Source organism: Salvelinus namaycush, chromosome 9, assembly GCF_016432855.1.
Source record: "Salvelinus namaycush isolate Seneca chromosome 9, SaNama_1.0, whole genome shotgun sequence".
NCBI lineage: Eukaryota > Metazoa > Chordata > Actinopteri > Salmoniformes > Salmonidae > Salvelinus > Salvelinus namaycush.
This window is the reverse complement of record NC_052315.1, coordinates 53,971,498-54,043,586: the sequence shown is the minus strand read 5'-3', so window position 1 is coordinate 54,043,586 and position 72,089 is coordinate 53,971,498. Positions and strand designations below refer to the sequence as shown.

General features: G+C 41.2%; 1 protein-coding gene across 1 annotated transcript; it reads right to left on the bottom strand.

Annotated features, from left to right (window-relative positions):
• Positions 1-16,433: 16,433 nt before the first annotated feature.
• LOC120054198 (tyrosine-protein phosphatase non-receptor type 9-like) lies at positions 16,434-62,578 on the bottom strand. Its single transcript, XM_039001654.1, has 13 exons — positions 62,160-62,578; positions 41,196-41,339; positions 39,923-40,012; positions 28,719-28,843; positions 26,732-26,837; positions 26,455-26,565; positions 21,887-22,203; positions 21,378-21,465; positions 20,717-20,786; positions 19,764-19,842; positions 19,381-19,531; positions 18,858-19,065; positions 16,434-18,285 (listed from the first exon to the last, which is right to left on the bottom strand). Exons 1-13 carry the CDS (start codon positions 62,190-62,192, stop codon positions 18,095-18,097), a joined length of 1,713 nt encoding a protein of 570 aa, XP_038857582.1. The 5' UTR covers positions 62,193-62,578; the 3' UTR covers positions 16,434-18,094.
• Positions 62,579-72,089: the final 9,511 nt, after the last annotated feature.

The following is a 72,089-nucleotide window of genomic DNA, read 5'->3' as shown; positions in this document are numbered from 1 at the left end:
AAATGTATATTTTACACTTCTTTCCCCATAATTTATGGCAGTTAAATCAAACTCTGGTGTCTTAGCTACCAACTAAAAAGAGTTGAATTACAAACTTCCCTGTTTTGTATAATCTGTTGTGTAGCCATCACTGCAATTGTGAGTTTTTTTATAGTGAGAAAAAAAGCATGCATATGCAAAATAGTGAAATTGGTGTTAGAAGTGGGATCAGTAAAACTATAATTGATTGGACAGCAGCATTTTTATAAGAGAGTGTGGGAAATTAGTTTCCTTACATAAAAGTATACGTTTATTTATTTGTTTCCACCTTAACCAATGATATTACTGTATGTCTCTTTAAAAGAGGTAAAACAAAGATGGAAGTAACATGTGATCAGTGTATTGGTCTATGGCTTACAAAAACATATATAAAATAAATCCATCTCAGTAGATTGTATGCTCTAAATTAAAAATTGAAAATCAATCTCATCAAGTTAGGCCAAGGAGTAGGAGTAAAAAGACTAATTTGAAACATACTATGGCATCTTCCAGTTTAAACTCGACTTAGGTTTACATCCTAAAATACCATACATTGAGTTTTGCTTTTTTTTTCTCTTGACTACTACAATTATGATTTGTGCATCTTTAATCTTAGCAACAAACAGATGTTAGTTTGATCCAACTGTCTTGAAGACCAACCTTGAGAATGAATATGTGGGATGACTCCTTAACTAGTCAATGCTCTGAAATCCCATTATTTCTTAAAAACATGTATTAATTCATACAAGTCTCTATCAATCTCTGGTGAAGGGGAGTAAGGTTGGCTTTAGTACGGTTTGGTTTCCACATACAAATAGTTTTTCTACTTACAACAGGAAAATAAAAAACGAATAGTTGATTCCACTTTCTCAAAATGGATTCCCTTGAAATTACAGTTGACATTGCTGTGCAAAGTTGAAGCATCACTGCGCAAGAAGCTACTATTTGCGTAGTAGAATCAATAGGAATTGCAAGCAATTGTCTACTGCATAGGGTTAAGGACTTGCTTTCAGCTGTCAAAACATGATCTTAAAATCACTTTCTGTGCATATCAATTAGTCTGAGACATGTATATAGTCTATACATGGCTCTGATTTGAGCAAATAACTTATGATCAACGGTTTGACCAAGGTCCAGGAGGTTTCACTCAACCAGGATGACACACCCAACCTCATTACTACCTAGTCTACTGAATTAAACACCCATTACCCATTGTTCTGGTAAAGTAACATGTCACCACTCTGTTCCACATAGAAAACAGGTAGTTGCTCATTTCAACGGAAGCCGTTTTTCATGCATCAACTGCTTGCAAAGTGAAAACTACAATGTACATTCAGTTGCCAGTTTATTAGGTTCCAGTATCTCAGAAACGGCCGGCCTCCTGGGCTTTTCACGCACGACAGTGTCTAGGGTTTACCGAAATTGGTGTGGGTGAAAACAACTCGTTGAAAGAGGTCGAAGGAGAATGGCAAGAATCGTGCACGCTAATAGGCGAGCCATTAACAGGAAAATAACAGCGCATTCCAATACTAATCTCTCTAATTCTCTCTTTCTCTCTTTCTTTCTCTCTCTCGGAGGACATGAGCCATAGGACCATGCCTCAGGATTACCTGGCATGATGACTCCTTGCTGTCCCCAGTCCACCTTTCCGTGCTGCTGCTCCAGTTTCAACTGTTCTGCCTGTGGCTATGGAACCCTGACCTGTTCACCGGACGTGCTACCTGTCCCAGACCTGCTGTTTTCAATTCTCTAGAGACAGCAGGAGCGGTAGAGATACTCTTAATGATCGGCTATGAAAAGCCAACTGACATTTACTCCTGAGGTGCTGACTTGCTGCACCATCGATAAATACTGTGATTATTATTATTTGACCATGCTGGTCATTTATGAACATTTGAACATCTTGGCCATGTTCTGTTATAATCTCCACCCGGCACAGCCAGAAGAGGACTGGCCACCCCTCATAGCCTGGTTCCTCTCTAGGTTTCTTCCTAGGTTTTGGCCTTTCATGGGAGTTTTTCCTAGCCACTGTGCTTCTACACCTGCATTGCTTGCTGTTTGGGGTTTTAGGCTGGGTTTCTGTACAGCACTTTGAGATATCAGCTGATGTAAGAAGGGCTATATAAATACATTTGATTTGAATACTGGTGTGCAGAACAGCCTCTCAGAATGCACAACTCATTGTTCCTTGTCACGGATGGGCTATTGCAGCAGACGACCACACCGGGTTCCACTCCTATCAGCTATAAACAAATAGAAGCGGCTCCAGAGGGCACGCGATCACCAACACTGGACAATTGAGGAGTGGAAAAATATTGCCTGGTACAATGAATCATGCTGATGGCAGAGTCAGGTTTTGGCGTAAACAGTGTGAGTCCATGGCCTCAACCTGCATGGTGGCAACGGTACAGGCTGGTGGCAGTGGTATAATGGTGTGGGGAATGTTTTCCTGGCACACGTTAGGTCCCTTGATACCAATTGAGCAGCGTGTGAACACCACACCGTGTAGAATCCATGCTCTGAAGAATGCAGGCTGTTCTGGAGGCAAAGGGGTCCGACCCAGTACTAGATGAGTGTACCCATTTAACTAGCCAATGAATGTACATTGAGAACATTTGACTGGGGGTTGATGTATGAATATTTCCTTGAACAACAGTCCCCCTCCCCCCCTTCAAATTTGATGCCATCTAGCCACAAAATAATCACACAAATCGGCAATAACTGTCAGATAAAGACAGCTTCCATTGAAATGAATGACTTTTTCTAGAAGGTGAAAATAGTCACTTTTTCCAACGAACCACTATTTTCAGTGACTCAAGGGGGGCTGAGAAAGCCTACTGTAAACTACAGCTCGCCAAGATCAACAAATCATCTACAATCGCAAGGTGCTAAATCAACTCCCAAATCCCGGAGGTATGTGTGCTATCGCCTCAACATGTAACAGAACATCCTCAGATGTGGTTGCCCTTTCAACAGTTACCAACGTAGTTTAAACATTTTACATTATTTTCACACATTATAATCAATCTTTCTAGTATGGTTCTAACTTATTTTCTTTACATTTATTTTGGCAGGTTAAAATCTCATGTCCACTTGCACTATGGTTATGTCCGCGAGTGTCTACAATAGCACAGTAACTGAACCGTGTCAAAAATAGGGTTAAAGAAATTCAATCAAACTTAAGAAATTCAACTGGCGTGTCAACTTGTGACTACAGACAGTTAAGGATCCTCCCAAATGTGACATGCTGAATGTGGCTATACACGTGTCTGACTTAATTCCAAATGATCCCCCAGACCCCTAACCCTAGGCACTAAATCTGAAAAGCTTTTAGCAATAACTACATATATCCTTTTGGAAGACTAGGTGGATGCTCTGTTAATATTGCTTACTTCTATCCAATCCTTTATCTTGATTTTTAAGAAGTGCAAGAGGAGTAAGGTGCTAGTGTTCGATTTGGAATTGGGCATCTCATTCATCTAGGTCCCCTTGAAAGCTCCAGACACTGCTTTGTGTGATAGGAGCAGGATTGGGGAGTAACAGATTACATGTAACGGATTACAAAAAAAGAAAAGAAAACTGTACCTATAATCCGTTACATTACCAGCAAAGATATTGTAATTAGATACTTTTGAAAAACTAGATTACTTCTATGATTACTTTAAAAATAGACACCTTTGTTTTCTCAACGATATTCAAATCACCATTGAAAAAAGGTGCAAGTTTAAGTTTCTTCCGCCTGCGCGAGTCTGACCATAAATCAGAGACCACTATGATAACACCAAATACGTTTGATGGATGGTGGGAAAAGAGCAGGAATAGGCTTTTGTAAACTACAGTCCAAGTTGTCTTCCAATGGTGCGACTACTGTCAGCATCCAAAGATTATCCAACTTGAATAAACGCTTAGCGGTAAGGACCACAGCAGTGGTATAGCCTACGGGCGATACGGATATCACCTATTATTGATATCTAGGCTACATAGCGCATTGATGTGAATCACACTGCTGCTCTGTCATTTCGCTATTTGCGCCTTACGGATTGTGGTTATTGTGGATGGCTCATCACAAATGTATAATTTGTATTTTAACCCAATAAATGGTTCAATTGAAAAAAAGTTTAAACTGCCTATCAGTCATTGTTTTTGCGACCAGGGGTGTATTCATTATGTAAACCATATAATAACTAAACAGCAAAACAAAAGTTATGACAAACTTAAGTATTTCCATTTAAGAAACCTTTTGCAAGAGAATCGGCATAATGAATACATCCTTATATTAACCATGAGAACAATGGCTGCTCTTCTGAAGTGGAAACAAGTGGAATCATTCATGTGAGCTATAATTAACTATTGTTTTCATCTTTTGCAAGAAGTACAGACACCCAGCCCTCACACATGTCCATAGCCATCACACGAGCAAAGGTATTTTTTGCCATTAAGAAAATATATGTGGAAGGTATAATTAAAATATACAATTATTAATACAACAGAAGAGCTATAGGTTTAGGGTGCTTTTTTAAATTTCTCCCTTTGCAGTGCTCTCTAGGTTCTTACGTTGGTTTATAGGCGCGAGGTAAAGTGTATTAAAAAAAGTCAGCCTCCTCCTCTTCGTTTTTTTGGATTGACGGTCACGCAATTGCCTCCCAGTACTTTGTCAGCTAAAAAGAGAGGAGGAGATGTACACAAACATTGTCAACCATGTTCCCAAATCAATTCAGATATTCTTGCATTAGAAACCGCCTTCGTATACCAAATACCTCATGTACTATATCATGTGTATCTGACCAAGTCTTTATTTACCAGGGTCCATATTCAAAACATGTCTCAGAGTAGACGTTCTGATTTAGGATCAAATTCCATCCATATAATCCTATTCATTATGATCTAAAAGGCTAAATGTATCCTATATCAGCACTCCTATTCTGAGACACTATAAATACAGGCCCAGGTTTACTCCAATGAGCAGAAACTGCTACCTGTTGCTGTGACTGTAGCAGAGACTCCAGGTATTTGATTATCTGCTTTTTGAAATCTTTGGGCCTTCTCTTTCTGTTGGACAAAAAGATGCCACAGACAGAAAAATAATTTGTACATTTTAGCAGGACACTCTTATCCATGTTAACTTAAAATGACAACGACTAGGTTTCAGTTTAACAGTGTTTACTTCACCGTATTTCCACAGTACACGGTTGCCATTGCACTCAGGCCAGGTCAATCAACAGTGAGACTACAGCGCAGGCATACTAACAGAGTAATCGCACCGCAATAACAGAAATATAGGGATACTTAAAACATGAACTTAACAATCTCCCACTTTTCTATAAAGACAAAACATCAACAAAATAAAATGTCCCAAGTATTATTTAAGTTACCCATTACAAATGGGTTGTGTGACGAAGTTCTTATTTTTATTACTCAAGCTGCCACTTTCATTTACTGAGTGCCTTTAGGAGCATAAACCAAATGCTCCATTTTTAGTCAGACAGTCAGCAAGCTGTTCCTTTGTGGCCGACCACAGGTTCCGCTGCATACTCTGTGCTTGAAAAAGTTCCTTGATGCTGCCAATCTCAAGACGAAATCTTTTCTCTGTGACAGACTTGGTTGACTTGACAGCATCAACTAAGGAGTAGTTGTTAGTGAGACAAACTACAAGTAGAATGTGCCGTTTTGTCTCACCAGTGGTAAGCTCTGAGAACAGAGTTGCCAGATGATGGCATTGTCAATTCCATCCGCAAGAGCAAGGTTTCTTCCAGCAAGTGTTTTTCGGACAACCCTTCTGACGCTTTTTGACTGCCAACAGATGTGAGAATCTTCCTTCTTCACCCAATAACAAGATTACATGTCCACCTTGTGTGCCTCCATGTGTACGGTTCCCTAGGGAAGCATCACTGAAGACAACTCGTTTTGGAGAGTCATCTATTCCAACATGCTGAAACTTTAGAGTTCTGTCAGCTGTAATAACCTCAATTTCTTAGATTTTTTTCACCTTTATTTAACCATGTAGGCTAGTTGAGAACAAGTTCTCATTTACAACTGCGACCTGGCCAAGATAAAGCAAAGCAGTGCGACAGAAACAACAACACAGAGTTACATGGACTAAACAAGCGTACAGTCAACACAATAGGAAAAAAAGAAAGTCTATATACAGTGTGTGCAAATGGCATGAGGAGGTATGGCAATAAATAGGCCATAGTAGGAAAGTAATTACAATTTAGCAGATTAACACTGGAGTGATAGATGAGCAGATGATGATGAGCAGATGGTGTGTAAGTAGTGATACTGGTGTGCAAAAGAGCTGCAAAGTAAATAAAAACAATATGGGGATGAGGTAGGTAGATTGGGTGGGCTATTTACAGATGGACTATATACAGCTGCAGTGATCGGTTAGCTGCTCAGATAGCTGATGTTTATAGTTAGTGAAGGAAATGTAAGTCTCCAGCTTCAGCGATTTTTGCAATTCGTTCCAGTCACTGGCAGCAGAGAACTGGAAGGAAAGGCGGTCAAAGCAGGTGTTGGCTTTGGGGATGACCAGTGAGATATACCTGCTGGAGCGCGTGCTACGGGTAGGTGTTGTTATCGTGACCAGTGAGTTGAGATAAGGCGGAGCTTTACCTAGCATAGACTTGTAGATGACCTGGAGCCAGTGGGTCTGGGGACGAATATGTAGTGAGGGCCAGCCGACTAGAGCATACGCCAACATAACAAAAACTATCATGCTCCTCACGGCCGACCAGGAAAACAGCTTTGAAGTGTGGAATCACAGTTGTATCAAAGGTCTGTGAGCCACCCCAGATGAAGTCATCAACATGACAGGCAAATACTCCAGTCACATTGCAGCCAATAGAAGACTACAGGATCCACTTGTGAGATTTTCCACCTGTACTCAGCATTGTTGCCTTGACTTTGTTGTGTACACACACACACACACACACACACACACACACACACACACACACACACACACACACACACACACACACACACACACACACACACACACACACACACACACACACACACACACACACACACACACACACACACACACACACACACACACACACACACAAGCATTTTTAGTTTCCACAGTGTTCATTCGTTCTTAGCTTCAGGCGGAGGTCTCTTGACAGCTCTGTTCCCTGCAGATTTGATGTCTATGGAATTAAGTTTCTATTTTTTCTAGCAGATCACTATCGTCAGCAATCTGAGTAACTGAGGCGCACATCGGTGAGTCTTTTGGGAGTTCTTTAGCAGCCAGCTCCTCAAAACCTTTTGCCACGAGATGTGCTTTTGGCACTATTCCAGTTAAGGATTCTTTAAGGGTACACACCCACCTTGAGACATTTTTGGCCGATGTCTTTGACTTCCTCAAACACTAAATGTTTCATCCAATTACTGAGCTCATCTAGTTTAGCTGAGTCAAATGACACGTCCTTTGTTTCAAGTACATCATGATTTTGCATGTCATTCTGTTTTTCTCAATTTTCCATTGGTTCAATTCTGAGATGATCTACAAGTAACAGGTCAGCTGACCCTGTTGTTCCAGAAAGTATAGCTGTTTCAGAGAACTGCAAGTTACCAACTGTACCAGTTCTGGTGTTTTCCCTTTGGCTTTTCCTGCTCGTCCAATGACGGTTGCAATGTGTGGAATACCACTTTCTCTGTCCATGTATTTAACAGTTTGTCCAGTTTTCAAATTGGAACAGCCATGTTGTCTTAACACATGTTGCTGTTGTTGAATGTTTTCCTTATTTGAACCCTCAACAGTATTACCTGTCATGTTTGAAGGTCTCTGCTCCATTTCCTGTGTTAGTTTCAGTGTCCATATCTTTGGATGCGACATCTGGGAGGTTTGTGTCTGTAAATGTGTCCTTTTTGTTATTTTCAGGAGGGGACTGATTCTCAGCAACAGCCCCTCCATCTTGTTGATCATTTACTTTCCACAATCTTGAGTGATGCACCCTGACAATGGTGCCTCCGTGCCTCACAAATATGACCACACCATCTTGGCCAATGACTACTCCCGGTCCTGTTCACTCTTGACAGTCAACTCGTTTGTAGTACACTTTATTTCCAGTCTCGTACTTCTCATCGGTGGGTCGAAGCTGTATACGCAGAGCCCTGCGAATTCTCTCTGAACACTACTTTTCTCGCTGCATGTAGTGCTGAAAGGTGCTGTCCCACCCATGCACTCACACCGGTCCCTTCTAGTGCTGGTGGCTTGGCAACCAGTAGAGGGAAGATTAGGGTTCTGTCCGAACACTAGTTGGTATGGGCTGTAGCCATGAACACCAGTTTTTTTGCCATCAAAGCCCAATCCAGGGCTGTTTTCCAGTCACATCCATTGTCTTGCTTCACTTTCAGCATAATCTCTGAGTGTTTGGTTATGTCTCTCCAGAAGCCCATTACTCCATGGACTGTATGCAGCAGTTGTCTTTACTACCATGTTGAATTTCTCAGCCATTTCTCTTATTTCATTATTATTGAATTCTCCTCCATTGTCACTGTACAATTTCTGGGGCGGACCATGCACACTTATCCAGGAATAAATGAAGTGCTTGACGATTTCACGGGGTTTCTTTGTATTCGCAATGCTTCCAGCACTGAAGCGTGTGAAGTGGTTGATTATGTGAAGGTACCACACACTTGGTCCTAGCTCATGTAGACATACAGCCACTGTTTCATTGTACTAGGAAGCCAGTGGCAAACCAACAGTTGGTCTGGGCTTAGGTGTGCTGTATTTCTGGCATGTCTCACAAAATCAAATCTTATTGGTCACATACACGTGTTTAGCAGATGTTATTGCAGGTGTAGTGAAATGCTTGTGTTTATAGCTCCAACAGTGCAGTAATATCTAACAATTTCATAACAATACACACAAATCTAAGTAAAGGAATGGAAATAAGAATATATAAATATATGGACGATCAATGTCAGAGTGGCATAGACTAAAATACAGTAGAATAGAATACAGTATATACATATGAGATTAGTAATTTGTGTTTTAGCAGCGCTAGTACCGCAGTCAATATGTTGATAGAACTTTGATAGCGTTTTGCTCAAATTTGCTTTTGTTAAAATCCCCAGCTACAATAAATGCGGCCTCAGGATATGTGGTTTCATCATCATTATTCCCAGAACTGTCATTTCTGAAGTCTGTCAACTGTAGCATGTCCAAACTGTTTGTGAAGTTTTAACAATACTTTGTGTTTTTCCTCTGTGTTTATGTTCTCTGTGACTGTCGGAATCTCCATGTGCTCTGTGTCCATCAGAATCTAATTTCTACATGTGTGATGTCTTTGTCTAAAATGTTTATACAATAGTGGCCAAAGGTAATAAGTTCAAGGGTCACTGATTGTTTAAACATCACTGCCTTGTCATTTTTTAATGTCTAGTACTGCCCCTGCCTTTTTCAGGGAAGGTTTCCTTAATAGTATGGGGATATCTGCAGAGACCACCTCTGTTTCAATGTGACACTTAGTCTGATACATTTTTTCTGGTATCTTGGTAGAATGGACGATTCTCCCATCTCCAAATTTGAAAGGTTTGTTGCTTGGTGTGTCAATCATATTTTGTACTTCTTTCATATTTAGTTCATTGACATAGCTTTCATGCCATTTTGCACCACACACTGTTCGTGTACATGCAGTGTCAATCACAGCAGATCCTAAGGATTCAACTATAAAGATGTCAGTATCAGAAGCAGATTTGTTTGAAAACAGTGTAATGTTACACTGCTCTATCTCTGTGTTTACATTTTCCTCTGTTAGTTGAACTTGTTCATTTTTATGAGGACAGTCTTTAACCCAATGGTAAGTGCTTCGACAAATAGCACAGTTTTATCTCCTTCCATACCTGTGCCGGGCAATGGCGTCCTCATCTGGTTGTCTTGAATGTGATTTATTGGCACCTTTTCTCTGCTGCTCAGTGTAATATGCTGCGCCACACACTTGCATTCCATCTGTTATTGGCGCGATAGACGTGTTTTCAGCGAGAAAAATGTGTTAGTGCCGACTTCATTGACGCAAAAGTCAGCACAGTACAAGCAGTCAAAGCCAACTGTTTCTCCCTACCATCTAGACAGGCAGTATCTAGCAACTTGAAAGCTAACACTGCATCCGGGAGAACCATGTCGTACTTGCGCATCCTATTGTACCTCTGTTTGAAATACATTATGTAGTCCGTTATGCAACTGAAATGTCTCTAGTAACACTGTCAAAGTTTGAATATATCTCTAGGTTAAACTGATGGATTTTTCTGTTATGCTAATTCAATTTCCGCGGGTGCATGGACATCAACCTTGGGGGGTTAACTAGCTTCTCCTGGTTTGATGCTGTCCAAGACCGGTACTATGTAATCATATTTTATGATAAATAACCTAGCTATGGCAGCTATTATTCTGCTATAGTGCAAGTTGGCTTGGTTTGTTGATGTCTCGTCTCTCTCCTACTCCCCATGTCACTCGCTCACAGTACAGCCCCTCCTCGCCTGTAGAGTGGCACCTCTCCCCCTCCTCTCGTGCATTATTAGCTCCGATTTAAAAGTAGCTTAAAAAATTACTTTTCTGCTGCTTCCCTCACTCGGAATGGGTCTAGTTTTTATTTGAATTTTATTTTTACCTTTATTTAACTAGGCAAGTCAGTTAAGAACTCATTCTTATTTTCAATAACGGCCTAGGAACTGCCTTGTTCAGGGGCAGAACGACAGATTTTTACCTTGTCAGCTCGGGGATTCGATCCAGCAACCTCTAACCACTAGGCTACCTGGCGCCCCACGTCCGTTCGGAACTGGTCTCTATAATAATGAAAAGATTTATGCATATCGGGTCAGGGTGGGAAAGCCCCAGGTCCCTTTCAGAACGGGTCCAACTTTTTGGACCGTGAAGACCTCTAGCACAGACCCCAAGACATCGGCCAATCACCATCTAGTGGCGAAAGTAAGAACTGCTGAAAATGCAGTCAAACGGGACAATAATTATTCTGTCAAGGAAGTTTATTTTTAATTTTTTAAATAGAGGCATACTAAGACAAAATAAATGTGATACAGTGTGTAAATGATAACACGGTGCATGATATTAAGAAATTGATAAAAATGCTGGAAGTGAATGCTGGAATTAAACAATCAACTATGTAAATGAGCAAAAGCTGTGCGCATTAAGGAAATAGACCATGGCTCAAATAGAAGCCTGTCTCTAATAACCACCTGTTGTGTCCAGTGATTTAAGCAAATAAACACCCGGTCTATTAATTTAAGTTTTACGGTAGGTCTAATTAAATTAGGTGACTAATCTTAAATTAGGTTTTACATGTACAGTTAACTATGGTGTGTTGCCTATGGATGCGTCTGAAAACTCTTGCTTCCTAAATTCCAAACCTCACTCAAGCACATTGGAGGAGATGATCTAAGGTCCCTCACCTCTGACCTCTTCCTCCAATGTGCTTTGAGAAAGGGACAAGGAATGAAGGATACAAGGAATGAGGAAGCAAGGATTAAACAGCTTGTAACATTCAGACGCAGCCTGTTTAGCCACCATGACTCTGTACGTACCCGGACAGATCCCAGCAGGCGGATGTAGGTGGCGAGCAGCTCGGCGAAGCAGAACGAGTCGCTGGCCGCCTGCTACTGGTGCAGCTGCTCCATCTTGTCCTCCACCTCGGCCAGCTGGGAGAGGGCTCTGGATAGGGCTGTGTTGTCCTCTGACCTACCCAGCATCGCCACGCTCTTGGCAAAGCCTGCTGTGTTCACTGACAACTCTGGGAGATAGGGAAAGAGGGAGTTTACCAAATGCTGACTATGTTATTTGAAGCCTATTTCCATTTCACAATGTACGATTAAGCACTTTTCTATTCCGTACCGTTACTGTGTCCGATCAGAGAGTCCATCATGATGTGGAGCTTCCTCAGTTGTTGTTCCTCAGCCTCCACCTCCTGCAGTTTCTCCTCGAACCACTGGCAACACACCATGACACAGGCAACCGCACAGCATTAGAGCTGCAATGGTTTGACTATAGTGCGAGATAGTTAGTGGGTGCATTTGTTTTAGTGACAGTAGGTCCATTCGCCCCGGGTGGAGATTTCACTTTAAAACGAGCATACTCCGCCGACTAGGGCCCTAGGCGAGGTAAAACTAACTGAGGCGAAAGCGTGTGTGTGTCACAGTGGTCAGTGGAGGGAGACTCACCCCGTCCGACGCTTTCATCTTGATGGTCATCTTGCTGAGGGAGTCTAGCCCTGTTGATCATCTTCAGGAAGCCGGCACCACTCAGAGCCTGGGTGCTGTGAGCCCTGGGAGGGAGGGAGGGAGGGAGGGAGGGAGGGAGGGAGGGAGGGAGAGAGGGAGGGAGGGAGAGAGGGAGAGAGGGAGAGAGGGAGAGAGAGAGAGAGAGATTGACTTTAAAAAAGCATTTGATTCTATTTGGCACGAAGGGCTATTCTACAAAATTCTCCAAAGTGGGCTTGGTGGTAAGGTGTATGACTTAATAAAATGTATGTACACAGAAAACAAGTGTGCAATAAAAATCAAAAACCAAAGAACAGAATTCTTTTCACAATGTCGAGGTGTGAGACAAGGCTGTAGTTTGAGTCCAAATCTTTTCAACATTTATATCAATGAATTAGCAGACATGTTGGACAATTCTCCAGCCCCAGGACTCACACTATTTGACACAGATGTGAAATACCTGCTATATGCTGATGACTTGGTACTTCTATCACCAACCAAAGAAGGTCTTCAACAGAACATTAATATTCTAGAGCAATATTGCCATAATTGGGCCCTGGCAGTAAATTTCCCAAAAACTAAAATCATGATTTTCCAAAAACAAAACAGATGTCAGAAACACAAATATAAATTCACCCTGAACAACACCATCATTGAACACACAAAAAATTACACCTACCTTGGTCTGACCATATCTGCATCGGGAAACTTTAATAGGGCAGTGAATGCACTCAAAGAAAAAGCCCGCAGAGCATTGTATGCAATAAAAATGAAATTATTCAAAATCAACATCCCAATTAGAATTTGGACCAAAATATTTGACAGTGTAATCCTACCAATAGCTCTTTACGGAAGTGAGGTTTGGGGGCCACTCAATAAACTGGACTTTAAAATGTGGGACAAACATCCAATTGAAGCCCTACATGCAGAATTCTGTCGGAAAATCCTACAAGTCCAGAGAAATACACCAACTAATGCATGTAGGGCAGAATTGGGCCGCTTTCCAGTAATAATGAAAATACAGAAAAGATCATTAAAATTTTGGCTACATCTAAATTCAAGTCCAAATTCGAGTCTGCAATTTAAAGCACTTCAAACCCAAGAGCTGAGCCCAGAAACGAGCCCTCTCAGTCAGCTGGTGTTGGACCTCACCAACCAAGCTGACAACAGCACTGCTTCAAAAGAAAGAATTCCAATAAACAAAATCATGAACCAATCAAAGGACTCATATATACAACATTGGAAAAACGAAACAAAATCCCAAAGCCGACTAAATTGCTATCTGACCCTAAACAGAGAATATGAATTGGCTGAATATCTCTACTCTGTCAGAGATACGAAGCAGAGACAGATCCTTACCAAGTACAGGCTGAGTGACCACCGATTGGCAATAGAAACCGGCAGACATAAAAAGACATGGCTACCCAAAGAGGAGCGTGTATGTGGTCACTGCACGACAGGGGATGTAGAAACAGAGATGCACTTTCTCCTTTACTGTGATAAATATTCCTCACCAAGAGATTCATTATTTACAGAAATGTCTACATTTGTTCCAAATTTTAACTTATTAAACCCAGAGGAAAAACTAAAAATACTCATGGGCGAAGGAGCAATGGCTCCTCTTGCAGCCAAATATGTATTTGCCTGCCATAGCCTGAGGGACACTGAATAATAACATCTGCATAGTAAGCAGTATTATGACTGTTACTTATTATGACTGTTATTGTTATTGCTGTTATTGTTATTACTATTATTATTGTTGTTTATCATTCCAAGTAGTAATGGTATGGGTGGTAATGGTAATGATAGCAGTTTAATGATGGTGGTGGTGGTAGTAGTGGTAATGATGATTGTAGTTGTAGTACCAATGTAATGGTGAAGATGACCGTTATTTAGTTATAAGTTAGTTATAGTTTCATTTTTTTATTACATTACATTCGATTATTGACTGTTTTATTGTTACTATTTTTATATTTAATTTTGTATTATTATTTACTGCCATTCTATATTATTATTTGTCATTGTTTATAATTTTATTACAATGTATATTGTATACATTGTTGCTTTGGCAATATTGACACAATGTTTTTCATGCCAATAAAGCAGCTTGAATTTGAATTTGAGAGAGAGAGAGAGAGAGAGAGAGAGAGAGAGAGAGAGAGAGAGAGAGAGAGAGAGAGAGAGAGAGAGAGAGAGAGAGAGAGAGAGAGAGAGAGAGAGAGAGAGAGAGAGAGAGAGAGTGTACAATAAATTCACATCAGGGTCACATTCATTAGTGCATGGCAAAACGTTTTGCCAACAAAAAAAGTAAACTAGCATTTCTTATTGGACAAGTTCAAGTAGTTCTTCCCTGTTTCAGTAAATGTTATACTGGCCAATTGAATACATTCATCTAGTTCTAGTCAATTGAAATAGCCAAGAATGGAAAATCCTAATTGAAAATAGATGGCATTCCAATGCATTCACTGCATTCGGAAAGTATTCAGAACCCTTCACTTTTTCCACATTTTGTTACGTTATAGCTTTAATATAAAATGTATTAAATAGCCCCTCCCCAATCTACTCACAATACCCCATAATGACAAAGCAAAACAGGTTTTTAGAAATGTTAAAAAACTATTTATTTAATTATAAACTAAAATAATTAAATAAATAAATATTTGGCACATATGCCGAAAACAACAGGTGTAGACCTTACCGGAAAATGCTTACTTACAAGCCCTTAAACCCTTTACAATGAAGATCTGTGAAGTTATTTGGATTTTTATGAATTATCTTTGAAAGACAGGGTCCTGAAAAAGGGACGTTTCTTTTTTTGCTGATTTTATAACCCTTTCACAGGCCTCCGAGTCAACACCACCTCATAAGATTGCCTGCTGCAGTTGTTTGAGAGATGTCCAGTTTTCAGCCAAACATGGAGCATAGAGAATACCAGTAAGGGGGCCCTCATCAGCATCATGCAGACATGCCCTCGCTGTAAGCATTCCTGTGAATTGAACAGTCAGCCACATGTTGGCAAGTATCCAACCAGCAACCTTGACCTGTCAGCAGCAACAGCTTTCACAGGCTCATTTGTACAAATTACTTTGATACATTTCTTAACCCAATTGTGAAACATACTTTATGTAGACATTATTTATTTCTTATTTTCTACTTTTAAGATGCATATAATGTCCAGTGCATTAACCAGCCTGATCGCTGTGTTCACCATTCTATTTCACTTCACATTTTAATTAGAAAGGTGAACACAGCATTCAGGTTGGTACCACCAGGCTAATCGTCACCACCATTGATAATGTAATCAGTGCTGTGTGTTTGTGTGACCACCCAGTATCTTTGATGATGGCCCAGGAGCTGATCGACACTGCTATGCCCATCGATGTGGCTCTGGCAAAGATCTCACCTCCAGCATCACATCTTGCCTGCTCACCAACGGTCGTCGATGGGGAGAACAGCATTAGGTAGGTTTAGTCTGACTTGTTCAAACTTCAACCTAGTATGTGGTACAGCACAAATGTCCAGTAGTAGCAACACCCTTTTCATTCCATGTTCCACTGATGAACTGCCGATTTCTACAGGATGGACTGGAGATGCTTTTGCCAGATGGCAGCCTCACTCGTTATGTGGAAACCATAATTGGGTAGGTTTTATAAGCCTGTTCAAACTTCAACATAGGATAGGTTAATATCTGACACAAACAAGTACTAACTGCCATTGGTAATAGAACAGAAATATGTATGGGAGCCAGCACATGGAGAGATGAAGTCCAGACAGATGGGCTTGATACTGATGTCTCTGAATGGAGAGACCTGGACTCTGCCTTCAAATGTTACTAGACAACTTTTACTTGTATTGTCTTTTTTAAATTATTGAATTGAATCAGTCAATATGGGGAGGGAGAAACCTTTTCTTTTTCCAACAGGATCAGGGAACCCTGTTGTATATGGCAGGATTTCACAAACTTGGTCCTTAAATGTCAGGAATTGTGAAAAACTGAGTTTAAATGTATTCGGATAAGGTGTATGTGAACTTCCGACTTCAACTATATATATATATATATATATATGTATAACACCGGAATTCACATTTGACTGCACTGTGCATATAAACTCAAGATTTTTCAGAAAGATGATTTGTCTAGACACAAACCAGACTAAAATATGACAAAAGCACACACAATCCATTAGGAATGAACATTTAGCATTTAATGTGCTGAATACATGTTTGGTCTTCCTTTGAAATGTTATTGAACATATCCCAATCTCCTTTGGTTGGAAAACGTAATTGGCAAAAAAAATGTATTGGGTCATAAGACAGAAGCATTTGAAATGTACATGTGTAGACAAATGGTTTTTCCATACAGCAACATCTGATTCAATTGTCCTCAATCATACTACCTAATAGTAACAGAGCAAATATAATGCAATTTTAATGTATACTTTTAAAGTCTGAATACTTGTAAGAAAAAGTTGTTTAATACAATAGAAAAATACAATTGGTCACACTGTCCTTCATTGAAAGTAATCATTCTAAAATTACTAAGAGTGCACGAGGATGGCAGACTTAAACGAGGCTCCACTACATGCAAATTCAATATGAATTCAGTAGCAAAGAACAAATTCTTTCATCCAACAAGATATCATGTAATATGATGCACACACACTGTTCAGCAATGGGAATGGTAATATTCTACATGTAATCATGACAAGATGGTCTCTATAAGTGTCCATTGAACAACCAGACAAGCCTGAAGGTCAAAGGTCCAATCAAGTTATGCCTATATCACATGTTTAGAACCTCCCATAATTGCAATTTGACCTTAAATGCACTATACCACCACAAGAACTGCAATATCTTAAAGCACGATGGGAAGAGCCTTTTCAAAGTGCTTCAACATGGCTGTGTATAAAAGTATATTGCACTTTACTGAGGTGAGGTCTAAGACTGGGGTCTTAAGGCGGAAGCAGGGTTATGGCCTTCCTACATCATGTTCATCGCAGCATTGGCGGCTCAACAGAAGTACATGACAGTGTCTCACTGAAGCATACGTAACGACTATTGCGGCGACCAAACATTTAATGTCATGGAAAACAAGGTTTTCGAACAGCCAATGTGAATAACGTAATGAAGTCTGTGTTGTGAGGGCAGCCCTTAATTCTTCAATCTGCAGGAAATGCATTGAGATGGCAACATTATTAGCAGCTCGCAAATTTCTTAAGGTGTAGCATTACTTTAAGTGGAACTTAAGGTCATCTATGCATTTTATCGTGGTTGAGGCTTGGATTAGGGGTAGGGCAAGATGAGAAGTCCGCATACATATCAGGTCAACTTCTAAAAGTAGCCATTCGATTTATATCAGCTCCAGGAGAAGTTTAAGTCAAGAGGAAATGTTCCTCTCGAGTTTTCCAAGAACAATGCAAGATTGGCTCACCGTCCCTATGTGGATATTATTGACAAAATAAAAATACAGATTTCAGTGAGGACACAGAACTAATAATATAGGAAAGTAGACTTGAATGTAGCTAAACGATTTATATTTGGTAGGACATGGGGTTTACATTGCCCAAACTACCAAAACAAATAAATGGTGGTCCATGCGTAGAAAACAACAATAACTTGGACCGTAACTTCTTGAGACACTACAAATCCGTCTTACTAGTCGTTAAAATGTGAGAGAGTCCGGAGGAATGAGTCTGTCTTAGAGGCCTCTTAAAGGGTAGAATAAGTGATGGCAATCCCTAGAAGCAGACATGCTGATTGGCTACAAAGTGTCCCCTGGATTTTCAGATTGCCTGCGAGAACAACACCCAGGGCTTCACTGATTGGCTGCGAGAACTACGAGGCGACCCCCTTGGCATCACTGACTGGCTGAGAGCAGGCCCTGTCTTTGAGCATGCTCCAGGATGGCGTTGTGGCAGAAGTAGTACTGGTCGGGGGTCTGGATGGTGAAGGCCCTCTGTGTTCTCATCCACCGCACCGTCTGACACACATTGAGTGTCCCCATGTCCTGCAACTGGGACAGACAAATGTCCAGGGCACAGAAGGTACCTGGGGAGAAGGAGACATCATTATCAACAGATATATTATAAAGTGGGGAAGATGCAGGAATAACATTAGTTCACTATGGACTCCATACATTATAGCCAAGATGATAGCCATAGAAATATAATCCCTATTAGAGAAATGGGGGTGACACCTATGACTATCACATCATAGAGATTATATTTAATTGTGTGCATTACATGTTACTGAGGTGATCTGGGGGGAATTAACGTACTTGTTATAAGCATGTATGAGCCTTTATATTGTCTTATTAGGGCCCTGTGGTTTGTGGAATCATGTGACATGCCTGGATTTTTAACCTTTATAGCTTTTTCATCAAACTGTCCCAGCAGATGGTCCAGCTACATCTTCAGACAATTGCTTTCCCTTTTGGTGTAATTCTCCTTCTGGATAAGGCTTAAAATACAGGATAAAATCTTGCCATGTCACATGACTGAGCAAAATACAGAGCCTAAATATATTTTGTGTGTCTTTATTTTGGTCTCAAGGACTGGAGTAAAGTCTGACATGCATAGACTAAAGGAGTGGTGGTCATCAGTGAGAATTTAATAGTTCACCTGTTCTGCCTATGCCAGCACTGCAGTGAACCACCATGGGGGGTCCCAGGGGGTGGCCTCTCCACTGGGGCCCCATGCCCTTCACCGCCTGTCTCTGCTGCCTCTTGACGGCCCCCAGGAAGTCGATGAGCGTCAAGGCCGAAGTGGGGACGCCGTAGTCAGGCCAGCTCAGGTATTGGAAGTGGGTCACCTGCTTCTGCTCACATTTCTGGTAGGGACGGGATAGACACACCATGATAGTGTTAAATTGTGGTAAAAAAAATAAAAAATAAAAATCACTGATATGCACGAGTTCTAACGTGTTCAAACTTGTTGGAAGTTTTGATGTTAGCCAACACCAACACTAAGGTAGTGTTGCACAGTGAAAATTGTTCCAGCTAAAGTGAACAGCCATCCCTATGCAGCTAGCCTGTGCTACAGATAATCTCAGATTTTCATCCTTAACAAATCAGCAATAGGAAATGTGTTCTTCCTTGTGTAAAGGGAGCAGAGGTCACTTTAGACCTGTAGCTAGCTACTGTACCTCCATGTTGTGCAGCTCCAGGGTGGTCTGGCTGTAGTGGGAGTGGTTGTCCACTCTCTGGTTGACCACAGCCATGTGACTGTACACCTCCTGGCCACCTTCCTCCAGAGGCCAGTACTGACCACACTTCTTCCGACCGCCCTCGTTCGTCCTGCAACACACAGATTTATTATCTCCAGGAGGCTAAATGACAAATCTCTCTAGAATTCAAGAAGTGCCCTATTGTAACATATATGGGTCTGGTTCACAACAGTCACCACATATCAGCATTTCCAAATGTCAGTGAATCATTTAACAACAATCCTCCACTTCATGCCATGACAAAGACTTGATATAATTTCAACTCCCACTGGGTAAAGGTAAGCTGTAAGAAAAGTAATTACCGTGTTGTCATGACAATGACTAGCACATTTTGCTCCCAGACCATTCTCCAAAAATCACCATAGGTTTTCTCCAGTGGTCCTATGGACAGTAGAGTAGAATGAAAGGAATTATCTACTTGTTACATCAAGGCTCATACACACTGAGGTCTTTATGTATAAAATGTTCAACCGACTCAAAATTATTATTTAGGCTGGATCGTCAGGGGGTCATACATTGAGTGTACAAAACATAATGAACACCTGCTCTTTCCATGACAGACTGACCAGATGAATACAGGTGATAACTATGATCCTTTATTGATGTCACTTGTGAAATCCACTTCAAATCAGTGTAGATGAAGGGGAGGAGACAGGTTAAAGAATAATTTTTAAGTCTTGAGACAATTGAAACATGGATTGTGTATGTGTCATTCAGAGGGTGAATGGGCAAGACAAAAGATTTAAGTGCCTTTGAATGGGGTAGTAGGTGCCAGGCGTACCGGGTTTGTGTGAGTCAAGAACTGCAACAGTGCTGGATTTTTCACGCTCAACAGTTTCCCGTGTGTATCAGGAATGGTCCTCCACCCAAAGGACATCCAACCAACTTGACACAACTGTGAGAAGCATTGGAGTCAACATGGGCCAGCATCCCTGTGGAACGCTTTCGACACCTTGTATAGTCCATGCCCCTACAAATTGAGGCTGTTCTGAGGGCAAAAGGGGTGTGCAACTCAATATTAGGAAGGTGTTCCTAATGTTTTGTACACAGGGTGCATGCTTATGACAAGTCTTTCAATGCATCAAGCACATTATAATGCTTTATACCTGTTGACTTTAGTGTTACCAAAACACCAGTAGTTTGAGAACCAAAGGAACCTCTTACAAAGGAATGAATATTCCATCAAAATGACTAGTGCAAAAGTCTCTGATGATGAAACTAGCAGATGTCCTTTCATAGACGGCCATCGTTGTACCTTGAGTACCGATGTATGCATTCTTCTGTTTGTAGCCGTCCATGAAGCTGGCGTTGATGTAGTCCGATCTCTGTGGGAACAAACAGGCCTTCGTCACAGCGACCGAGAGAATAGGGGTCCTATAAACATCATAGCTGTACAGTAGCAATCCAGATAACATTAGAGCTCTGTTGGATGAATGCCAAATAAATTGAGCGAATAAAAAGAGGGGGCTATCAAGGCGGTTTTAAGCCGTTTATCAGAGGCCTTTGGTGAGCCTGCTGAGTGTAAAAGTAGAGGCTTTCTCACAAACACATGAAACAAAGATGTCCTTTGACATTCCATTGAGGCTGAAAGAGAGCATTCTCGTATGGCAATATTGAGTATTTCTTGTGTGTGTTTTTTTGTCCTCTTAACAGCCTATTCAAGATGAATATAAATAAAATATAGAATTCATATTTCAAGTTCTAGGAACCATATGTAATGTGCAGGTATATGTGCATTTACAAATACTGTTTGGAGCCATATTATGCTGTTGTGAATGGTGACAGCAAGTGCTTGATAGAAGGCAATATATGCACATGTGGTTCCTAGAAAGTGTTACTGATATCTCTTATGTTATGATACTGTACACTTTAACTGCATTGATGACATTGTCATATGACTTTTGAGAAGTACACACCTCGTTTTGTCTAGTTTTCAGACAAACTCTTGTTTGGTCAAGACACAGGACATCCCCATAGCGATTCCTCTCCTGGTTGTATGCAGCACTGGAGAGATTGACAGACATAATCAACCATTGGTCATTTAAGAATATCATGAATCCGTATCAAGTTACTGCTCCAAGGGACTGATACAAAGTTTTGCCACCCAGTTTGATGCTTTCCTTGGTAGTTTAACGGACAAACCCAAAGTCTCATCCTTTTCAACCCAGTGAGGGCTGGGGGGCCCGTATTCACAAAGGGCCAGAGTAGGATTGCTGGTATATGATCATTTAGATAATAAAAAATAAGATTATAAATCGATAGGAGGGTTCTGATCCAAGAAAAGCTCTGATCAGCTTCTACTCTGAGACACCTTGTGAATACAGGACCAGAACTCTCTAGGCTTCTCCCCATGCAGCTCAAATGCCTGGAAATGTAGATCAACACAAAGCAAACCCTTTAGAAGTGATTGTACTCATCTACTCACAGGGCACAGTGGAAGGTCCCTGGCGGTTGCTCCTTGCGGATTTCCACATACTCCAGGTGGATTCCAGAGCGCTGGAGCCTGCCCAGGTGGGCCATGAACTCCGGCAGGCACATGGCCTCCAGCCCGGGGGTGTGGACCGACGAGTCCGCCAGTGGGATGCCTACAAGCTCATCAACGGGGTCCACACGGCCGTTCTGCCCAGTCAGGAGCTGCTCGTTCCAGCCGTGGGCATCCAGGGGCAGCAGCCCCCCCAAGTGCTCTGGGAGACAATCCCGGGGGAGGTGCTGGCAGAGGTCAGACATTTTGACCATCTGGACCTGGGAGAGGAGAAGGAGGTAGGAGAGAGTGAGGGCTTCAACTTCCAAAGTCAAGTGATAACATCTGATCTTAAGTCCTTGCTCCGTTTAAAAAAATATATATATATATTAAAACTGGACCACCACAGAATCCTTTTTAGGACATCCTGATTCGTAAGCTGTAGGTTTCAGTCTTGACTAAGAATTGAGGATGTCCTAAACTGGATTCCATGCATTAATAGGGGTTTAGGTTGATTTCATTCCCATTCAATGAATCACTGGGACAGTCAATGAATCAACGTCAAGGAATCAAACAGTGTGCTTTTGAATTATGCTCCGTGCCTTGTTCAATAAATGGATTCCTATTTGATATTGCATATTAGAGCCATTTTACAAATGTCATCTCATCAATGAATAATGTGATTGTGGTGATAACACCAAGCGTTCAATCTCATGACCTCCTCAAGTTCATAAAAAAGTCATAGTTAAACAAGATCATTAATGACTAAATCAAAAAAATCATGTGTGAAGAATGCAACAAAGATGCAGAATAATCTGGCCAAGAGCATAAAGTTCCCTCAGCGCTCACAACAATCAACCTTTGACAAAAGTCCCTCTATTCGAGGTGAAAATGATGAATTAGACAGCCCCATCAAGAGGATCCTCCTGGATGATGCATTTTGGGAGAGAGTGGTAAGCAGCCTGAAACCTATAGCAGTAGCCATTGCACAGATTGAGGGAGACAATGACATCCTGTCTGATGTTCAGACTCGACTTGCAGATATAAGAGAATAAATCTGTACTGCCCTGCCCACTTCACTGTTGCTCCAAGCAGAGGAAACTACAGTTCTGAAATCGATCAAAAAGCGTGAAGACTTCTGCCTGAAGCCCATACACTCCGCAGAGCACATGTTGGACCCCAAGTATGCAGGCAAGAACATCCTGTCTGGTGCAGAGATCAACAAGGCCTATGGTGTCATCACTACTGTGTCTCACCACCTTGGCCTGGATGAGGGCAAGGTTCTTGGCAGTCTGGCAAAGTTTTAGGCTTTTTGAGCCTGACAACGAGCCATCCTCAACAAGGTTGGAAAGTGACAGTGAAGTTGAGGTCTCAGAGTCTGATGTTCAAGAGGTGGACATTGAGGAGGTCCAGGGAGAAGACATGGAAGCCTGAGAGGAAGACAACCAAAGCTGTAGTTTCTAGACTTTCATTTTATAGATGTATGTTAAATGTTTTTGGGAGATGCGATGGATCATTGGGGATCATTCAATATTCCCTTTTGTTGTTCAGTGAAATCATCCCATGTGAAGAGTCAACTCATTTAATTAAAGTTCAATTCGTAACTAAATCGTTTTAAAAATTTCTATTGGAAGGATTTAATAATTTGCAATTATGTCTACTTTTGATAAGGTAAAAGGTTTATGTTTCTGTCTCCATATGATATGGTACATATATCCAATGCAAAAAACATCTACATTTAAAAGGTATTAATAATAATTTGCATATATTTCCATATGTTTCCACCTCCTGAATATTCCCCAAAATGTGCAACCCTACTTGTGACCGACTAAAAACATGTTGGATGCATTTGCAGTTTGTTTTGGTTGTGTTTCAGATTATTTTGTGCACAATAGAAATTTATGGTAAATAATGTATTGTGTCGAGTGAATAGTGATGAGTGAGAAAGTTGGAGGGCCAAAGATCATAACCACAAGACATGTTAACTATTACCAATAACAGGGGTGGTTAGCATGTCTTGGGGATATGATCTTTGACCACAGTAACTTTCTCATCATTATTCAGGATTATCTGTAATCATGGTAGCATCCACATTAATGTAGAAGTGTTTAGAAACATATTCTATTCTTATTTACAATAAAGGTGACTCCAAAATGGCACAAAATAATCTGAAACACAACCAAAACGAGCTGCAAAATTCATCCAACAAGTTTGTAGTCACACGCTTGAATTAGTCATTGCATACTAGGAATATGGGACCAAATACTAAACTTTTGACCTCTTTATTTATAAGAATCTTTAGGGGTGTTAATAATTTTGACCCTTACATTTACTTGTTAAACAAAATCTCTTTCTCTGGGCAATTGTAATAGTATTAAAGAATAATTTCACCATTTTCTGGAGCATACAATATAGCTCAGTATTTGAATGATTTATGTTATACAGTCATTATTGCTCATCATTATCAATGGTGTCATACATTATACACCCCACTGTATGGGTATAGGGTGCGATTCCAAACGTTAGCTTTCCCTGGGAGGAGTTAGTTCCTGAGTAAAGGTCACAGTGGAAACGCCTTGCATCCATCAATCATTTATTTATTTAACTAGGCAAGTCAGTAAAGAACAAATTCTTATTTACAATGACGGTCTACCAAAAGGCAAAAGGCCTCCTACGGGGACAGGGGTTGGGATTAAAAATAAAAATGATCTGACAGCTGAGGAAGTGCCTTGTGTATCAATTACATTGCAGGGCTGGACGGCGGTTCGCCCTCCAATGTCAGGTGTTATACACTGGAAGGGAGCATAACGACCATGCCCAGGTCCCAGGAGTGTTTATCTGCTTCTAATATTGTTGATTTCCCAAACTAGGGACAGGGGGTTACTGAAGCAATGTCAGAGATATAGGGGGCATGTTTGGCTCTACATTGTGAGGTCCTACTTCTGCACCATGCCAGAACATGTCTCTATCATGCTGCATCAGAAAAAAACATTGTCTCGATGGCTAAATTGCTTGGTAAGCAACACCAAGGAGGTGACTTTATTCCTACAAGGGCCACATACAGTGCATTCGGAAAGTATGCAGACCCCTTGACTTTTTTCACATTTCGTTACAGCTTTATTATTAAATTGTTGTTTTTCCTCAATCTACACATAATACCCCATAATGACAAAGCAAAAACAGGTTTTTAGAAATGTTTGCAAATGTACTATAAAAAAAAAAAACTGAAATATCACATTTACACAAGTATTCAGACCCTTTACTTTGTTGAAGCACCTTTGGCAGCGATTACAGCCTTCAGTCTTCTTGGGTATGATTGGGTTCAAATCCAGGCTCTAGATGTGATACTCAAGGTCATTCAGAGACTCCTGCGTTGTCTTTGCCGTGTGCTTAGGATCGTTGACCTGTTGCAAGGTGAACCTTCACCCCAGTAGGAGGTCCTGAGTGCTCTGGAGCAGGTTTTCATCAAGGATCTCTCTGTACTTTGTTCCGTTCATCTTTCACTCTATCCCGACTAGTCTCCCAGTCCCTGCTGCTGAAAAACATCCCCACAGCATGATGCTGCCACCACCATGCTTCACCGTAGGGATGGTGCCAGGTTTCCTCCAGGTGTGACACTTGGCCAAAGATTTCAATCTTGGTTTCATCAGACCAGAGAATATTTTCTCATTGTCTGAGAGTCTTTAGGTGCATTTTGGCAAACTCCAAGCAGGCTGTCATGTGCCTTTTACTGAGGAGTGGCTTTCATCTGGCCACTACCACGAAGGCCTGATTTGTGGAATGCTGCAGAGATGGTTGTCCTTCTGGAAGGTTCTCCCTTCTCCACAGAGGAACTCTGGAGCTCTGTCAGAGTGACAATCTGGTTCTTGGTCACCTCTCTGACCAAGGCCCTTCCCCCCCGATTGCTAGGTTTGGCCAGGTGGCCAGAGTCTTGGTGGTTCCAAACTTCTTCCATTTAAGAATGATGGAGGCCACTGTGTTCTTGGGGACCTTCAATGCTGCAGGCATTTTTTGGTATTCTTCCCCAGATCTTTGCCTCGACACAATCCCGTGTCAGAGCTCTACAGACAATTCCTTCGACCTCATGGCTTGGTTTTTGCTCTGACATGCACTGTCAACTGTGGGACCTTATATAGACAGGTGTGTGTCTTTCCAAATAATGTCCAATCATTTGAATTTACCACAGGTGGACTCCAATCAAGTTGTACAAACATCTCAAGGATGAGCAGGATGAATCAGAGCTCAATTTCAAGTCTCATAGCAAAAGGTCTGAATAACATGTTTTTGCTTTGTCATTATGGGGTATTGTGTGTAGATTGAGTTTAGAATAAGGCTGTAATGTAACAAAACGTGGAAAAAGTTAAGGGGTCTGAATACTTTCCGAATGCATTGAGTAAGTCGGTTTGGATGGAAGCGTCAGCTAAATGATCATTACTACAGTCACATTCTTGACAGTTCTTCATAGTTGCAATTAGTGCTTGTTTTTGAAGATACAATTCTACCCATAGTGAGGATAGTACCATTGCACTCACCCTCTCCCTGAGTTTCTCCTTAAGCAGCAGGCTCAGCAGGTTGTAGGGCACGCGGAACCAGACAGGGGCGCCCACTATCAACACCTTCTTTAGCCTGGCAGGAAAAGCACCCTGGTGTAGAACAGAGCAGACCTGCAGTTTTGGAACACCACTTCGCAATCCTGGCCTCTCATTCATACACATGGAGTGTACATTTTAGTCTTATCAGTCAACATATTAGCCTTGTGAACAGATATTGATAAAAATACGACAATATGCCGCCTCAGTACTTTCTAACCTTGAGTAAGTTGAGAATCTTCTTGCTGAGGTCCAGCTCAAAGTTGGTATAGTTGGAGCCCGCCATGTCATAAATGAACACCAGGCCGTTTCTTTGAGTTTCAAAGCTGGGGGGAGAGAGAGAGAAAATGTTTAACACTTTCTATGAACATGGAAGGTTCTCCCATCTCTATAGAGGAACTCTGGAGCTCTGTCAGAGTGACCATCGGGTTCTTGGTCACCTCCCTGACCAAGGCCCTTCTCCCCTGATTGCTCAGTTTGGCCGGGCGGCCAGCTCTAGGTATTCTCAATAGAAAATTATAAACAACTCATCGCAGCTCTGCCACAAAAATGGAAAAGGAAATTACTTAAGAGAAAGCAATTAATTCGTTTGTCTGCCACCAAATAAAAGTCATAAAATGAGTCATATAAATCATAAAATGTACCAGTTTCACTTACGGTCAAGAGGCTTGACAACTATGCCGCATAAAATTCAAGATGCTGTAGTTGGGAACAGATTTTCGATGTCCCAATACCATGGCATCGGGTTTATGAACTGATATATAAAACGACAATTGATCCATCAATTTGTTCTGTTAAATTTAAGCTATTATATAAAATTCTTGCTTCAAAAAGAATGCTCAGTATATGGGGTAATCAACAGTTAGACCGCTGCAGACTGCCATGATGAAACAGGATCAATAGAGCATCTCTTTTGGTGCTGTCCATCAGCGGCTTGTTTTTGGTGTCTGGTCCAGGAACGGTTGTTATGCCATAATGTCAGGGCGAGGTTGAACCTGCAAACTGTATTGCTGGGGGATGTGAAGGACCACAGTAAGTTAATAGGAAATATCATTGTGCTCTTGGGTGAATATTATTTTTGTGGCAATTTCGGCAGAAATGTTGCAGATGGGAAGGTTCAAGTCCCTAGTGAGACATCAGAGAATGGAGGGATGTATTGCGTGAGGAAATGGAGAATTATGATTTATTGGGAAAGATGGGTTGATCTGTGGCTGTTTGAAGAGTGGAATTGACGAGTGTTGGAATAAATTTATATACAAATGTATGTACAGTATAAAAGTTTGAGGTCCTCCAATCAGCGGTGAGGGTGTGGATGGGATTATTGTTTGGTTTGATGCTGTGAGCGGTGTGTTCTGGTCTTGGTAGTTACGGGTGTGCTCGCTTCCATGTGGCGGGCCTTGGTTTTTCCCGCCCTTGGAAAATCCCTTTGGGCTGGGGGCAGTGCCTTGCCGGCGTCTCGGTGCGGGTGGGGGCGAGCGCACCCACTGACCAGAGCACCCGCTAATGTGGGTACTAATTTGTACTGTATTGTTGTTTTAAAGAAATACATTTTTATTTAATTTTTTAGAATACAACTCTTTGAATGCCCTCTTCATAATGCATTATAAGCATATTTATAAACTGGGTGGTCCATGCCCTGAATGCTGATGGGCTAACAGCCATGGTATATCAGATCACGTATACCACGGATAACAAAATATGTATTTTTACTGCTCTAATTACTTTGGTAACCAATTTATAATAACAATAAGGGACCTCGGGTGTTTGTGATATATGGCCAATATACCACGGCTAAAGGCTGTACCCAGGCACTCGGCGTTGCGTCGTGCGTAAGAACAGCCCTTAGCCGTGGTATATTTGCCATATACCACACCTTATTGCTTAATTATAATGCCTTATGTGCTATACGTAAATCATTATAATTCATGACATAGGTGCTAATAGCTGCTCATCAATAATGGAGTAAAAAGGGATTCTAAAATCACTCATCAGGTCATACAAAAATTACACACACTTTCACAACAAACTGTCACCGTGCAATGCCAACATCCTGTCTCAATTTGTCTGCTGCGTTGTAAAACTAAGCCTGCCTTTACCCAATGGTCTTGATCAATTAAGACAATTGGGACAGAGACTGAGTCTCACCTACATAATTGAACAGAACACGTAATAGGCTAATACTAAAATATGTATCTCGTTGTTCTCACCTCTCCACAGCCCGGTCCAGGAGGTAGAAGAGAGCCTGCAGGACAACATGGTTGCCTGTCTTGTTGGGGTGGTGGAGCTTGGCTGTGTACAAGGCTATGGAGGCGCCTGCTGGGTCTCGCACACTCTGGTTGAACAGAACAGAGACAGGGGTCAGAGTGAGGAGAGATTAGGGTGTGCTTCTTAGCTGCCCTGTGGGGCACTGAAGTCCAACATCCTGATTAAAATACGATTCTATATAGTACCTGTGGGTGAGAAAAAGTAAGCAGTAACGCATCACAAGAGTAATTTAAACATAGAAAAGTGTTAAAATGTCACCGCAAGTTTATCACTTGGTATACATCTCTATTTTTCTCCATTGGCATAATACCAGAGGTGTATATAGTTTACAGTAAGGCTGGGAATTGCCAGTGACCTCACGACACAATATTATCACGATACTTAAGTGCCGATAAGATACGTATTGCGATTCTCACTATTCTATATGTAATGCAATTCGATACTGTGATTATATTGCGTTACGATGTTCCAAACATATTGCTCACCATATGTCTTCTGCAGAGGGACAACAGAGAGTCATGAGAATACGAGTTTTGATCAGTCATGGAAATAAGTGCTCAAAACCAAAAAAGATGGAGAACAAGCTATGAATGAAAAATACTGGCATTTTGTCGCAGGTACAGCCAACTAGCGCAAAAAGAATATTGCGATATTGTCAAAATTATATATCATCAAAAATAATATCCCAAATTGTAACTATAGATTTTTTCCCCCATCACTAGTTTACAGTAGAGGTACATACAGAAAGGTTTGAGGCAAAACTCTAGTCTAGACTAGTTGCACAATGAATCCAACATGCAATCATCAAATACATGTGAAGTCATGGCAGCCTGCATATCAAAATATCTAAAATGGGGTCTGGTGTTCAGTTTGACCACAGGATGGCAAAGTGGACATGACCATGAGAAGCAATGATAAGTTTGGCCACAGGGAGGCACCTGCTTTCAAAGTCAGTAGATATAAAATGGGCGCCACCTCACATCTCTGAAGGAGTGACTTCTATGAAACAAACTTGTCAGTTTGAATGGAACATCTACCTAAAGACACAACAATTGTGAAAAACAGGGACCCATTCAATTAAATTAAAACAGGTCACCGGATTAGCACATTCTTTCACTGTGAGTTACTGTGTGACCTATTCAAAATGATTGAATTTCAACTGAGTAGTATAGAATAGTTTATAGTCTGAACTGCAACACTGAAGAGCATACAATACATTTTTCCACAATTAACACTTACCCCAGCATCCAAAAAGCAGATTGAGTGACTTAGTTTGACTAGGCAATAACTAGGCAATAACAAAAAGTAAGGATGCACGATATATCGGTGAACATATCGGAATCAGCCGATATTAGCTAAAAATGCCAACGTCGGCCCGATGTCTAGTGCAACGGCGATGTGCAAAACCGATGTCAAAGATTACGTGCATACCTATATAACGTAGGTACACGTAAAAAAAATTGTGTAACACAGCATTCCTAACCTAGACCACAATGTCTGCTGTGTGGATCGAGCAGTCAACAAGTCAAGCAGTCATTTGAAAGAGTAAGAACATTTCAGCGAGACAACTCAAAATCAAAATGCATTAATGCCAAGATAATGGAATTCATTGCCCTTGACAATCAACCGTTCTCTGGTCGGGGGTGATGTCGGCTTTTGCCGACTGGTCGAGCACCAGTACACACTACCAACTGCGCTATTTTTCAGATGTTGCCCTACCGGAGATACACAGTAATAGCGTCGCTGCTATTAGCTTCACAACTGACATTTGGACCAGCGAGATCAGCCCCATGAGCATGTCGAGTCTGACAGCACAGTGGGTCGTTGAGGATTTCGTACTGAGGAAAGTCGTATTGCATGCTCATGAATGTGCTGGTTTTCATACCGCTGCTGCCATTTCAATGGAATTTGAGAACACGTTTGAAACTTGGAAACATGAACACTAGCTAGTAGGGTTGCACATTTTGGGGAATATTCAAGGTGGAAACTTTCCGTGTGAATTAACGGAAATATATGCAAATTAATATTACAATTTAAAATGTAGATGTTTTTTGCATTGAATATATTTACCATATAAAATGGAGACAGAAACAAACCTTTGACCTTATCATAAGTAGAGATTTGCAAATTATTAAATCCTTCCAATATAAATACACTTTAAACTTTAATTAAATGAATTGACTCTTCACATGGGATGATTTCAATGAACAACAAAAGGGAATATTGAATGATCCCCAATGATCCATCGCATCTCCCAAAAACATTTTTAACATACATCTGTAAAATGATAACAAAAGCTTTAGTTTCTAGACTTTCTTTCTCTCAGGCTTCCATGTCTTCTCCCTGGACATCTTCAATGTCCACCTCCTGAACATCAGACTCCAAGGCCCCATCTTCACTGTTACTTGTCAGTTGTCAGGCTCAAAAAGCCAAAAACTTGCCTGGATGGCCACCAATTTTTCAACCCTTGTATTGGTCAGCCTGTTAACATGCTTTGGTGTGTGTGTTCCCAAACAAGGACCAGTTGCGCTCTGAGGTGGCTGATGTTGGTGGGATTTGGAGGATGGAGGCAACAGGGGAAAGAGCCTCAGAGCCACAAAGTCCCTTCCACCAGGTGGTTGATGAGATATGTTGGCACGACTGCCATATTGCACCTCCATCCCAAAGCCCTTACATCATCCAGGAGGATCCTCTTGATGGGGCTGTCCATATCGGCAGACTTTGATATGGCCATTTCTTGGAGAGACTGCTTCCCCTCCAGGAGACTGTCAAACATGATGACGACAACACCACCCCAACGGGTGTTTCTGGGCAGCTTCAATCTGGTGCTCTTATTCTTCTCACTTTGCTTGGTGAGGTAGATTGCTGCTGTAACTTGATGACCCTTCAAGTACCTAACCATGTCCTTGGCTCTCTTGTAGAGTGTATCCATTGTTTTCAGTGCCATGATGTCCTTGAGGAGCAGATTCAATGCATGAGCAGCACAGCCAATGGGTGTAATGTGAGGGTAGGACATCTCCACTTTAGACCAAGCAGCCTTCATGTTCACAGCATTGTCTGTCACCAGTGCAAATACCTTCTGTGGTCCAAGGTCATTGATGACTGCCTTCAGCTCATCTGCAATGTAGAGATGGGTGTCTATTGTTCCTTGTGTCTGTGCTCGTGTAGAATACTGGTTGAGGGGTGGAGATTATTATTCCTTGCCCACGAACATTCGACCACCCATCAGAGATGATTGCAATACAGTCTGCTTTCTCTATGATTTGCTTGACCTTCACTTGAACTCTGTTAAACTCTGCATGCAGCAAAAGCATGTCTGGTTGGAGGGGTGTATGTTGGGCGAAGAACATTCAGAAATCTACTCCAATACACATTGCCTGTTAGCAGAGGTGAACCAGTCGCATACACAGCTCAAGCAAGACATTCATCAGCATTTCTCCAACTACGTTCCTCCATTGAATAAAAAAAACTTCTGATGGGGGTTGGAGGGACGCCAAGTGCGACTGACGTGTTTTCCGTTTGCTCCCGCAGTATTCTTAAAGTTTGTGAATTTTGCAGCAGAACCGCATTTATTTTCAAAATATTAGTTCGGTGATCCCTCTCCCTAAAAACCAAGACTACTTTGCTTTCGAATGTCAGCATGTCGACGAAACATAAGGCCAAAAACATGACTTTGAGGAAACCCGGCCTACAATACCCACTCTCATCACCGCCCTCTCCTGAGTCTGAGGGACTGGGGACTCACACTTTACCCGGGGGTGCGGCTTGGCCTGGCGGCGCTGAAATGAACATTCAAGGCCATCAAACTACTATGCTCTGAGATAGTTGAAATGAAAACAGAGGTAGTTGCTACGATTGAGGCCCGAATACAGGAGGTTTCTGATACTTTAAAAGCAGATCTAACCATCCTGCGGAACGAGACAGTGCCAGCAATCACATCACTCAAAACAACAACAGAGTTGCACACTAAAACGATTGCAGCACTGGAGACCTCCGCTACCAATGTCTCTGATTTAACGACATCCCTAGAGGCTGACGTGAAACACCTAGCTACGGATTTGAAAAAGGTGCAGGAGAGTTGTGAGTTTAGAGGGATTCTCTCGCCGCAATAATCGGAGACTGGTATCGGTCCCAGAGGCAGCGGAAATGCCTCGCGCCACTGATTTCGTTTCTGGGCTGCTGAAGGATGTTCTTGCCTTGGATGAGAAGCCCCTGATTGATCGTGCCCACCGGTCGCCGCGACCAAAGCCCCAGGATGGTGAGAGGCCCGTGACATAATTCTTCGAGTGCACTTTTTCCATGAGAAGATGGAGATTCTCCGACGAGCCCGCAATACCACTCTGAGCTTTCAAGGACAGAGCTTCGCTATCTACCAGGACTACTCTCCCACTGTTTCCAGGCAGCGCGCAGCTTTCGTGCAGGTCAAACAACTACTACGGATCCATCCAGCTGTGAAGTATGGACTGCGATTCCCAGCCCGTTTATGGCTATCATGATGGTAAAAACAACACATTTGAGTCTCCGGATGAGGCTATGGCTCAAGAAGTCTTGAACTTGCTCATAGATCAGCAACTGTTGCTTGCGAACTGTGGATAGTAAGTAGCCCACCTGTGGTACAATTATGTTTAGTTATAACATACTATTCTTGTATAGTTGGGGAGTTGGCGAACCCATTCGGGCTTATTTGATGTGATCTAATGTTTTGATCATCTAGGGTGCTTGCCTTACAAGCATTCAGTCATTTTAATTTAATTGTATTAAGGTTTTACTTAACTCCATTGTTTCTAGGCTCTCATATTCACCTACTCAGTTTGTTTATATAGTGGCTCAGTGACTCAAAATATTTTTGGTTATTTGTTTACTGCATCCGTTTGTACCGACCCAGTAAACAGTAAATGTTCCGAGGCTACACTTTTTTGTGGGTCTTCACTTCAATTTTAAAGGTTTTGAACGTCATTTATGCCCAGAAAATATTCAACATTGTGCACACATAGTTTTTTGGTCTTGGCTGTAAGGTGTCTTATCGTCAAACTAGACAATTATTATTATTTTTTTGATTATCTTACTATGATTTGCTTACTTCAAATGAGGTTTTTGGTTGAGAGCCTTTATACCATTTATTTATTTTCTCTCTCAATGCCTGTTAGAAGACTGGGAATATAATTATATACATCTACAAGTGGTGCTTTTGTAATATCGATTGCACAAGGGATTCACTTTTATTTTTCTCTCGTTTTGCTGTTTGATCCACTAACATAAAATGCGACTTTAAAAGAGCAGGACTGTAGGTTTGGGTTTAACACCGCACTCTCACAGACATACTGTGCAAAGAGAACATGTTCTATTTAGGCTTGTACCTCATTTGGGGATGTACTGTCTGGGATGGGGAAAGGTGGTTGGGGGGAGGAAGGAGGTTGAATTGTTCAGTTCTAATGTTGTCGTTCTGTCTTTTTAGTTTTTTTTTCTGTGCTTTTTCCAAATATCTTGCACCGTACATTATTACTCAGACAAGTTAATAATCTGGGGTTTTTGGGTACTCATTGCTTTTCCACTCTATGCTCTAATGACAGGGTTGTATAAAGGGAGTGCTCAGGGTGGCCAAAACAATACGATCAAGTACATTTCGTGGAACATCAAAGGGGTTAACAACCCTGTGAAGCGTAAGAGGGTGCTGACACACTTAAAGGGTTTGAATGCAAATTTAGTATTTCTACAAGAGACTCACTTGAGGACTGGTGAGCATTTTAGGATGCGTAGGGACTGGGTTGGTCAAGTGTTCCACTCTAACTTTCATAGTAAATCAAGAGGTGCTGCCATTTTCGTTGATAAATCTACTCCCTTTGTAGCTTCTGAGGTTATTGCTGATCCTAAGGGACGATACGTCATAGTAACTGGTAAACTGTTTTCTACCCCACTTGTTTTGGCTAGTGTTTATGCTCCCAATTGGGATGACAAGTTTAATTTCTTCCTTTTTAATCTGCTATACCCAATTTAGATTTCCATTTGTTGATTTTAGAGGGGGGGGGGGATTTCAACTGTACAATGTCCCCAGTTCTTGACAAGTCCTCAAAGAAGAACTAAATGTGCCCTACTTATTCAATCTTTCCTTCAGAAATATGCTGTGTGTGAGGCCTGGCGTTTGCTACACCCTACAGATAGACAGTATTCCTTTTATTCTCATGTTCATCAAACATACTCCCGCATTGATTACTTCTTTTTGGACAAAACTTCTGCCTAACCTTCGGCGGTGTACTTACGAGAGTATTGTTATTTCTGACCATTCACCATTAGTGCTTGAACTAGAGTTTCCCCCAGCGACCTCCTATGTGTTATCAATGGCGTCTTAACCCCATTTTCCTCTCAGATAAGGAGTTTGTCAATTTCATTTCTTCTGAAATCACCTTATTCCTAGAAACTAATTCAACGCCAGGTATGTCCTGCTCTGCCATATGGGAGTCTCTCAAAGCATACCTACGTGGCCAAATTATTTATTTTACAGCCAACCAAAACAAAGCTCGCTCTCAGCAACTTCGGGACCTGAGCGAATCCATAGCCATATTGGATGAGAAGTATGCTACGGATCCTTCCTCTGATCTACATAAAGAGCGCCAACTACTCCAATCTGAATTTGATAAGCTTTCTACCAGGCAAGCTGAACATTTACTCTTGCGAGCTCGATACAGAGTGTATGAACAAGGCAACAAGGCCAATAAACTCCTTGCACATCAGATCCGTAAATCTGAGGCCTCACGTTTAATCCCACAAATAAGAACCCTGTCTTGTGCCACCACAGTTATACATAAAGAGATCAATGATCAATTTAAACAATTTGACTCTGCGCTATACACCTCTGAATCTCCTTAAGACCCTTTGCTGATTGATTAATTCTTTAATGGCTTGAATATGCCTTCAATTGATAGACTCCCATGACTCTCTAGAAGAAGAATTTACACCTGAGGAGATTGCAACAGCAGTGTCCGCAATGAAAAGTGGTAAATCACCAGGTCCGGACGGTTTTCCAACCAAATTTTACAGGACGTTTTCTGGTCTGCTTTGCCCATTCTTGTCTCGATTATTTGAGAGTGCCTTAATACCTCAAAGCTACCACCTAGTCTTTATCAGGCTTCAATTTCATTACTATTAAAGAAAAACAAAGGATCCACATTCCAGGGGGTCTATCGCCCAATCTCGCTTTTAAACTGTGATTGCAAAATCCTAGCCAAGCTTTTAGCCATCCATATGGTACGCTCGCTGCACCAAATAATACACTCTGACCAGACTGGCTTTGTGAGAAATAGGCATTTGTTTTTCAATATTAGACGCCGTATGAATATACTGTACTCCCCAGCGTCAGGGGACCCGGAGGTGGTGGTCTCACTTTTGACCGCATTGAGTGGGACTACCTAACAGCTGCCCTTTATAGATTTGGCTTTGGCCCCAAATTCATTGCATGGACAAAGATTCTTTATTTTTCTCCCATGGCTTCGGTACGGGCTAACAACTTGTCCGCTGACTATTTTCCCTTGCACCGCAGATCCAGACAGAGTTGTCCACTCTCCCCCTTGTTGTTTGCTTTGGCAATCGAGCCTCTCGCCATTGCACTACGCTCTAATGATGCCATTCAAGGTATAATCAGGACGGGCTTAGAGCAGAAAGTCTCGCTATATGCTGACGACCTCCTTTTGTTTATCTCCAACCCTGATACCTCATTGCCAGGTGCCTTACCTGTTCTTAAAAAGTTTAGATCAATCTCAGGGTACAAGCTGAATCTAGGCAAGAGTGAGATTTTTCCTGTAAATAAGCCTGCTTTAAAGTGCCCTTTTGGAAGTTTTCAGTTTAGGATTGTCCGGGATCAATTCACCTACTTGGGAGTTAAAGTGACGAGGAAATATTCAAATTTGTTTCACTAAAACTTTGTTCCTCCAGCAGTCAGTTTGAAACAATCTTTTACTTTTTGAAATTCTCTACCTTTCTCTTGTTGGAAGGACTAATGTCATTAAAATTAATGTGTTGCCCAAATTTTTATATTTATTTCAATGTTTACCCATTTTTATTACAAAATCTTTTTTTAATTCACTGGATCAAACATTCATGTATTTTATTTGGGATGGCAAAGTACCACGGATTGGTAGAAAACATTTACAGAAGCCTAAGGCATTGGGTGGTTTAGCTCTACCAAATTTTCAGACATACTAGTGGGCTGCAAATTTCAGAGCCCTTTTGTACTGGCTGCAGACTGATCCTACTGGCCCTAGACCACTCTGGGTCCAGATGGAATCTGAATCATGTAAACCTGCTGCACTTTCTTCTGTGTTGTGCTCGTCTCTCCCAGTGTCCCTAGGCAAATGGTGTTTTAACCAAATTGTAAAGCAGTCTCTTAAAATGTGGAATCAGTTCCATTTAGCCTTTAGCCTCCGAGGCTTTATTCTATCAGGCCCAATCAATTAGAACATTTTATTTCCTCCATCTTTGAATGGGGCTTTTGCCATCTGGCACTCACTAGGCCTCTCCTCACTATCCCAATTATTCTTTGATGATACATTCGTCTCTTTTGCTCAGCTACAGGAGAAGTTCAACCTCCCCCAATCCCACTTTTTCCACTATCTCCAGACTAGGAACTTTGTCAGAGCTAACACACCTGAATTTCCCCATAGGCCTGCGAATACAGCTATAGAGATAATCTTTGAGCTGAACAAGCTTCCTAGGGGCGCAATTTCAGATGTATATGCAATCATTAATGACGTACAGAACCCTTCTTTGGTGCCTTTAAAGACTCGATGGGAAAAGGATTTGGGGGAGGAACTTGGGGAAGATACCTGGGAATCTGTGCTGCACAGGGTGCATTCATCCTCTTTTAGCACTAGACACAGCCTCATTCAATTCAAGGTGGTTCACCGTAGCCACTGGTCCGGGGCCAAACTTGGAAGAATATTCTCTGACTTTGATCCTACCTGTGTCAGATGTAAAACGGAACCAGCCACACTGTTGCATATGTTTTGGGGCTGTCAAACTGTCAGGTTTCTGGGAATTAATATTGAAATGTTTCTCTGATATATATATATATGCCACTGTTATAGATCAGTCTCTACAGCCCTTTTTGGTGTACTAACCATAGGTACCCCCCTGTCAAGAATCCAGTCGGACACTGTTGCTTATACAACTTTTAGCTAGATGGCTAATACTTCAGAACTGCAAGATGGCATCTCCCCCATCGTATACATTTTGGGTGAGAGACGTGGGAACCCCAAACTGTTTTATGGGGCTTGGGCTCCATTCCGGTCTTATTTTAAACAGTCCATCCTCTGATGGCATTCATATTAAAACAAAAATAAGTCTGTATTTGACTCCCCTGTGGGACTCAAGGGTTGGATGAGCATTTCTTTGTGTTTTTTTTTGGGGGGGGGGTCATTAAGGTTGATGATGTGCTTATTGATTGTTACCTGTGGATGCCTTGTTCATCTTGCCCGGTCAGAGACTAAAATGTGAGCTAGTTTTGCCCTGTATTTTTTTTTTTTTTTTTTTTTCACGCTTACATAAAATGATTATTCATTTTTTCTTTTAAAGCATTGTAAACTTTATTTTTGGTCCAGTGGATGGTCGGTCTGTGGCCATGACTGTCTGTGAGTGGTTGCATTTCTCCACCCCTATCCCTTGACTGTTTACAGGAACAATGGTGAGGTGTTTGCTCTGTCCCTGTACTACAGATTGCCCTTTAACCTTTGTAGCCTTCTGCCCGGTGTGTTTAACTTGTCTAAAATACGGTATCTTTTTTCTAGTTGAGTATATTATTTATATTGTTTTGTGTTGTCTTGTAAGACTGAATAAACAGAGGTTTCAACCCAAAAAAAACTTCTGATTCCAGGAGGACCATGAGCTGTTGCTATCGATAAGGTGTCTGATTCATAATTTTCACATCAAATAGAAGTAGAGGGACTTTTGTCAGTGGTTGCTTGTTGTGAGCGCTGAGGGAACTTTATGCTCTTGGCCAGCTGATTCTGCATCTTTGTTGCATTCTTCACATATGATTTGGCACAGTATTTGCAAATGTACACAGCTTTTCCTTTTACATTAGCTGCAGTGAAATGTCTCCACACATCAGATAGTGCCCGTGGCATTTTTCTGTAAAGATTTCAAATAAATAAATAGAAATCAGTAAAAAATAACAAATACAATTCCATGTACAGATAAATAATTAAGCAGTTAGATTAAACAACTCCTTTGTAAGATAAATGTTTTGAAATTAAACATGTATGGAGACAGGTGAATTAACACTCCTCAGTTAGCAGGCTCAAGCAAGCTAAAACCCACATGGTAGCAAAAATTAACAAGTTAAATTATTTAAACACACTTTGCTATAGGCTACTATTTACTAGTTACCAAAAAATCATGTATGTCATATAAAATATACCCCACCCAGTATTGTAATCAAAACTTACCAGAAAGCATGTAGTCCTTGACTCAGACAGTGTAGTAGTGGGCTCAATAGCATCTCAGTGTGCAAGATCTTGAGAATCAGCTGTACATGTGATGGAAAAGTGCACTGCACATGTGATGGAAGAGTGCACTGTGCATGCAGAGGGTTGCAATTCCATTGAATTGGGGATAGTTTAACCAAAATTTGCCACAACCCCCACACCCCACCTACTACTGTCTGCGTAACTACTACAGCAGAAAGCAGCCTAGTCGGCACAGCTCCATATATCTCATAGTCGTAAAAGAAAAAACAGATGATCCCAGAGCATTTCCTGCACTGTCCCCCCCCCCCCCCCCCATCCTGACGAGAGCATCCTCCTAATGGAATGGGAGTGAGAGGCGTTGAGATGGTATGTGTCATGACATTACCGTCTCTGTCTTGCGAGCCGTGCATGGCCCATTGCACTGACTGACTAACGGCCCCGGGGAGGGGAATCGACATCCGCTACATAGAGGACAACTAACGCAATGAGTCTGGTCCTGGAGTTGTTTTAGCGTTCATCTTTTTTCAGCATCTGGGTCGTGTTCAGTAGGCACGACGCGGAAGAAAACATTTTGACACGGAGTGAAACGAAGAGATGGTTAAGATGGTTGTTGTAGGCTTAATGCCACAGAGGGTTGCCAAAGCTGCCATACGCCTTTGCACACACAAAACACACACTATTAAACTCACCAGCACAGTGAACTTCCCACTGAGCAGCTCCGAATGCAGAGGTTCCTCCTGAGGCTGTAGTTTGACGATGCCCTCTTTCAGACGCGTCTCCTGGACACATGAAAAAATAAGAGTTAAGGGAACATCAGGCCTGTGAAGTCTACAGGCTTTTGTTCCAGTCCAGCACTAACACACTTGATTCAAATGATCCAAATCCACCTAAACCGTCTTCAATGTAGGCCACTACTATCAGTTGAATCAGGTGTGGTAGTGCAGGACTGCATTTCCCCATCCCAGACCTAGTGTGTCTCTTCAGTGATTGGTCTTTCCTTCATCTGCATTGGCTTGATTAAAGGCTGGAAGGATGAAAGGGGGATACCTAGTCAGTTGTACAACTGAAATGTGTCTTCCGCATTTAACCCAACCCCTCAATCAGAGAGGTGCGGGGGGCTGCCTAAATCGACATCCATGTCTTCGCAGGCAATATATGATGAGACAAAAATAGAGCTTTTTGGTCTAAACTCCACTCGCCGTGTTTGGAGGAAGAAGAAGGATGAGTACAACCCCAAGAACACCATCCCAACCATGAAGCATGGAGGTGGAAACATCATTATTTGGGGATACTTTTCTGCAAAGGGGACAGGACGACTGCACCGTATTGAGGGGAGGATGGATGGGGCCATGTATCGCGAGATCTTGGCCAACAACCTCCTTCCCTCAGTAAGAGCATTGAAGATGGGTCGTGGCTGGGTCTTCCAGCATGACAACGACCCAAAACACACAGCCAGGGAAACTAAGGAGTGGCTCCGTAAGAAGCATCTCAAGGTCCTGGAGTGGCCTAGCCAGTCTCCAGACCTGAACCCAATAGAACATCTTTGGAGGGAGCTGAAAGTCCGTATTGCCCAGTGACAGCCCCGAAACATCTGGAGAAGGTCTGTATGGAGGAGTGGGCCAAAATCCCTGCTGCAGTGTGTGCAAACCTGGTCAAGAACTACAGGAAACGTATGATCTCTGTAATTGCAAACAAAGGTTTCTGTACCAAATATTAAGGTCTGCCTTTCTGATGTATCAAATACTTATGTCATGCAATAAAATGCTAATTAATTACTTAAAAATCATACAATGTGATTTTCTGGATTTTTGTTTTAGATTCCGTCTCTCACAGTTGAAGTGTACCTATGATAAAAATTACAGACCTCTACGTGCTTTGTAAGTAGGAAAACCTGCAAAATCGGCAGTGTATCAAATACTTGTTCTCCCCACTGTACATACATACACAAATACACACACTTACCCTGTAGCTGTGGAAGAGCTCAATGGCTCGCAGCACGTCAAACTTGCGCGCCATGAGGAACTTGACGGCCACTTCCCAGGACAGCTGGGACACTCCATGCTGAGTGGTCCACTTGTTGATTTCCTCCAGAAACTGTTTGGTAGCCTAAAAACACAGAGATGCGGTCACACACCATGACTGTGTCCTAAATGGCACCATATTCCCTAGCACACTGCTTTTGAATGGCACCCTTTTCCATATATAGTGCATTTCCTTTGATCAGAGTCCTATGGGCCCTGGTCAAAAGTAGTGCACTATATAGGGCATATGGTGCCATTTGGGACACAACCTATGTACTCACTCCACAGAGATAATAAAAGAGACTAGAAGAAGTGAAAGAAGAAGTTAAAAATGATACATCCTATGAGGAAGTGGTGTTGGTGTCTGTATGGCCTTTACCATGAGAGAGCATTTAATTTCATAAAGAGAGAAAGGGTGTTGGAAGACAGAGGTGACTTGGCTGCATGAAAAAAATAAGATACCAACAAAAACAGAGGTTCAACTTGGAGGTATAGCACGTTGTGCTTCCACATTTCTGTACTTCCAAGCCTTTTGTTAGCTGGGACTAGCAGTTGGGCTATTCATCTAATCAGAACAACTTGGATTCCATAAACCCTACCTCTATCAAACCTGCCATAAGAAATACACGGAGCTTGTATGCAGAAAACAGACTTGCAGTCCTCCAATCTTGAATAGTTATGGTTAAATTATTGATATCTAAGATTGCACCATCAGCTTCAAGAAATTGTGTGCGTTCTTGCACTTGATTTAAGGAATGGGGTCTTAAAACAAAAATGGATGTACACTGAATAAAAAGATAAAACGCAACACGTAAATTGTAGGTCCCATGTTTCATGAGCGGAAATAAAAAAATCCCCAAAATGTTCTTGACGCACAAAACGCTTATTTCTCTCAAATTTAGCGCACAAATTTGTTTATATCCCTGTTAGCGATCATTTCTCCTTTGCTAAAATAATCCATCCACCCGACAGGTGTGGCATATCAAGAAGCTGATTAAACATGATTACATAGGTGCACCTTATGCTGGGGACAATAAAAGGCGACCTTAAAAATGTGCAGTTTTGTCACACAACACAATGTCACAGATGTATCAAGTTTTTGAGGGAGCGTGCAATTGGCACACTGACTACAAGAACATCCACCAAAGCTGTTGCCAGAAAATTGAATGTGTATTTCTCTACCATAAGCTGCCTCTAACGTCGTTTTAGAGAGATTTTGGCAGTACGTCCAACCGGCCTCACAACCGCAGACCACGTGTAACCACGCCAGCCCAGGACCTCCACATCGGGCTTCTTCACCCCCCCCCCCCCCCCCCCCCGACGACAGGTGGAGGTAATAAAGCACTTTTGTGGGGAAAAACTCACTGATTGGTTGGGCCTGGCTCCTCAGTAAAATCTTGCAATTGTTGCAGGTTGAATTGATATTTTTGTTCACTATAGATTTCACGCACACCCATGTGCACACACTTTACACAAAGACGGACAGACACACCCTTTGGCCACTAGGAAGGTTTAGCAAAATTACCTTTAGGTAAGTGATTACGGCAGCATCATTTTACATGAACAATGCCTGGGACTGTTTTTTCTCATGTTGATTTACCCCAATATAACTATGTACACAAAATTCCCATTTCAGCACTCAGCTCAGTTACCTATGCATTCTTTATGAACTACAAGGCTGAGTAGATATTTTTTATTTCACCTTTATTTAACCAGGTAAGCTAGTTGAGAACAAGTACTTATTTACAACTAGGACCTGGCCAAGATAAAGCAAAGCGGTGCGACACAAACAACACAGAGTTACACATGGAATAAACAAGCGTACGAGATAGACAAGATCAACGTAATGTTTTTCAAAGAGTAAAAAGTCATGTGCATAGCGTTAATCATGTTTTATAGAAGAATGCTATGAAAAATAACATTACCTAGGTGCTAGATTTCAATATGGAGTCTTTTCAGAATTGCATCCCTTTATCTGATAGCTGACTGTCAAGGTGGACCATTCATTTCCTGTCTCTCATATCACGCCATCTTCCACTCCAGACACCAGGCCTTTAGGTGCTCATTCAAAGCTCATTCAAACTTCCCCATTATACCCATTCAATAGAATAACTAAATATTTAACCAACACATTTGGACAAAAATTGTTCAATAACTTTCAGTATTGAAATCTACAGTAGTGTAAAAAGGCACTAGAGAACCCCCAGCTATATTATGTTTCAGCTAGCAAAGAGAGCAATCTAAGCGTGCACACCCTCTATCTATGTCCTCCCAAAAGGCTTCCGGAATTTTGTTGGTGGGCGAGCCCAGCCAGGCAGCACCAGCGAGCTGTCACAGAAGATAGAGGCTAATGAAAGCTCACGCTCAGAGCAAGTTCCGCTTCCCCAGCCAGCGAGAGGGGGAAGTCAACTATGGGGAGTCAGAATCTCTTCACGAATACAGAAAGCTACTGATGAGCAGAGCTGAAAAGGACAGGATGCCACTGTCCTCCTCTCACAAAGCTCGGGATTTCAAAGACAAACTGATGCATGTCAGAGGCTCCAATACTATTCAAACCGCTAAAATCCGGAGGAGGAAGCTAACTTAACTACATAATTGTAAAAAAATAAAATAATAATCTCTCACTGTGTGGCTGCATTGTTGAGTTTTCACCATGTGGTTGTTTCATTCTCATTCGGATGTTTGTTGCCCTGTGTATCATTCAATTATTTTAACTGATAAATCAAAGCAAGCGTCACATTGGCCCGGTCCTTTAAGACATCTCATGTACAAAGCATTTCCTCTGGATGCAGGTGGTGTTTAACTAAAGGAGGTGGGCCTATATCTAATATCAGATTATCAGTACATTTTAAAGTGCTCTGATTTGACATGATACTTTATTGTTAACTCTATGTAAACAATCTTGGTGGTTTAAATGCAAATTCGATATAAAAATCAGTCCAAAAAAAATGTATAGCTAATATTGGGTGATAATATTGGTCAACTTATATATCGGTTTGACTCTACATAAAATTCAACCAGGAACCCTGGACTCCCAGAGCAGATGAAGGGATGCTAGTCTTGATGCTTTTCAAAGAGCCCAACTACCGGGATTCGATTCCAGTCCACTAAGTTGTGATGTACAGTACCAAACGTTTGAACACACCTACTCATTCAAGGGTTTCTCTTTATTTTTACTATTTTCTACATTGTAGAATAATAGTGAAGACATCAAAACTATGAAAAAAACACATATGGAATCATGTGGTAACCAAAAAGTGTTAAACAAATCAAAATACATTTTAGATTTGAGATTCTTCAAAGTAGCCACCCTTTGCCTTGATGACAGCTTTGCACACTCTTGCATTCTCTCAACCAGCTTCATGAGGTAGTCACCTGGAATGCATTTCAATTAACAGGTGTGCCTTGTTAAAAGTTAATTTGTGGAATTTGTTTCCTTAATGCGTTCAGGCCTTCATGGTTAAATTGCTGCAAAGAAACCACTACTAAATACTCAGTCTCCGCAGATGCAAAAATACTGAATCTTAGGAGTTGATTCCTAGAGGAATCGAAGCTTGTCACCCAGAAATGGGAGTCGACATCGGGAGTTGACAGGCAAAGAGTCGAGGAATCTATTTTCACTAGCACAAAGTTGGAGGCAACCAAGTTGCAGATGAGTTGCATTGAGGTGTTTCACAAAGCAATCAAGTAGTAACTCAGTTGCAAGAAACCCAAAATTGTGGGAAAGTTGCTTTGTTTAACTCCAGCCTAAGGTACAGTTAAAATCAGGTTTGAGTTTAGGGTTAGGATAAGGGTTAAGGTTAGAGTAAGAGCTAGGGATAGTTGTAATGTTGTTGACATTTATTGAAGATCTACAAACCGTGTACTTGGGACTATCCAAACAAAATGTTACCGAAACAGGTTTTTGTGTGTGAATAAACTAGTGAAAATTAACGTGGTTCAATATTCATAAATATTCTCGAACTTTCTGGTTCACAAAAAAACATTGAACCTTCACAGTTCACACTTGAAGCTGAACCAAGAGGAGGACCCATTACTGACTTCAAGACAGTTCACCTGAATTAGAAATGTACCTAGGTGCAGGAATGGACTCCTAAAAAGTAGTCTATGGACCCTGACTGTCCCCAACACAGATTCTGGGCCTGTTTGCTTAGCTACAGTTTATAGCAGTCATGAGAATTAGGTCTAAACAAAGAGTTCTACTTCGAAGGAAATATTTTGGCACAAATTCTGTGAATCAAGACGATACGTGCAAATATTTACATATCTTTGAGGAATTCAGTACGCACTTCCTCAAATGGGGGTTCTGCTGGTTACACATGCTGTAATAAAAACAATCATTTGTGAGACATTTTCTTTTCAATGCAAGTCTTCCGCTCTCACGGATCTCGATCCCTCGGCATGAAGCCAAACTTGACTGCTTTCTCTATGAAGAGGTCACAGCCTTCCCATATGCTCTGCCCAAAGTCTGTTGATTCTCCTTAAAAGCCTAAGATATCAGGGAGAGGGAGGGAGAGAGAGCTTGAGGGAGAGAGAGTAGCTATCAGACATTAGTAGTTAGGTTAATATTAGTCAGGAAGTTATCTTTGGCTCACACGTAGAGGGGAGAGTCAATCAATATCAAGTGAATAGACAGAGAGTGCACATTTTAACCAGTCTGAACGATATACGAACCGCAAGCGACAGAGTTCATCTTAAAGCCAGACCAATATGTTGTTGTTTTTTAATTTGGGTCCGATACGATTCTGATTTGTTTGGGGGGGGGGAAAAAAACTTTCCAATACCTACACATCTGCCGATATACTGTTAAAAAGCAGGGAAATTAAAAAAGGAACATCTTTTCCACACAGAGTTCTCATAAATTGCCATCCAAAACAGCAATTATCCAAGAAATATACTTCAAATGTTGACTTCTTACATTGTGAAACATCATGAAAATGGCTGCAAGTGTTTAGATAAGCATGAGATTCCCTTTTTTCATCCTATTTATTGAATATCCGTTATTGGTGGAATTATCGTCCGGTATCGGTAAAAGGCCAACAGTGGCCGATAATATCGGTGAAAGGATGCATCTGTTTGGCTCTAGTTCATACATCAGTTGAGCATTAATGTTGACCATTCCCAGCCCAATTATATTCACCCACATTAGAGGTCAAAACATATCTTTTGTTGACACCATCGGAGTATCCATTCAAGCAATAGGAGTACATTTTAGTCTATTTGAGCAGCCACCGCTGTCTATACAATGCTCAATCCAGTCCAAATCTAGTCAGCCACCAAATATTATAAACACTCAAGACTTAAGCCTGAATGTTTAAAAAACATTTCCATGGATTTACAGTGCATTCGTGACGTATTCAGACCCCTTGACTTTTTCCACATGTTATGTTAAAGCCTTATAATAAAATGGATTAAATTGTTGTTTTTTTCCACCTCAAACTACACACAATACCCCATAATGACAAAGCAAAAACAGGTTCTTACAAATAAATAACTGAAATATCACAATTACATAAGTATTCAGACTCTTTACTCAGTACTTCGTTGAAGCACCTTTGGCAGCGATTACAGCCTAGAGTCTTCTCTGGAATTACACTAAAAGTTGGCACACCTGTATTTGGGGAGTTTCTCCCATTCTCCTCTGCAGATCCTCTCAAGCTGTCAGGTTGGATGGGGAGCGTCGCTGCACAGAGATTTTCAGGTCTCTCCAGTGATGTTCGATTAGGTTCAAGTCCGGGCTCTGGATGGACCACTCAAGGATGTCCCCATTGGATGATGCTGGCAGCATCATCCTATGGGGATATTTTTCAGTGGCAGGGATTGTGTAACAAAGTCCTGTGAGTGTCATCTGATGAAGATCATCAAAGGTTAGTGATTCATTTTATCTATATGTCTGCTTTTTGTGAATCCTCTCTTTGGCTGGAAAAATGGCTGTGTTATTCTGTGAATAGGCACTCACCTAACATAATCGTTTGGTTTGCTTTCGTCGTAAAGCCTTCTTGAAAATCGGACACTGTGGCTGGATTTACAACAAGTGTATCTTTAAAATGGTGTAAAATACATGTATGTTTGAGGAATTTTAATTATGGGATTTCTGTTGTTTTGAATTTGACGCCCTGCAGTTTCACTGGCTGTTGAAGAGGTGGGACGCTACAGTCTCACGTACCCTAGAGATGTTAAAGATTGCTGTACACCAGTGGAACCCATCCTACTTGAAAGAGCTGGAGCAGTTTTGCCTTGAAGAATGGGCAAAAATCCCAGTGACTAGATGTGCCAAGCTTATACAGTCGTGGCCAAAAGTTTTGAGAATGACACAAATATTAATTTCCACAAAGTTTGCTGCTTCAGTGTCTTTAGATATTTTTGTCAGATGTTACTATGGAATACTGAAGTATAATGACAAGCCTTTCATAAGTGTCAAAAGGCTTTTATTGACAAATACATGAAATTGATGCAAAGAGTCAATATTTGCAGTGTTGACCCTTCTTTTTCAAGGCCTCTGCAATACGCCCTGGCATGCTGTCAATTAACTTCTGGGCCACATCCTGACTGATGGCAGCCCATTCTTGCATAACCAATGCTTGGAGTTTGTCAGAATTTGTGGGTTTTTGTTTGTCCACCCGCATCTTGAGGATTGACCACAAGTTCTCAATGGGATTAAGGTCTGGGGAGTTTCCTGGCCATGGACCCAAAATATCGATGTTTTGTTCCCCGAGCCACTTAGTTATTACTTTTGCCTTACGGCAAGGTGCTCCATCGTGCTGGAAAAGGCATTGTTCGTCACCAAACTGTTCCTCGATGGTTGGGAGAAGTTGCTCTCAGAGGATGTGTTGGTACCATTCTTTATTCATGGCTGTGTTCTTAGGCAAAATTGTGAGTGAGCCCACTCCCTTGGCTGAGAAGCAACCCCACACATGAATGGTCTCAGGATGCTTTACTGTTGGCATGACACAGGACTGATGGTAGCACTCACATTGTCTTCTCCAGACAAGCTTTAATTCCGGATGCCCCAAACAATCGTCAAGGGGATTCAGAGAAAATTACTTTACCAGCAGTCCAATCCCTGTACCTTTTACAGAAGTTTCACCCATTCTCCTCCGCAGATCCTCTCAAGCAAAAACAGGTTTGTAGAAAGTTTGGGAAATTTATTCAGTCAATACATGTTAGGAGTCACCATTGGGAGCAATTACAGCTGTGAGTCTTCCTGTTTAAGTCTCGAAGAGCTTTCCACACCTGGATGGTGCAATATTTCCCATTATTCCAGTATGCGATGAAAAGCAGACAACCAGGTTTTCCTCTAGGATTTTGGCTGTGTTTAGCTCCATTCAGTAAAAAAATGTATCCTCAAACTCCCCAGTCCTGAACAATTTCAGGCATACCCATAACATGATGCAGTCATCACTATGCTTGAAAATATGGAGAGTGGTACTCAGTAATGTGTTTGTTGTATTGGATTTTTCCTAAACACAACACTTTGTATTCAGGACAAAAAGTGAATTGCTTTGCCACATTTTTTGCTGTATTACTTTAGGGCACGTTCCAGACTTAGAAAAGGCACCTATGCACTTCTCAGTATTTGGTATTTAGATGTACCTTTTTCAATGACGTAACGTGCTCTGCAGGTGTGGCTACCTTGCCCACTCTGAATAAATGTAACTCAACCGCTAAAAACCATCCCACTTGCTGGCCAACAGATTTTCTCGTGGAGTTTTCATTCAATGGGGTTTTCAGTACATTTAGCTTAAGCCATCCCTTTAAATACAGTGTATCTTTAGTTATAATTTTGTCAGACAATAGAATACATAGAGAGAACAGGCCAGAATATAGGGATCAATGAAAGAAGCAATCTATGCATATTTGTCTGTTTCCACACCAACTGGTAGATTTTAAAATACTTTGATCTTGTAGATTGTTAAGGCAAATCTTAGGGTTAGGAAAGTCTGTATGAATAATAAAAATAAAAATGGGTTGGAGAGCCTTCACAGAAAATAAATTGATGAATAAAATAAATCATGGATTGATTCATCCTGAAAATTGTCATATTCAAATTCAATCCAGAAAATATGGGAAGGTGGGGGAAAAAAAAAAAAAAGAGTATACAATAGGGATTGAACAATAATCATACCCTAATTCTCACTACTCGTGGAACTGTATAACACAGGTCCATTCGTCATGACCCGTGCGCCAGGCATCAGGGTTAACCTGCTACGTGTGGTCTGAGTTCCACAACGATTCAAATAGGCTACATGTCCAAAATTATTGGGACACGCGGACTACTATGATCCACTACTGCTAGAAAACCTCAGGAACAACTGAAAAGGACGTGACGGAGGAAAGAAAACTAAATGGAATGCAATGATGCTAAAAAACATGTATGTGGTATTACTGACTGTGGCTCCTGATAATGGCTAATATTTAACATAATTCAAATTGTAAAATAAAACTGAGAAAAGCCCTGGCATGTAATCAAAACATTCCAAAGCACATACGTCAACCTCGACAGGTCCAGCCCTACAGAAGCCGAGGTCACCAAATGTTCATCCACACACGTTATGAGGGCACACAATAAAAATTCGGAATAACGGCACATCTATTTATATCCAAAGGAAAAGGGGCCGCAATACATGTCCTGTTGATATGATCTTCAGTTTGCTTCCATATGGCTGGTTTCACATTTGTCTCCAGGGATAATAAGGGAAAAATGTGTATTTTACAATCCCCTTCTCCAAATGGATTACTAATTTACCCAGCTCTTAACAATTTCTAAATTACAGTGCATGGAGAATGCTGTTATTTCTAATAAAAAATGATAAAAAAAGCTTTTTCCACTTGGAACCGGCAGGTTCGATCAACCTTATTCATAGTTTCCACATGCGTAAAGGTGGTGGAATGAGGGAATTAAGTAACGGTCAAAATACGGTATATCTGTAGATACATTTCCACCACACCTTAAATTTGTTCTAGCCCCACCTCAAATGAATAGCAGGTGAATCGCATGCTTAAGTTCAAGGTCAGAATAGGAAGAGAAAAGTGCATAAAAAGCAAATTACGTTCTATTTACGTACGCTTAACTCAGGTTGGAATCGGGTCCTTCGTGCCTTGTTGCAAACAGGATGCATGTTATAGAAATATTTTTATTCTGTACAGACTTCCTTCTTTTCCCTCCGTCAATTAGGTTAGTATTGTGGAATAACTACAATGTTGTTGATCCATCCTCAGTTCTCCCATCACAGCCATTAAACAAACTGTTTTAAAGTCACCATTGGCCTAGTGGTGAAATCCCCTCCGGCAACTGAGTTAGGAAAAAGCCAGTATCTTTGTAGTGACTGGGTGTATTGATACATCATCCAAAGTGTAGTTATATGCTTTATATACACACACCATGCTTTTTAAATTCACCCCTCTACCAGCAGGTGCCCTTCTTCGCGAGGCATTGGAAAACCTCGCTGGTCTTTGTGGTTGAATCTGTGTATGACATTCACTGCTCGACTGAGGGACCTTACAGATAAATTGTATGTGTGGGGTACAGAGATGAAGTAGTCATTTAAAAATCAAGTTAAACACTATTATTGCACAAAGAGTGAGTCCATGCAACTTATGCGACTTGTTCAGTAAATTTGTAGTCCTAAACGTATATATAGTGGCAAGAAAAATTACATGAATCGAGGAACTACCTGGATTTCTGCATGTTGGCCATTCTGCAATTGGCCATAAAATGTCATCTGATCTTCATCTAAGTCACAAAAAGAGACAAACAGTCTGCTTAAACTAATAACACACTAACAATTATACATTTTCATGTCTTTATTGAACACACCGTGTAAACATTCACAGTGTAGGGTGGAAAAAGAATGTGAACCCTTGGATTTAACCACTGGTTGGACCTCCTTTGGCAGCACTAAACTCAACCAAACGTTTTCTGTAGTTACGGATTAGACCTGTACAACAGTCAGGAGGAATTTTGGACCATTAATGTTTACAAAACTGTTTCAGTTCAGCAATATTCTTAGGATGTCTGGTGTGAACCGCATTCAAGGTCATGCCACAGCATTTTAAGTTGGGTTGAGGTCAGGACTCTGACTGGTCCACTCCAGAAGGTGTATTTTCTTCTGTTGAAGCCATTCTGTTGTTGATTTACTTCTGTGTTTTGGGTCGTTGTCCTGTTACATCACCAAACTTCTGTTGAGCTTCAATTGGCGGACAGGTAGCCTAACATTCTCATGCAAAATGTCTTGATAAACTTGGGAATTCATTTTCCCGTCGATGATAGCAAACTGTCCAGGCCCTGTGGCAGCAAAGCAGCCGCAACCCATGATGCTCCCTCCATCAGACTTTACAGTTGGGATGAGGTTTTGATGTAGGTGTTTCTCCACACATAGTTCCTTCCAAACAACTCCACTGTAGTTTCATCTGTCCACAGAATATTTTACGGCAGCGGCTTCTTCCGTGGTGTACTCCCATGAACACAATTCTTGTTTAGTGTTTTACGAATCGTAGACTCGTCAACAGAGATGTTAGCATGTCCCGGAGATTTCTGTAAGTCTTTAGCTGACACTAGGATTCTTCTTAACCTCATTGAGCATTCCGCGCTGTGCTCTTGCGGTCATCTTTGCAGGATGGCCACTCCTAGGGAGAACAGCAACGGTGCTGAACTTTCTCCATTTATAGACAATGTGTCTTACCGTGGACCGATGAACATCAAGGCTTTTAGAGATACTTTTGTAACGCTTTCCAGCTTTATGCAAGTCAACAATTCTTAATCTTAGGTCTTCTGAGATCTCTTTTGTTCAAGGCATGGTTCACATCAGGTAATGCTTCTTGTGAATAGGAAACTCAAAACTTTCATATAGGGCAGGGCAGCTCTAACCAACATCTCCAATCACATCTCATTGATTGGAGTCAAGGTTAGCAAACTCCTGACTCCAATTAGCTTTTGGAAAAGTCATTAACCCAGGGGTTCACATACTTTTTCCAACCTACACTGTGAATGTTTAAATTATGTATTCAATATAGACAAGAAAAGTACAATAATTTGTGTGTTATTAGTTAAGCACACTGTGTTTGTCTATTGGTGTGACTAAGATGAAGATCAGATCACATTTTATGACTAATTTATACAGAAATCCAGGTCATTCCAAAGGGATCACATACTTATTCTTGCCACTGTAGGCTTGCCAAAAAGGGGTTGAATACTTGACTCAAGACATTTCAGCTTTTCATTTGCAATTCATTTGTAAAAATGTCAAAAACACATTATTCCACTTTGTGTAGGCCAGTGAAAAAATATATATTTCAAATTCAGGCTGTAACAAATTGTGGAAAAATTCAAGGGGTGTGAATAATTTCTGAAAGCACTGTATATCACATTAAGACTTGGCCCTGATTTAAAAAAAATATATGGCCATTTATATTTAGTGGGAGTGTGACTCCATTACCAGGTGACCTTGACCTGTGACAAAAATAGTGTCAAAAGGCTCAGGAAGAATTCAAATCCCCAAATATTTTTTTGTACATGTACATTTTCATTCTTTCTGGCGGTGACACTTTGGTTGATATGATGTCACGTGCTAGCTTGATCTCACTGGGTCAAATTTAGCAGAAAATTCCCTTGCTTCTGAGAGAGTGAAAAACCCCAAAGCTAGCTAATTAATGCCTAAACAGTAACCATTAAATTATCCTGCAGAGCGCCTTCTAAACCAATTCTAATGAAAATGGTTTGCAACTTAGGTTATTCCATCAAAACTGGTCACCAGTTTACAAGATGAAGCAGAAAATTATGTAGCCCATGCCGTTGCAATTATTTATCTCACACTGTAAAAAAAAATGTTTTAATCCAAATGCAATCTTACTGTGGAAAACCACTTAAACCTTGTACTTATCCCAGAAACATGCTTTGAATTAGGTTGAATATTTTGACACACTAGCTCTCTAAAGATATGCGACTCCTCTAAAGAGTTCCATTTCAAAGCAATGTGGTCTTGAGAAGACTCATATCACCCAGAAGACTGACATGTTCATTCAATTAAAACCCCAAAGCTAGGACACGATGTGATGCAAGTATTGCACACATAACAAAAAAGTGCAGAGCAATGGCCAGAATTGCATAGTACAGATATAGGCTATGAAACGAACGCAAGGTTCTAGTCTAATGTCGTTGAAAATGTTTTAAATGATTGGCTATTAAAACATCAGCATCTTCATTCTACCTTGTCTTGGAAAGTTAAAAAATAGATTACGTTGACAGCATAAGACATACAGGCCAGAATCTAAAAGAAACAAGCCAGGCCTTATAGTCATGCTAAATGTTTGAGCTGATAAGTACAACAATGTTAAGGGTGATTCATACGTAACATGATCATGATTATTGCTGATCCACTTCTCTCGACATTAGCCACATGTGGAAAGTGCCATCCTATCATGTTCAGTCCAGTCAGTCCCACTTGGCACGAGTTGATACTAAACAGGAAGTGTCATGTTGCATTCTTTCTATCCCCCACGTTTTCTTCCTGTGATGGTTCCTGGTAGACAACTACCTGCCCCTCCCCCAACACACACAAATTAACCCCACAATGGCAGTATCACTCCAGTCCAGTCGAAATGCTTTCAACAGCTGCCTGAAAGTGAAGATCCACCATACTAGCACAGTCCCCCAGAGGCCCCCTGCTACAACCGGACACAGCCAAGCTGAGGCGCTAATAACCCAGCCTACAAGCCTCCAGCCCTCCACCATGGCTGGGCCTGCAGAGGAAATTAAGTGCCCAGATAAGAGTCTCTACACACCTCACGCCGCCGATGGACGTGAGTGCGCATGGGCGGAGTCAGATGTTTTTTAGCACCACGCACTTTTGTCCTATTCATCAGTGTGTTCCACCCAGAGAGATGGTCCGCCTTGGGTAGTGTATATCCACTAGGGGGCTTGGGGTTCCCGAGTAGCTTACCAAGCAAGAGGGTCTGAAGCACTTGATTGTAGCTAGTGACGACATTTTAAGTTCCGGATCCGGTGTGTTATATGCCCTTTGTTTACAAATACTAGCTAGCTACATGTATGGCTAGTATGGTGTTCTATGCTTTTTGATGCTACTTAAGGATTTAACTAGCTACAGAAGCAAACATCTCTACAATTTGGAAGAGCTTGAAATGCTCTTACTACCCAAGAGGAGAAATAAAAACGAGGGAGAAAATTACGTTTGTCCACTGAAAACTACATGAGAGGACAATGGAGAATAGAGGTCTCTTGTCCAACCTATGTGAAGCATTGTCGAGGAAAGACATTTTCAATACTTTTGGACGTTGGCTGCCAGATTTGACGACTTGCTTCACAGTAGCTTGCTCCTCACATCTCGCATGAGACAACACAGGATTTTGTTGCTTATTCCTCAGCAGCAAAATGGGCTGAAATCGAACTTTGAACTTCCGATCCGGTGTAATGCCAGTTACAAGCAAACGTGTCTTTTTGAATTGCAATTGCTGTAAAATGGGCAGAAATTTGAGGGCCAATGGAATGATCAGTTTTGTGCAGGAGCTGTCAGAAAACATATTCGGATATGAGCTCCGGTAAACTCGGGCAATCGAGTACTACAACGGCTTTTTCTCAATGGTCCTGATGGCAGTCTGCAACGCAAGGTACCGCTTCGCCATGATCGACGTGGGCGCATTTGGTCAGGAGAGAGATGCGGGAATCTTCTTTCAAGGCAAGTTCAGCTCCCAACTCATTGCAGGCCAGTTGCCGCTACCTAAGTGCTTTCCGGAGACCCAGACACCGAGCCCATATATCTTCATGTGAGACGAGGCATTCCCTCGGGTAATCATGATGCGACCATATCCAGGTAAGATACATTTTAGCGTGTTACTATACATGTGCATGCGAATTCTGTAGTTGCCATGGCGCCCTAGTAGCAGCCTAAGCCGAGAAATATGTACATAGCTTTTTTGTTTTCGATAACATTGAGTTTTATTGTATATTTATGGTGGCTTTGATCCACAGATCTGTAGATGAACTGGCAGGTCAACTCTTTTTGGCTTGGCTAGCTGGCAAAACATTTTTTCATTTAAATGATGCATCTGCACACTGTACCTAGCTTTTTTGTTTCACCTGGCTGCTGGTTCCTGATATTTTTAAAACACCAATTGAAGAGCCACATGAAGCACAAGAAATGCAGTGCTTAGGCAGAGGGCTCGTAGTGAGGACGACTAGCTACTACTCTGAACTGTGGGTGGTGAGCTTTCTGTCACCCAGAGCTGCTGAGGCATCACCCAAGTGGGTGCTACAAAGAGTGAAGGAGGTGAGGTCCAGAAGCTACATGACTCTGGCTGGTTCCCAGAGTAGCCCTCCACATGATCATCACCAGACGCTTCATTAACCATCTCCCAGACCACCTTCTTCTGATCACGAACTGTCCCCATACCATCTTTGGAGGATGTATGCATTCAAAGACTTGGCCTCTATTGGTGGAACTAACTATAGCTAGGCTAATCATGATAATGTATTGCTCGTTTGATTTTTGAAGCACGTTGTGATTGCCATGTTATACATATGTGAAAATTATACCAATATAGAACTTATACTGAACAAAAATATAAGCGCAACTTGTAACAATTTCAATGATTTTACTGAGTTACAGCTCATAAGGAAGTGAGTCAATTGAGATAAGTTCATTAGGCCTAATCTATGGATTTCACAACTGGGCAGGGTCACAGACATGGGTGGGCATAGGCCCACCCATGTCTGAGGCAGTTTACAGTAGAGAAATTAACATTAAATTCTCTGTCAACAGCTCTGGTGGACATTTCTGCAGTCAGCATGTCAATTGCACATTCCCTCAACACCTGAGACATCTGTGGCATTGTGTTGTGTGACAAATCTGCACATTTGAGAGTGGCCTTTTATTGTCTCCAGCACAAAGTGCACCTGTGTAGTGATCATGCCGTTAAATAATTTTCTTTATATATGTCACAACTGTCACGTGGACAGATTATCTTGACAAATGTGTGCACATAATTTGAGAGAAATACATCTGTGTGGATATGGAACACTTCTGGGATCTTTCAGCTCATGAAATATGGAACCAACACTTTACATGTTGCGTTTATATTTTTGTTGAGTATACATGCTAGGGATGTGACAAATGTAAAAAAAAGAAGATATAATAATCTTAACGTTTTAACTGATTTCATCAAATGACATGAATTCATATATGGTCCTGTGTATGACTGCTAGGGGGCAGTGCAGTTAAATCTACCGCAGTCCTGGCTACCTACCAGATGGCACTCAACTTACTGTTGTCCCCCACCCACTCAGCAACGATGGTATGAATGCAGTTTTAGGCTCTCTGTTGTGTGCCTCTCCTCCATGTTCTCAGTACGTGGGTCTTCTCATCAATGTAATACATCAATGATGTCGCTCTTGCTGCTGGTGAGTCTGATCCACCTCTACGCAGACGACACAATTCTGTATACTTCTGGCGCTTCTTTGGACACTGTTAACAACCCTCCAGACGAGCTTCAATGCCATACAACTCTCCTTCCGTGGCCTCCAATTGCTCTTATATACAAGTAAAACTAAATGCATGCTCTTCAACTGATCGCTGCCTGCACCTGCCCGCCCGTCCAACATCACTACTCTGGACGGTTCTGACTTAGAATATGTGGACAACTACAAATACCTAGGTGTCTGGTTAGACTGTAAACTCTCCTTCCAGACTCACAAACATCTCCAATCCAAAGTTAAATCTAGAATTGGCTTCCTATTTCGCAACAAAGCATCCTTCACTCGTGCTGCCAAACATACCCTCGTAAAACTGACCATCCTACCGATCCTCGACTTTGGCGATGTCATTTACAAAATAGCCTCCAATACCCTACTCAATAAATTGGATGCAGTCTATCACAGTGCCATCCGTTTTGTCACCAAAGCCCCATATACTACCCACCACTGCGACCTGTACGCTCTCGTTGGCTGGCCCTCGCTTCATACTCAGATCCTGCTAGGTAAAGTCCCTCCTTATCTCAGCTCGCTGGTCACCGTAGCAGCACCCACCTGTAGCACGCGCTCCAGCAGGTATATCTCTCTGGTCACCCCCAAAACCAATTCTTCCTTTGGCCGCCTCTCCTTCCAGTTCTCTGCTGGCAATGAACTACAAAAATCTCTGAAACTGGAAACACTTATCTCCCTCGCTAGCTTTACGCACCAGCTGTCAGAGCAGCTCACAGATTACTGCACCTGTACATAGCCCATCTATAATTTAGCGCAAACAACTACCTCTCCCCCTACTGTATTTATTTATTTAGCTCCTTTGCACCCCATTATTTCTCTCTACTTTGCACATTCTTCCACTGCAAATCTATCATTCCAGTGTTTTACTTGCTATATTGTATTTACTTTGCCACCATGGCCTTTTTTTGCCTTTACCTCCCTTATCTCACCTCATTTGCTCACATTGTATATAGACTCATTTTTCTACTGTATTATTGACTGTATGTTTGTTTTACTCCATGTGTAACTCTGTGTTGTTGTATGTGTCGAACTGCTTTGCTTTATCTTGGCCAGGTCGCAATTGTAAATGAGAACTTGTTCTCAACTTGCCTACCTGGTTAAATAAAGGTGAAATAAAATAAATAAATAAAAATGTGATGGCTTGTTGGAGTGATGTTCATAGACGTCCCAACAATCTGTACAGAGCTTGCGCTTTGTACTTGCAGAGCAAGGTTTGGTTTTTTGATGGCATCTTGTAGTCTGGTTCTAGATATGCCCTTATGGTATTGAAGCAGACATCCTCTCCCATTGACAATGGCTGCATATCAACTGCAATCTTTTCTGTAATCAGCACTGGGATTCTCACTCCGTCCCTTATCGCACTGATGCCAGCAAAGGGTTGGGAATCACGGTTCCTCCCTTTCAGCATTGCACCTGTACCGCCACTGTAGCTCAAATCCACCTTGCAAAGTTTGCATTTCATCACCTTCTCATTTAACTTCTCAAAGTATTGCCATACAGGACTTCGCTGCAGTTGCTTCCCTGTCTCTCACTGTGCCATTTTTCCAACTGTACACAACAATGACGTGCAGAGCGCTTTATATACATGGCAAATCATTTAAAAAATGCATCTCTCCTACTTACAACATTGTCGAGTTAGGTATTTGTTTTTAAAAATATATATATTTTAGGGGGCAGATCAGCTTTAATATTGCAGATAGATTGTGGCTTCCATCAATGTAATTGTCTGCATCCCCAATATATATTTTGCGTAAATATACAGTACCAGTCAAAAGTTTGGATACACCTACTCATTCAAAGGTTTTTATTTATTTTTTACTATTTTCTACATTGTAGAATAATAGTGAAGACATCAAAACTATGAAATAACACATATGGAATCATGTAGTAACCAAAAAGTATTAAACAATTCAAAATAAATGGTATATTTGATATGCTTCAAAGTAGTCACCCTTTGCCTTGACAGCTTTGCACACTCTTGGCATTCTCTCAACAAGCTTCATGAGGTAGTCACCTGGAATGCATTTCAATTAACAGGTGTGCCTTGTTAAAAAAGGTAATTTGTTGAATTTCTTTCCTTGTTAATGGGTTTGAGCCAATCAGTTGTGTTGTGACAAGGTAGAGGTGTTATACAGAAGACAGCCCTATTTGGTAAAAGACCAAGTCCATATTATGGCAAGAACAGCTCAAATAAGCAAAGAGAAATGACAGTCCATCATTACTTTAAGACATGAAGGTCAATCAATCCGGTTTCTTCAAGTGCAGTCACAAAAACCATAATGTGCTATGATGAAACTGGCTCTCATGAGGACCGCCACAGAAGATAAGTTCATTAGAGATTACTAGCACTAGCCCTTGACCTGTTTAGGAGTAGAGCCAGTTTGCGCTGTTCTGTGAAGGGAGTAGTACACAGCGTTGTACGAGATCTTCAGTTTCTTGGCAATTTCTCGCATGGAATAGCCTTCATTTCACAGAACAAGAATAGACTGACGAGTTTCAGAAGTACTTTGTTTCAGGACATTTGGAGCCTGTAATCAAACCGACAAATGCTGATGCTCCAGATACTAAACTAGACTAAAGGCCAGATTTATTGCTTCTTAAAATCAGAACAGTTTTCAGCTGTGGAAACAATTGCAAAAGGGTTTTCTAACGATCAATCAGCCTTTTAAAATGATAAACTTGGATTAGCTAACACAATGTGCCATTGAAACACAGAAGTGATGGTTGCTGATAATGGGAATCTGTACGCCTATATAGATATTCCATAAAAATCTGCCGTTTCCAGCTACAATAGTCATTTACAACATTAACATTTTACATTTTTACATTTTAGTCATTTAGCAGACGCTCTTATCCAGAGCGACTTACAGTAGAGTGCATACATTTTATTACATTTACATACTGAGACAAGGATATCCCTACCGGCCAAACCCTCCCTAACCCGGACGACGCTATGCCAATTGTGCGTCGCCCCACGGACCTCCCGGTTGCGGCCGGCTGCGACAGAGCCTGGGCGTGAACCCAGAGACTCTGGTGGCGCAGCTAGCACTGCGATGCAGTGCCCTAGACCAGTGCCCTAGACCACTGCGCCACCCGGGAGGCCATTAACAATGTCTACACTGTATTTCTGATAAATTATGTTATTTTAATGGACAACAAAAAAAAAAAAATCCAAAACAAGGACATTTCTAAGTGACCCCAAACGTTTGAACGGTAGTGTAAGTAAATAAGTTTGTTTTTTATACATTTGCACACATTTCTAAAAACCTGTTTTTTGCTTTGTCATTATGGGCCATTGTGTGTAGATTGTTTTTATTTAATCCATTTTAGAATAAGGCTGTAACACAACAAAATGTGGAAAAAGTCAAGGGATCTGAATACTTTCCGAATGCACTGTAGGTGTCTGTCTGACGACGTTTCACGTAAACACGAAGCCAAGTCAGTTGTCGGACAATTTACGGGACACACCGACAGCAACAGCCACACTCCTCATCTCTTTCAGATTGCAAACATACCGGTCCCAAATCTTTCTCCAATTTTCTTTGATATCGGTGATATCTACCTAGCTGTTATCTTTTGTGTTCTTGTCCAAATACAACCTGCATCGAAGGATTGTAGATGTATAATTGCACGTAGCAAATATTGAAATAAAAGCACAAAAAAAGCTTGCAAGTAGATTAGCAGTAGCATTAAAGTAGAAACACGTCCATTGCTTCCATGTTTATACCAGAAGGGATGATGTAGACACAAGGTGGGATTTACGTTGCAAAACTCACTCAATACTGCCCCTCAAGTCTTCGCAAGGAATGATATGGAGCATCTCAATTTTCAGGTATCACAAAAAGTATGTTGAATGCCGGAGCGTATTACCCCTTTTGTGAAGTAAAACGAACCTTCCGTCTCCATAGTGTATAAAAATCAGCCCTAAGACTCACTGCCTGCTGTCCAGATGAGCCATGGGGAAAGGGTATTAGGGCCTGGAAAGTGTAAAGACCATCATTACCACCAGGCTGGAAAAATCAGTCAGGGAGACAGAGAGAGAATAAACAAGCTGATCTCTCTCAAACTCATGTGAAAGAGGTACTACTCTTCACCCCCCTAGCAATAAATTATTATATAATATCCGTTTCCTGCCTTTTAGGACGTGGTTGGAAAAACACAAGAGGCAGTGAGAGCAGCTTGGCATGTGATTAACGACTGTACTAGCCCTTGATCATGACTCTCAGTTCCATTACGTTACACACAAGAGTCATTGGATGAAGGCATCTTCTGTAAGGGGGTTAAGAGCCCCCCCTACACTCAATCTGAACACGTCTCACTTGTGGTATTGTTTTGGAAGCATAAGAACCTTATCGTTCATATCAGCGAGAAGTAATATTCAAAAAAACAAAAAGGCTAAATTGATACACACCTTGATTGGGTATAATCAGAGGAGGCTGCTGAGGGGAGAACGGCTCATAATGGCTGGAACGGCGTGAATGGAATGGCTGATAACTTTCCACTAATTCTGCTCCAGCCATTACCACAAGCCTGTTTCGACAACCTCAAATGATAGGGTTAGTGTTCCCACACGGCCATATATCCATGTTACAGCGCTTGTTTACAGAAAACAGACTTAAGCTATCCAGTGTACGCCAAACAGCTGTGTGTAAGCATAGCTGTATGGATCTGTGCAAAGATGCTACACTGTATTTTTTTATTTGAAGGATTATTTCTAGCTGATGAAAGATATGGGCCAAATGTTTCGAAAGCCGTATCGCAAGCAATGATTATTGACGTTTTAAACATAAAAACAGCGTCGGGATTGTAGTTCCCTTCAGAGAGTATGGGCAAAGCTAATGGCTGAATGCCGCCTAGAGTTTGAGAGTTTGAGTTTGAGTTTGAGAGCTACATCTGTACTAGCCATATTGTTGTTTGTGTGGTATGTATGGTTGTGTGGTATGTAAAGGGAGAGGGATGTGTGGGCTAAGTAAGTGCATCAATGCAAATGGAAAAATCATAGCTTTTTAGATTCTTGCCCTAATACTGATCTATAATTCTATATCATTTGATAGACACTTGGTCTACATTCGCGGAAATTATTAAATCAAATTACCATTGCATGGTGTGTTTTTCATAAGTCAAAACATTACATCTGATCATTTTTAATTCTTTACATAAACAAATCATCAATGTAATATTTTGACATTTCATGTTAGAAGCATCTTCAAGGTAGGCTACAATGTTGACAATGTAGATGGATACAATGTTTGTGTTCGTTAAGCCTGTCTGTGACGATGATTTCGCAACAATTTATCTATTTAAAGAGCATAACTTGCAGTGGTGGAGGCTAACTACAATGCAACAACTTGACACATATCATGCATTCTTACTACGGAATGATCAAATATTTAGCAATCTATTCAAAATTACCTGTTCTTCCTCCGCTGACAAACTGGCTGCCATTCTTCACTCGTTCTTGAGATTTTGACACCTTAATCCTTCAATTTGGTCGCCTTTCTCCTTTTCGTAAAGGTAAACCGGTAACGTGTTTGCTAGGTTACTGGTATTTTACCAAACTTAAATTTGTCTCGTATATAAATGGAAAGCTTTATACTGTTTCTTCGTTTGACTGGCCTGTTTTAGTAGTCGAATCAGAAATTATTTGTAATCTTCAATCAAAATACTCATGCATGAGATAAAATCGCTCATGTGTCAAAGCTTATCGAGAGCTGAAGAAAAGAGTCCTCAACAGCTTGCCGTTTCTCTGTGACGAATCGCTGCTGATAGAATTAACCGATTTGTCCAGTAAAGCCACCCACCTTTTCTTTAGAATCAAGACTAAAGGCATTCCTGTTATCTGGTTTGCAATCATTTAACTCTGTGTAGGCTTGACGAGACCTGCGTGAAGCTACCCACAATAAGGTTTGGCCACAATAGTGGCGTTTGCGGTTGGCCTTCAAAATAATAGTCCCCCATTGAAACTGATCTAAACTGATACAAATGGTGTTTCTATTTAACTTAAAAATAAATACAATAATGAATTAATTTGACAATAAACAGTAAAACATGTCAAATCCAACTGTGGATGTATGACTGCATAATTGCATTGGGGTAATACATACAGTATATGCACTGTACAGCCTTGGTGTCTGTAAATACACTGAACAAAAATATAAATGCAACATGTAAAGTGTTGGTCACATGTTTCATGAGCTGAAATAAAAGATCGCAGAAATGGTCCATACGCACAAAAATATTTTTTCTCTCAAATTTTGTGCACAAATTTGTTTACATCCCTCTTAGTGAGCATTTCTCATTTGCCAAGATAATCCATCCACCTGACAGGTGTGGGATATCAAGAAGCTGATTAAACAGCATGAGCATTACATAGGTGCACCTCGTGCTGATGATCTTTTTTTTTTAGGCCACTTTAAAATGTGCAGTTTTGTCACACAACACAATGCCACAGATGTCTCAAGTTTTGAGGGAGTGTGCAATTGGCATGCTGACTGTAGGAATGTCCACCAGAGCTGTTGACAGAGAATTGAATGCTGATGAAACTGGGGGTTTGCACAACCAAAGAATTTCTGCACAAACTGTCAGAAACTGTCCCAGGGAAACTCATCTGCGTGCTTGTCGTCCTCACCAGGGTCTTGACCTGACTGCAGTTCGGTGTTGTAACCGAATTCAGTGGGCAAATGCTCACCTTCGAGGCCACTGGCATGCTGGAGAAGTGTGCTCTTGACGAATGAATCCCGGTTTCAACTATACCAGGCAGATGGCAGACAGCGTGTATGGCGTTGTGTGGGCGAGCGGTTTGCTGATGTCAACGCTGTGAACAGAGTGCCCCATGGTGGCAATAGGGTCATGGTATAGGCAGGCATAAGCTATGGACAATGAACACAATTGCATTTTATCGATGACAGTTTGAATGCACAAGATCCCTTCCCTGAGGCCCATTGTCGTGCCATTCATCCGCCGCCATCACCTCATGTTTCAGCATGATAATGCATGGCCCCATATCGTAAGGATCTGTACACAATTCCTGGAAGCTGAAAATGTCCCAGTTCTTCAATGGCCTGAATACTCAGCATTTTTGGGATGCTCTGGATCGATGTGTACGACAGCATGTTCCAGTTCCTACCAAAATATCCATCAACTTCACACAGAGTATTCCTGGAAAGGCCACAATCAACAACGGTCGACCTACAATCTAAACTAGATGCCCTCAATCTCACACAAATTATCATGGAATTTAACAGATACAACACCAAATCCGTTAACACGGGCACCCTCATAGATAGCATCCTGACCAACTTGCCCTCTAAATACACCTCTGCTGTCTTCAACCAGGATCTCAGCGATCACTGCCTCATTGCCTGCGTCCGTAATGGGTCTGCGGTCAAACGATCACCCCTCATCACTGTCAAAAGCTCCCTAAAACACTTCAGCGAGCAGGCTTTTCTAATCGACCTGTCCCGGGTATCCTGTAAGGATATTGACCTCATTCCGTCAGTAGAGGATGCCTGGTTATTTTTTTAAAGTGCTTTCCTCACCATCTTAAATAAGCATGCCACATAAAAAAAATATTGAACCAGGAACAGATATAGCCCTTGTTTCACTCCAGACCTGACTGCCTTTGACCAGCACAAAAACATCCTGTGGCGTACTGCATTAGCATCAAATATGCATTAGCCCCCACGATATGCAACTTTTCAGGGAATTCAGGAACCAATGTATGGAGGCAGTTAGGAAAGCAAAGGCTAGCTTTTTCAAACAGAAATTTGCATCCTGTAGCATAAACTCCAAAAGGTTCTGGGACACTAAAGTCCATGGATAATAAGAGCACCTCATCCCAGCTGCACACTGCACTGAGGCTAGGAAACACTGTCACCACCAATAAATCTACGATAATCAAGAATTTCAATAAGCATTTTTCTACAACTGGCCATGCTTTCCACCTGGCTAACCCTACCCCGGTCAACAGCTCTGCACCCCCCACAGCAACTTGCCCAAGCCTCCCCAACTTTTCCTTCACCCAAATCCAGATAGCTGATGTTCTGAAAGAGCTGCAAAACCTGGACCCCTACAAATCAGCTGGGCTAGACAATCTGGACCCTCTCTTCTTAAAATTATCTGCCGCAATTGTTGCAACCCCTATTACTAGACTGTTCAAACTCTCTTTCGTATCATCTGAGATCCCCAAACATTGGAAAGATGCCTCGGTCATCACCCTCTTCAAAGGGGGAGACTCTCTAGACCCAAACTTTTACAGACCTATATCTATCCTACCCTGCCTTTCTAAGGTCTTCAAAAGCCAAGTTAACAAACAGATAACCGACCATTTCGAATCCCACCGTACCTTCTCCGCTATGCAATCTGGTTTCCGAGCTGGTCATGGGTGCACCTCAGCCACGCTCAAGGTCCTAAACGATATCATAACCGCCATTGATAAAAGACAATACTGTGCAGCCGTATTCATCGACCTGGCCAAGGCTTTCGACTCTGTCAATCACCGTATTCTTATCGGAAGACTCAATAGCCTTGGTTTCTCAAATGACTGCCTCGCCTGGTTGACCAACTACTTCTCAGAGAGAGTTCAGTGTGTCAAATCGGAGGGACTGTTGTCCGGACCTCTAGCAGTCTCTTTGGGGGTGGCACGGGGTTCAATTCTCGGGCCGACTCTTTTCTCTGTATACATCAATGATGTCGCCCTTGCTATTGGTGATTCTCTGATCCACCTCTACGCAGACGACACCGTTCTGTATACTTCTGGCCCTTCTTTGGACACTGTGTTAACTAACCTCCAGACGAGCTTCAATGCCATACAACTCTCCTGCCGTGGCTTCCAACTGCTCTTAAATGCAAGTAAAACTAAATGCATGCTCTCTGCCCGCACCTGCCCGCCCGCCTAGCATCACTATTCTGGACTGTTCTGACTTAGAATATGTGGACAACTACAAATACCTAGGTGTCTGGTTAGACTGTAAACTCTCCTTCCAGACTCACATTAAGCATCTCCAATTCAAAATTAAATCTAGAATTGGCTTCTTATTTCGCAACAAAGCATCCTTCACTCATGCTGCCAAACATACCTTCGTAAAACGGACTATCCTACCGATCCTTGAGTTCAGCGATGTCATTTATAAAATAGCCTCCAACACTCTACTCAGGAAATTGGATGCAGTCTATCACAGTGCCATACGTTTTGTCAACAAAGCCCCATATATTACCCACCACTGCGATCTGTATGCTCTCGTTGGCTGGCCCACGCTTCATATTCGTCGCCAAACCCACTGGCTCCAGGTCATCTATATGTTTTTGCTAGGTAAAGCCCTGCCTTATCTCAGCTCCCTGGTCACCATAGCAGCACTCACCCATAGCACGAGCTCCAGCAGGTATAATTCACTGGTCACCCCCAAAGCCAATTCCTCTTTTGGCCGCCTTTCCTTCCAGTTCTCTGCTGCCAATGACTGGAACAAATTGTAAAAAATCACTGAAGCTGGAGACTCATATCTCCCTCACTAACTTTAAGCATCAGCTGTAAGAGCAGCTTACAGACCACTGCACCTGTACATAGCCCATCCGTAAATAGCCCATCCAACTACCTTATCCCCATATTATTATTTGTTTTTTGCTCCTTTGCACCCCAGTATCTCTACTTGCACATTCATCTTCTGCACATCTATCACTCCAGTGTTTAATTGCTAAATTGTAATTATTTCCCCACTATGGCCTATTTATTGCCTTACCTCCCTAATCTTACCACATTTGCATACATTGTATATAGACTTTTCTATTGTGTTATTGACTGTATGTTTGTTTATTCCATGTGTAACTCTGTGTTGTTGTTTGTGTCACACTGCTTTGCTTTATCTTGGCCAGGTCACAGTTGTAAATGAGAACTTGTTCTCAACTGGCCTACCTGGTTAAATAAAGGTGAAATAAAAAAGAAAAACTCTATGCAAAGGAGATATGTCGCACTGCATGAGGCAAATGGTGGTCACACCAGATACTGATTGGTATTCTGATCCACGCCCCTACCTGGTATTTTTAGAGCAGCGGACACCTTTTGGTAACATGATATCCTCACCGGTCCCACTCCCATTCACAACGGGGTGATAGCAACCTTTATTTTTGTAATTTCATTTTGTGAAAGTAAGGAAGAGTTGGCTTCCCTTGCTAGTAGTAGCTAGCTGGCAGAATGGCTAGATGGCTTTATCCTGGCTAAAAACATAGCAAGCCAGCTAGCCTTTTGAGCTTACCACATCTCTATGTGAAATTATCAGATTTATAATAAAGATATGTCTTGGCAAATATTCATATACTTGCCGGTTTAACCTAAACCATTATCCCAGTTTCATTCATTCCGATATCAGCTAAAAATATTTACATCATCATGTTTAATAACTCTCTTTAATAACTCTACCTACATGTATATATTTCCTCAATTACCTCGACTAACCCGTGCCCCCGCACATTGACTCTGTACCAAATACATTTGTACTACTTGAAAGTTGAGTCCGGCTGTATCATTCCTTCCACAGCTGTGGGGGTGTTTTCACTTCTTGGTTCCTTGAGCTGATCTATGGGCTATATATGCTATTCATCAGCGACTGTTCTAACAGTAAACCAAACAACAAGAATCCAAAAAGGTGTTTTGTTTAGAAGTAATAACTAAGGATTCCAAGCTATTGTGAAATAGTAGAACCTGCTGTAGCCAACTATTGTAGCTAGCCATTTGCTTTTTTCTCCATGACCAAATCAAATCAAATAGTATTTGTCACATGCGCCGAATACAACAGGTATAGACCTCACAGTGAAATGCTTACTTACAAGCTCTTAACCAACAATGCAGTTTTAAGGAAAATACCTAAAGAAAAATAAGAAATAAAAGTAACAAATAATTAAAGAGCAGCAGTAGAGAGGCTATATACAGGGGGTACCAGGTTCTACTATTTCACAATAGCTTGGAATCCTTAGTTATTACTTCTAAACAAAACACCTTTTTGGATTCTTGTTGTTTGGTTTACTGTTAGAACATTCGCTGATGAATAGCATATATAGCCCATAGATCAGCTCAAGGAACCAAGAAGTGAAAACACCCCCACAGCTGTGGAAGGAATGATACAGCCGGACTCAACTTTCAAGTAGTACAAATGTATTTCGAATACCGGAGCATATTACAAGGACACCCCCTTTTGTGACAAAAAACAACATTGTAATACTGTGCTACGCTCCATATTTTCTGTCTGTAGTGTGTGAACAGTGGTGAAAAAAATACCCGATTATTTTACTTGTGTAAAAGTAAATATACTTAATAGAAAATGACTCAAGTAAAAATGAAAGTCACCCAGTGAAATACTACTTGAGTAAAAGTCTAAAAGTATTTGGTTTTACATTTGGCTTTATACTTAAGTATCAAACATGAAAGCGTAAATCATTTAAAAAAAATACTTATATTAAAAAAATACTTTTTTTATGGATAGCAAACACTCAGAAGCATTTTTGTTTAGTGAGTCCACCAGATCAGAGGCAGGGGATGACCAGGGATGTTCTCTTGATAAGTGTGTGAATTGGACCATTTTCCTGTCCTGCTAAGAATTCAAAATGTAAAGAGTACTTTTGAGTGTCAGGGAAAATGTATGGAGTAAAAAGTTACATCATTTTCTGTAGGAATGTAGTGTAGTAAAAGTTGTCAAAAATATAAATAGTAAAGTACAGATACCCCAGAAAACTACTTAAGTAGTATTTTCAAGTATTTTTACTTAAGTACTTTACACCACTGTGTGCGAATTTACCTTAACAGACTGACATTCCTGTCTATGTAGCCAGTTTGCCCTATTGATGCTTTTAAAGGTTGGGCCTTTACACATGTAAATCAGCAATGGAAACAACGAAAAACTACATTATTTAGCCTATATGACACAGTAGCCTAGTAGTTTAGGCTTCAATCAAATCCATGATATATAATGTTGTACATAGCCACCCGTAGCATACAACCCATGACTTCATTAATTGGTTCGAATCTCTGTGCAAATAACCAAGTTTTAGGACTGACAATCGCATGGATCCTTGTTCAAGCTCTTGTGTTTAAATGTTATTTGTCTCTTCCTAAATAATATATGCTCATTCATTATGAGTCAGTGGTGGCTAACACTGCGCTCAGAGCCACAGGATGATCAGGTTTTTGTTCAATCACCATTCTTCCACACCATTTTAACTTATCAACTGCTCAACATGAGTAGTAGAATCAGGTGTGATAGGACTGGTCTTGAACAAAATGTTATTTTAAATAGTTAATGAATGTATGTTGATGCTTTGTGTATTTTCCAGGAACTCGGTTGTCTTATAAAAACATTTATCAGTTTCTCCCATATTGGCTCAAATGGGTTTCTGTTTTTTGTTTCCCTCTGTAATATATATATATTTTTAATAAATACTGATTATAACATTATTTATATTGTAATTTCTGAATATTGTGTATTTTAATTAAACATTAAAGGCTATTTACATGTGGAAAATGATTTTCCATTACATGGGTGCACAATGGGTTGACTGGTGAGCTAATGTCTTATTTCACAGTGAGTCCTGCAATAAGAGCTATAATGCTAATATTGGTGTAGACTCTACATAGTTGTGTTCTGTGGGTGTCACTAAGTTGACTGATATCCTATATCCCACCATGGGTGCACACTCCATAGGTAAGGCTGTACAGTCCGATATGAATGTCCAATACAGGCAATAGACTGACTGGGGAGGTGATTTACCACAGTCAAAGTCCTGCAATAAGAGCTATGAGTCTAATATTTATGTAAACTCTTTGTAATTGTAATCTGTCGGTGTTACAGAGTAGGATTATACCCCATTTAATGCACACTCTATAGGTAAGGCTGTACAGTCCAATATTAGTGTTCAATACACACAATAGGTTGACTGGTGAGCTAATGTGACTAATTTCACAGTGGTTTCAGAGTCCTACAATAAGAGCTACAGTATGACGCTAATATTTGTTAAAGTCTTTGGAATTTTAATCTCTGGGTGCCACTGAGTAGGCTGTTACCCAATTTCATTGGTACACACTCTATAGGTAAGGCAGTATAGTGCGTAGATGTATGCCCCCAATGAAATTATGCAGTATACTATATCGACAGTGGGATGTTTTTTTTACTGTTTATTGTCAATTAAAAGTATTGTATTTTTATTTTTTATTTTTAAGTTATATAACAACATTCTAAACTTGTTTAGCATTATCTACCCCAAATTTGGCATTATTCCACTATTTGTAAACGTTTGGATCAGTTTCAATGGGGTAATTTTATTTTGAAGGCAAACAGCAAATTCGACTATTGTGGCTAATCCTTATTGTGGCTAGTTTCACACAGGTCCTGGCGAGGCACATTCTCTGAGATATAGTAACTCCTCCCTCTGGTGGCCACAATGAAAAACAACAATGAAATTCACACGAACTGCCTTCATTCATAAAAATGGCACACAGGAAACTCACCATTTTTTTTATCACACACACCTTGATGTGAATGCAATGAATAATTAAAAACAGTTTGACCAATTATATGAAACCAGCTGATAATGATTTAAACATTGCAATTATTTGGCATTTTCAGCGGTGTTTAATAAAAGTGAGTCACCAAATCAAATTTGTCCCATTTATTTATTTCTCCATTATTTTACCAGGTAAGTTGACTGAGAACACATTCTCATTTACAGCAACGACCTGGGGAATAGTTACAGGGGAGAGGAGGGGGATGAATGAGACAATTGTAAACTGGGGATTATTAGGTGACAATAATGGTTTGAGGGCCAGATTGGGAATTTAGCCAGGACACCAGGGTTAACACCCCTACTCTTACAATAAGAGCCATGGGATCTTTAATGACCTCAGAGAGTCAGGACACCCGTTTAACATCCCATGCGAAAGACAGTACCCTACACAGGGCAGTGCATTGGGATATTGTGCACAGGGAATTGGGATATATTTTTAGACCAGAGGAAAGAGTGCCTCCTACTGGCCCTCCAACACCACTTCCAGCAGCATCTGGTCTCCCATCCAGGGACTGCCCAGGACCAACACTGTTTAGCTTCAGATGCAAGCCAGCAGTGGTATGCAGGGTGGTATGCTGCTGGCGATGCTTTGTAAACAACAAGTGTAGACTAACAGTGAAATGTTTACTTATGGGTCCTTCCCAACAATGCAGAGGAAAAAAAACTGTTCCTTTAGGTGCTCAGTTTCTTTGTGACCATCACCGCCAGTCAGTAGGAAAATGCTGTTGTCTACATGTAACATGCTTAAATTGAGCAATCCATTGGCTTTAGAAGTCAAGAGCCAGAGGCACCACTTACTCACATGTAATGCATACCAACAAACTTTGGGAAACTGCAATAAAGGTTCTCAGATTGTCCAGATTGTCAGATTGAACAGACCTTTCCACATGAAAGCCTTCATAATGATAAAATCTGTGTTCAAGTTAGTAAATATAGGGACTGAAAGTGCAATGGCTTGTGTGAGGACCTGTACATTTACACTGAAATTATCATTCACACGGACTGTCTTCTTGCATTTTTAGAGGAATAATTGGATAACAACCCTACTACTGCCTATGTGTGTATTGGCAGGTACAATAATGATTTTACATGTTATTCATGGTTTAAATGATAACAGCTCAGAATAGCTGTAAATAAATGAAGCCTGAGAAAGCCCATGTTGGAAACCAAGGGAACAGGGACTGGACAACAATAGATTTCCTGTCAATGGGCTGACATGTCATTTGGGACAACTTGATTGGCAGGCCCTAGAACCACCTACCGCCCATGTCAGGAATGGGTGGATTAGATTATTCTGAGCTGCGGGGCACTGGTCCGTGGCCTGTGACATGAACGGGCAGAAGCAGTGAGGGAGGAGCACCCTTCTCAAATCAAACAGTAATCTGCATCGCTCAGTCATGTTGTAAACAAGGCAGCATTGTGCATTGTCCAGAAACATACATCTCTTTTCCATAAAGTATATGTTAAACTAGTTTTCATTGGGAAGGCAGATAATGCATTGTCATGACGTTGCCCTGTTGGGTGAGGTTTATGACCCCCCATAAATTTCTTTCCCCCTTTTTCTCTCCACTCTACAGACTGGACTCTTGGAAAGCCCTTTATTAACATAGGGAGAGTATTGTAACATCAAAAGGTTGGGGAAAATAACAACCTTTAGCTAATCCAACCAGTTGAAAGCATCTCCTGGTACTTAAAGAATATGTCAAATCAGTTATCATCTGAGACATAAACTGTATCTCGGAAAGTCTACACATTCTAGTTATCAGATTCACATGGAATTGTTGTGCAATTTAAATG

Bases quoted from the DNA above. Each gene is read 5' to 3' on its own strand.
- LOC120054198 (XM_039001654.1), bottom strand. From the start codon at position 62,192: ATGGCAGCCAGTTTGTCAGCGGAGGAAGAACAG. The intron at 20,787-21,377 runs GTGTGTACTTCT...TTGTTCCCACAG, and splicing joins TGAAAACTAGACAAAACGAG to AGATCGGACTACATCAACGC. The intron at 18,286-18,857 runs GTGAACTATTAA...CCTTCTCCCCAG, and splicing joins TGCTGGCATAGGCAGAACAG to GTACCTTCTGTGCCCTGGAC.